Source organism: Homarus americanus, unplaced genomic scaffold (genome assembly GCF_018991925.1).
Source record: "Homarus americanus isolate GMGI-L3 unplaced genomic scaffold, GMGI_Hamer_2.0 scaffold4060, whole genome shotgun sequence".
NCBI classification, from domain to species: Eukaryota; Metazoa; Arthropoda; class Malacostraca; order Decapoda; family Nephropidae; genus Homarus; species Homarus americanus.
Genome location: NW_024746161.1, coordinates 6109051 through 6169998, shown reverse-complemented (window position 1 = coordinate 6169998; position 60948 = coordinate 6109051). Strand labels below are relative to the sequence as shown.

General features: G+C 41.7%; 3 protein-coding genes and 2 long non-coding RNA genes across 5 annotated transcripts; 3 read left to right on the top strand and 2 right to left on the bottom strand.

Moving 5' to 3' along the window:
- The first annotated feature begins 269 nt into the window (after positions 1-269).
- LOC121879081 lies at positions 270-20947 on the top strand. Its single transcript, XR_006091273.1, has 3 exons — positions 270-481; positions 6316-6404; positions 18179-20947. It is a non-coding gene; the product is annotated as an uncharacterized LOC121879081 (long non-coding RNA).
- A 118-nt stretch (positions 20948-21065) lies between these two features.
- On the bottom strand, positions 21066-30108 carry LOC121879080. The gene is made up of 6 exons (XR_006091272.1): positions 27931-30108; positions 27444-27593; positions 24794-24965; positions 24205-24570; positions 23972-24073; positions 21066-21942 (listed from the first exon to the last, which is right to left on the bottom strand). It is a non-coding gene; the product is annotated as an uncharacterized LOC121879080 (long non-coding RNA).
- Positions 30109-30814: 706 nt separating this feature from the next.
- On the bottom strand, positions 30815-39220 carry LOC121879098 (alpha-(1,3)-fucosyltransferase C-like). The gene is made up of 6 exons (XM_042385601.1): positions 38878-39220; positions 35718-36845; positions 35164-35343; positions 34004-34185; positions 33306-33439; positions 30815-31272 (listed from the first exon to the last, which is right to left on the bottom strand). Exons 2-6 carry the CDS (start codon positions 36775-36777, stop codon positions 30975-30977), a joined length of 1854 nt encoding a protein of 617 aa, XP_042241535.1. The 5' UTR covers positions 36778-36845; positions 38878-39220; the 3' UTR covers positions 30815-30974.
- Positions 39221-45358: 6138 nt separating this feature from the next.
- On the top strand, positions 45359-49794 carry LOC121878969 (basic salivary proline-rich protein 1-like). Its single transcript, XM_042385420.1, has 4 exons — positions 45359-45386; positions 45740-45989; positions 49120-49195; positions 49303-49794. Exons 1-4 carry the CDS (start codon positions 45359-45361, stop codon positions 49792-49794), a joined length of 846 nt encoding a protein of 281 aa, XP_042241354.1.
- A 543-nt stretch (positions 49795-50337) lies between these two features.
- Positions 50338-51000, top strand: LOC121878968 (bile salt-activated lipase-like). Its single transcript, XM_042385419.1, has one exon. It carries the CDS (start codon positions 50338-50340, stop codon positions 50998-51000), a length of 663 nt encoding a protein of 220 aa, XP_042241353.1.
- Positions 51001-60948: the final 9948 nt, after the last annotated feature.

The window sequence follows — 60948 nt, the reverse complement described above, 5'->3', positions numbered from 1 at the left end:
CTGTGACTTGTTAGGTAAACATTACGCACGCGCCCTCCAATACTCATGAATGAAGGAGCTTTCTCATCCCTCATTTACTTAGTTTTTAGCGCAATTAAGACTTACTGGAAAAATGGATTACTAAAATTACTCTATTTCTGATAAAATGAAATAGAATTTATATCTAATCATCTGTCGCATAAAATGACTCAATCAGCTCAGGAAATGTTCATACGTCTGGCCGCGAAGGCACAAAGCTGCTCTGTGATGTCATACGGCAGACGCCAACATGTGTAGGGGATTCCGCTCCCCTCCAAGTAAACAAACCGAACTTAGACGTGAAGGTGAACTTGACCATCCTAGCTCACTCCGGGCTTTGCTTACTACCATGGTACTTGTGAAACTCTTAGATCATGAATTCGTGGTCATGGAAAGACACCAAGTTGAGTCGTAATGTGTGTTAAGAAATTGTTTTTTGTACTGCATTGGAGCGACATTAGTTGTAAGTATACAGATGGCCATTAGGTGTATTTTTAATGTAAACAGGAAATGTGTGTGTGCGTGTGTGTGTGTGTGTCGAGGGGGTGGTAATGAAACAACAAAAGTTTTCAGCAAACGTACTATATATTGTATAATCATTTAGGTCCTCGACATATTAATGAATAATCCCACTCACATTCTGTCTTGGGATTTCTTGTAAACAACAGTACGTAACAATACGATGTGTGTTCATATTCTTGTGATGTTCAATACTTTTAGGCACACCAGACACTGTCTAAACAAGAGCGTAGTATATGAACACGTCTTATATTGTATCTATTTGCCATTGTATTTATTTCTGTTTTTTAATATTTGTTCTCTGTGTGTACTGACGCAGGAATCTCGCTACCTTATCACTGGTATATGTGGGTATTAGTGTATATGTGTATGATTTAGTGTATTTGAGTGTATATTTAGTTTTTAATGTGTGCATTGTATAGTTTGTGTGTTTTCATTAAAGTTTTTTTTTAATTTACACTAGATTGAGATAAGTATTTAAAAGCAATAACTTCTCTGTATTTATTTTTAAACTTCTGATTGACCATAGATGATAAGTTAAGTCATCATAATACATATAAATGAATCGTTTCATCTAAAACCTAACTTTACCAAAGCTTACCTAACCTATATTTGGTATTTAGCTCTGTTATGATGGTAAATTACTTTTTAAATGAAAAAAAATCCTTAATTGGCTAACACGTCAATTGGTTTTTAAAGAATAAATCGGCGATTATCCTTATTTAGTATAACACACACACACACACACACACAGCTCTACTAGTGGCAGTATTATTCTCCGTCAGTCAGTGGTGGACAGACATAAACGGTAAACCTGCCAACACGACAAGTTTAATTTTCTTTAGTTGAATTTGGTTGATCACTCAGGCTCCGTCAACGGTTAATAGGTGGGTGAATGAGACAGGATGAAATCATATCAACAGCTGATGGCTCACTTATCTTTTAAAGCCACGATAATACCGATAATGGTATTTAACTTAGAGTATAAAACTATAATGTGTCGTGAGTGAGGTTCATCTACTGATGCATTTGTTTTGATATGTAGTGACGCCTTACATGAAGAATCCCCCTCCCCCACACCTGATACCACTTGATCATTAAACACCCTAACGCTACCTTGGGGTTTGGTTAGTCTGAGTTAGGTAAGATTACAGTGGCATTATTGTTCGTCTTACGGTGTAACAAACTGGGAGGGTAATCTTCAGGTGATGAGTAGTTTCTTCTGGGAGGTAACAAGGTGTCCTATAAGTTAATAGTTAATAAGGACACAGTGTTCTAGTCTTGACGAAGGTGTTCCTACTGAAGATGCCCATACCCACCAACACTGATGATACTGTATTATGTTACTTAAAGAGACCGTAGGTACATAAGTTGACTATTTGATAATGACGATAACAGTGACGGCGACAATGATGATGGCAACGACAACTACGACTCCTCCCTTCCCCGGCGAACCGAAGACAGCGCTTTGACTTATTTACAATAGAAACACAACTATAACGTAATAACCCAAGTCAGACACAAACTTATAGAATCATCCTAATATATAATCACCTCTGTATCAGACCATTGTCCTATGTCGATACTTTCATCAGATCAAATTTCCAAACCAAAGGATCATTAATCCTCTAGAAACTATTGTCTTTAGAGCTCGAATTGATCACAAACAATAAACCTGTCACACTATATTCATAATTCTTGTAATAATTAACCACTACAAGACAGTATTTGAGAATTTGTTTTTACTCACAAATAACCATCGGAGGGAGATTAGCTACAGCCAGCCATCCCAAACATTGAAGGTGTGAACATTGTGTCAGGCAGTGGATCATTACGAGGAATATTCCAAAAGAACACCCATAAGCTGTTGCGTCACCAGGGATGTAATTACCACAAACAATTCCTGGAGCAATTCCTTCACGTAGGACTTAGCTGTCAATTAGCTCGGAGGTCTCACAGTTCACGACCATACATCCCCAGGTACTGTCTCTTATGTCATTTCGATCTTGACAATACATGACCAAATTCACACCCAAAACATTTAAACCAATATCCAAGTTAAGAGGTTTTTTTCTTGTCTACCTGTTATCATTACCTTTCTTCCATGTGTGTAGGGAGGATGAAGAGAAACAACACAATCTAGAAAATGAGGAAGTAAAAAGGTACTGATGAGAGGAAGGTGTAGAGAGCGACAGGTAAAGGCTGAATTAATAAGTAGGAACATCCCCCCCCCCCTTACCTGTACACGTTCTTCCTTACAGCCTCAGGTTACGTCTTTGATCTCTATATTAATCAAAGCACTTCTTGTCAAATGACTCTACTTACTAAGTTGAAAATGTCTCGATATTAGTTGAAATTATGACCATATGGTTTATGGAATAAATTACAAGGCAGAAATGAAAAAAAAAATAGTGGGGCACGTGTAGGGAAAGTTGGTTTTGTAGGCCTTACAGAGCTCGTTAGGAACAGTGCAGACACAACACACTCTAGAGACTAGACTCAACCTTCTTTTCGGGCTGCACTGCACTCGACCGCCTTCACTTCCACGACTGTACAGTTAAGTATCCAATTATAGCTGGGTGTACCGAGGGATCCTCGGGCTCGAAGCAGCGACCCTTAGGACAAGAGGAGAATGCTGTGTCCACTCGGCCACCACACCCCATATAATACAGTATAATACCTCTAAAGGAAGAGATGAGGAGGCCGTGTGGATAAAGGACTCGCCTCCTGTCCTAAGGGTCGCTGGTCCACGCCACACTGCCTCTGTACACAAGGATTATTCAGTAGGTAGTGTTCAGTGTGCTGTATCTACAGTGTCCAAAGCGAGTCATCAGATTTATTGGTGAATACACCTTTAAAAGATGTGATGTGATGAGCCTTATCGTTCTTACAACCTTTCTTGTTGATCACAGTCCTTCTGGTAAGCGCTCACATTATCACATCATCAACAACAACAAAATATACTTGTGTTACAGATCATCTTTTATACTCACTAACTTATCCAACTGCTTAACTTTACAGCTTCAAAAAATTTCAGGGTTTAAAAAATTTGAAGTCGTTCAAGGAAGAACATGAAGTGCGCAGTGAGTTAGCAAAGTCGATTGCCGATGGAGAAAAGTCTTTTAGACTTGCCGTTCAGCTTATGGCGCCGTGAACCGTGAACGGGTAGTCCCCATTAGAGGTTCACGGCGCCATAAGTTCGTTGAACAGGCTTTGTGTGAAATATAACAGTCTAGGACTGCTTTTAGTATCCTGGTGGTCTAGAGGTAGCGTTCCCCGGTCACAGTCGTGGGCCGTGGGTTCGAATCCTGGCGGGGTGAGGTGTTGATTATATGTAGAAGACCGTGTGCTTTATTGGGCTAATGAAATATATATGGATCCTCGTGTTTCGAAGCCGGACTTGGTAAAACGTTACTCTGACCACCCTCCTCCCCACCGGAATATCAACAAGTTCTCGCCAGAAGTTACAATTTCATTTAGGAAAGGAAAGGAACCAGTGTTAAACAGAGGTGAACAGTGGTGTACAGTGCTTAAGTCAGTGAGAACAACTCAACAGTAACAGTCGTACCCATGTTAACCTTCACACAGTGAGGTCCCAGGTACCCAGTGATAACGGCCCGTGAGACCCAACAACAACAAGAGATGTGTTAATCCGTCTAAGATAGGAAGGCCTAAGACCACACCTCACTCATATAACAACATCTGTGAGGGAATTACTACACCACGTCAAGTCCCTCATCACACCATCTGTGAGGGAATTACTACACCACGTCAAGTCCCTCATCACACCATCTGTGAGGAAATTACTACACCACTTCAAGTCCCTCATCACACCGTCTGTGAGGGAATTACTACACCACGTCAAGTTCCTCATCACACCATCTGTGAGGGAATTACTACACCACGTGAGGTCCCTCATAACACCATCTGTGAGGGAATTACTACACCACGTCAGGCCCCCCATAACACCATCTATGAGGGAATTACTACACCACGTGAGGCCCCTCATAACACCATCTGTGAGGGAGTTACTACACCACGTGAGGCCCCTCATAACACCATCTGTGAGGTAATTACTACACCTCGTGAGGTCCCTCACAACACCATCTGTGAGGGAATTACTACACCACGTGAGGCCCCTCATAACACCATCTGAGGGAACTACTACACCACGTGAGTTCCTCCTTACACCATCTGGGAGGGAGTTACTACACTACGAGTTTGCTGTTCAACACCTACATTAATCTGTATGTTCACTGTATGTTCCTTTACCTTTCTCTAATGAAGGCTTTTGTTAAACCACCAATGTATGTAATAAGTCATTTATGTCCAATGTATATTTTCAGCCTTCGGGCTGCAGAACTTTTCAATAAACCGTTAATTATTATTATTATTATTATTATTATTATTATTATTATTATTATTATTATTATTATTATTACAGGAGTGATTAACCCCCTCTTTCCTATACCGTGTGGACATAGCGAGAAGGAAGCCAAGTAGACTGTCCGTCTTCCGTGCAGTGTCTATGCCCGTCACACCTCTCACATTGTCATGAACAGGGTGGAAACTGGCAGTTAGCAGTTACACATGACGTAACAGGGAACCCTCGTGATTGGCTTAGGTCTCTTGTGCTAGTCAAGGCTGTGGCTTCCGACAGGCTGGTCGGCAGAGAGTGACAGGAGGTCGAGGTGTGAACTTCATTGGAGGCGAGATTATACCCTCCCCGGCAGAGTGTGTGTTAGAGCGTGGATTATACCAGACCAAGAAGCTTGTTGGAGGAAGTCTCGTGTGGGGGACTGGCAAGGAATAAAGGTATAGTGCACTTGTAGGTCGCTAGTTGTTTGTGTGGCTGGTTAAGGAGGGGGCGGAGTACTCACACCCTTCAGTGAAGAGCTACCGTCGGCAATGGCTGAATTGTTTACCCAGTTAGATATTTATAAGTCATTGTACTTCGGTATTGTCTTTGGTTGCATCATGTTATCTGGCTAGGGCAGATTACGTTATGAGTTATCTTTGTATGAATGTTGTCAGTATAGTATGTCATGTTATGCGGTGTAACGAGTTCTCTTTATTTTGTGAGCATAGTAAGTTAGGTTAGGTTGTATTGTCTGAATATATTATGTTTGTCATGCCAGGTGGCGAGTTATGTTTTTTTGTGTTTTCTAGTTATGCCATGTTAGTTGGTTGCTCTGTTTTGTTATGTAAGATGGCATAATCTATACAACTTGGGTGATATTACATACTTATAGCGTTGTGAATTGGAATTCTTCGTTATTATTTTGATATATTTACACATTGCTTATTGTGATCCTGAAATTATATAGATATTTAAAGTTGAATTTGGAAGAACCCGGGACCTATGACTGTGACTCCCAAGCCTTTTCCATTTTTATCACCAAGACGTTCCCTCGGGTAGTACCTTGCCAGTGATATTTGAAAGAAAAGTACAAGTGTGTCCCATGTGCCTCCGTAGTTTACTGATACAGCACACAGGAGGCAGCATGAGGGCTCCCAGGTAGCTGATTTCTGTTTATATCAACTGGGAATTTATACGAAAACTACATACATACATACATACATACATACATAAATACCTATACACTCATACAAATTATTGGTGAGGAATGCCACTTAACGCAGCGGGTCACACACTACAGCGTCCCATTAATCAAATCTAAAGGTGATGTAGTACGTAAGTGAACGTGGTACTCTAGCACACAACTCAGAAAGAGAGGGGGTGGATTGTTTATTTACTCTTTATCTCCTCTCTCCCAGGTAGCCAAGGCGACGGAGTGACCACAGTGAGGACAACAGGCTAGCATGGCGGGTCATGACACACCTAGTCCCACACACCACTCATAAAGGTACCCTAATGATGTAATGTTGTGGTGGTAGTGGAGCTCTGGTAGTATGAAGGTGGAAGAAGGTAATCGTTGGTTTGTTGCTGTCGTGGTTCGTGGTAGTTACTGAGGTAGTTAATAGTACTGGTTATGGTAGGCATCGTAGAAGTAATTTGAGAGAATGATAATTATATGAGTAGCCAGAGCAATTGGAGGAGTAGTAGTAGTAGTAACGGTAGTAGTAACAGAAGTAGTAGTAGTAGTAGTAGTTGTGATACTCCAAGACTTTTACTTCCTAGAACACTGATACCTGTACTCCTGGACGATGGCCACTACATGTAACAAAGCTAACAAGGTCTTAAGAGTCGTTAGTGCCAAGTTATATTATGAAAGAGTATCCAACCCAACATGAACGGAACGACTGTGTGTGTGTGTGTGTGTGTGTGTGTGTGTCCTTCTTCCACACATCACAAAACGCTAGGAGGATGAGGAGGAGGATGAGGATGTGGAGGAAGGAAGAAGAAATAGACGCACTAGACCAGGGGTTCTCAACCAGGGGGGAATTCAGGTTTTCAGGGGGGGGGGGGGAACTGATTCGGGAGCAAGAGATATGTTCGATGAGAAATCAATCACAGAATTTTGGCCCTTGATGTGCGATTCCTACCCAAAAGTGGCAGAAAGAGCTATCCGTGCATTGCTTCCGTTTGTGTCGACATATCTTTGTGAGTCAGGCTTTTCAACTCTGTTGCAAATTAAAACGAAGCAACGTAGTAGATTAGAGGTAGAAAATGACCTGCGTTGTGCCCTTTCAATCACTCCTCCGCGTATCCCAGAATTGGCGAAGAAAAAACAATCACAGGTTTCTCATTGACTGTAATCTTCATCTGAATAAAATTAATTACAAATTTACAATATCCTGGTATTCTATTGAACTTTTTGTTTATTGCATTATGCTTCAGTTTGGTCTGTTAAGTAATTCATTATAAATAAATAAAAAATATTTTACTTTTATTCAAGTTTTATAAATCCATCAACATTTTCAATTGGCATTTAATTTGTAAAACTCCACTATAAAAATAATCCATGTAAAATTGTAAATGTAGCCTACATGTACTAATATGGAAAAAATAAAGGATTTTCAGTATTATATTCATATTATTTGGAATGCACTTTTTGAGGCAGACAATCTTGGAAAGGACGGGGGAATGACATTCTGACATGTGGTGAAAGGGGTGCATGGGGCAAACAAGGTTGAGAACCACTGCACTAGAAGGTGAGGATATTTGTCCTCGTCACTCTCGTTTTTTGTCTTGAGATCTAAAGGTCTTCTCTTCTACCTGTACACTCTGTCATGTTCTCTTTGTGTCTTTATCTCTCTTATCTTTTTTTCTTAAGTCTGTATCCATATATTAGGTCATCTTCTTACTCCTCTCTCTCTCTCTCTCTCTCTCTCTCTCCTCAGTAAATATTTATCGTTCATCTACACATTCTTTATCAATTCTTCTCACTCTCACTGATGGAGATTAAAATAAATAAATATATTGATCCTGGCGCCGCGGTGTGTGTCTCGTAATTTTTTGGTGTTCTGGCATATTACATTTTCTCTACTTTTCATTTTATTGGTAATCATTTTCTACAATATTCCAGTAATGTGTTATAAGTTTCCCCATGGTGCGTCTGTTTCGAAACTTCCTAACCTAAATATCCCTCCACCAATACCTCCACCACACATCCTTACATACAGTACACACAGTGGCTGCCTGAACCACACCATCTCTTCCTCAATACTTTACTTCATACTAAAGAGACAGGTAGAGATCATCCACCATCTCATAAAATCTTAAGTTTCTCATTAACTTTTCACTCTCATTCCAGGGAGACTTTATTATATTTGCTTCTTTATGTTTTTCCCTTTTCCCTCTCTCTCCTGCACACTCCTCCTCCCATACCACTGAGATAACGACCATAGGACAGGTGTTTATTGTTACCTTGGCCCTTAAAGTGAAGGCACAGTGATGATATTTCTATTAAACCTGACACACAAGCTGCTCCTTGCTACACCACACGCCCTGAATATTTACCAGACAAACACATACGTTACACTTGTTGCATTTGTTTTGTTCCCCAATTAATGATGAGAGTATAACATAGTATAAAAGTGTTTATATATTACACCTGACTGCTCCTTCACACACACAGTGGAGGTTGAGAAGTGGGGTGGTGAGGAGTGAGGGATGCCGGGTGGTGAGGAGGAGTGAGGGATGCCGGGTGGTGAGGAGGAGTGAGGGATGCCGGGTGGTGAGGAGGAGTGAGGGATGCCGGGTGGTGAGGAGGAGTGAGGGATGCCGGGTGGTGAGGAGGAGTGAAGGGTGGAGTGGGGAGTAGGGGTGGAGTGAGGTAGGATGGAGAGGGAGGGTATACACTTATAACGGGACTTATTTTCATGGTTTAAATAATTCACTTTTACTTTCATTTCACTTTTAATTACGATGAATAAATTCAGGTCGTCTTTTTATCCTTATATTTAAAAAAAAATATGAATTATATTATGGGTGATTAATTAATTATATCCCAAAAAAGAAATCCTAGAGCACCTGAAAATTAGTGACCCCAGCATATTTCACCTGAATATTAACCACCCTAACGCTACATGGGGGTTAGGTTAGGTTAGGTTGCGTTAGATGAGGTTAGTTTTAGTTAGCATTAGGGTGTGAAACTTCATGGTGTAATAAGCTTGGGTGTCGAAGCTTCAAATGACTCGAAATCCTTTGTGCCACTGAGTTCTTGCCAAAGCACACCTGTGACTGTGTAGACGTACTGTATATTATTGAACCTTTGTCAAGAAAATGGTCCACAAAACGTAAGACAAGTTTGGTAATAGACACTATCGGATAATTCTGCCAACACTTCTGGACGTAGTGCGTAGATATGCCATCTTTCTACCACCCTAATGCCGCTGTTCCTCCCACAAATCAATAATAGGTGAGGGGCTGGTGGAGGCGAGGGGCTGGTGGTGCCGCCCCTTCAGCGCTCCATTACCTCGTCCTAGCCCAGGTTAGGCGTAAGACCTACCCCTACCCCCTCTCCCCCACCAACCCATAAGAGACACGTCTTTATACTTCTCTGGAATCATTGTTCAAGGGTGAGGTCTATACTATATATACTGACACCCTGACACCTTCCTTGCCCGTCGAGATAAGGAACCATCTTAGCCCTACATATGCTGGTCAGTAAAATGTATAAATAATACCAACCCGTCTATACACCTCACACACGGAGTAAATATATACCTGACGGACAAAACGAGAAACCTAAACAACACAGAGAGACTTTAGACAAATAGTGAAACAATATATCTGGCTGAAGCTACGATACACAGCCTCGTATAGTAAGAAAAAGATAGACATTCACGTATGTTATGGAACAAGAAAAGTTGTTTGTAAGATATGTTTAGCACTGTCGACTTAATGAAGATGAGAGTATGACAGTAACTGATAATGAATATGAGACTTGGGAGATAAGGACCAGGAAACATGACAACAAGTACACCCAGTAACACGACACAAAGGAACAAAGACATCAGGTGGGAAGAATAATGCCGAGCTCAGAGTTTTATCCAGGGTATGGTTGGTGGTGCACTGGGGGAGGGGAGGATGGTGCACAAAGGGAAAGGTTGGTGCACTGCGGGAGGTTGGTGGTACATGAAGGGAAGGCATCGTAGCTTACCTACAGTACAGTATGTATCTTAGAAGGCAGGAAGATATTTGACGAGGTTAATCATTGGATATTATTTGCCATACTGTTAGACACAATGTTGCCAACTTACCTTGGTGGAATCTTGAAGGATTTAATATTATCTACTGGGTAACACTATTGTGGTAACAACACTGTATTGGGGTAACACTATTGTGGTAACAACACTGTATTGGGGTAACACTGTATTGTGGTAACACTGTATTGGGGTAACACTGTATTGTGGTAACAGTGTATTGGGGTAACACTGTTTTGTAGAAATATTATAGTGAGGTAAAACTGATCAAGACAGAATCCTCTCACCTTACCTTACCTATACCATGTTAATAGTGATGAGTTAAGCTCGACCATAAGTAGGGACAGGTGTCACTGTTAGTGCAATACATGTTTGTCAACTTAAGCTGCGGTGGTAAGTGCTTTCTCGTCTCGTGTCTTGCAGCATCTGAATAACAATAACAACTCACGACAGACTAACAGCAGGAAGATGAGAGTAATATGAAGAAGCAAGTTAGGAAACTCTGGGACGCTGACATATCTTAATATATTTTTTTTTTACTGCTTTAGCGTAAATGGACAGCTGATACGCAGGCGTCAAAGATGTCAATCATTTTCACTCTATGATTGACGCCCCGCCACTATATTTTCATCATAATTTTCAACCGCAAGAATCACTGAAAGATGTACTCAAAAATATACTCACCCTGTCATACTGTTCGTGAGTCAAGTTTAGGAATAGAATTGTGATGTTGGTGATATGACGTCATGTTTTGGTAAGGTAACACTCGCTGAACATGACAGGTAAACATAATAATTTGTTTTTCACAATAAGCATACTTACGACGAGTAACTTTTGTCGAGAGCGTTGGGAAGCCCGTCAGATGTGTGTGTCTGTCTCTCTCTGTCTGTCTGTGTCTGTCTGTCTGTCCGTCCACAACATATATGTAACGTGAAAAACTCTACCTTAGAATACAAAAAGGCTAGAGTTGTTAAGAACATTACATACATACATACATACATACATACAGTACATACCCTCTCCGCGCCTCGCCATCACGCAGACTACCCGTATCTATTACCTCTTTATTTACGTTACAAAAACACGATAAACTTTCCCAACCCAACGTGATGTTCAGGAACTGTTTCGTTGCGTGGTCTGATATTCAACTCGTAAGAGCTATACACCTTTCTGCTCCGGTGAATTCCATTTCCGGGAGTAATAACATTCGTGTGTGTGTGTGTGTGTGTGTGTGTGTGTAGTAATAATAAATAATAATAATTAACGGTTTATTAAAAAAGTTCTGCAGCCCGAAGGCTGAAAATATACATTGGACATAAATGACTTATTACATACATTGGTGTAACAAAAGCCTTCATTAGAGAAAGGTAGAGGAACATACGGTGAGCATACAGATTAATGTAGGTGTTGAACAGCAAACATGTAGTGTAGTAACTCCCTCCCCGATGGTGTTAGGAGGGACCTCACGTGGTGTAGTAGTTCCCTCACAGATGGTGTTATGAAGGACCTGATGTGGTGTAGTGTGTGTGTGTGTGTGTGTGTGTGTGTTACTGTAAATTCGGGCTAGGAAGTAGGGGTAGAGTAAGGTTTCAAGGAAGAACAGGACCTGGGAGAACAAAGCAGGGTTCTAAGGGAGGGGCAGGGATGAATAACGCCAGAGTGCAGGAGAAAGGGGAGGGGAGTGAAGCCGGGGTACAGGAGAAAGGGGTGGGGGGTGACGCCGGGTTGCAGGAGAAGGGGGAGCAGAAAGGCAGGGCTCAGGAGGTAAAGGGAGACGGATGAGGCCGGGTTATGGGGGTGAGGCAAGATTTAATGGTGTAACGCTCTACAAGTCTCAAAGGATCACAAGGTTAGACTTATGCTTTTAAGTCAAGGCTTGAGAACACATCAAAATTGACTTCTTTTTTTTTTTTGCTACACCACAACAACAAAATTGGTGGTCAAAATAATTTCAAAGTTGCACTGAAATTCTATACAGTAACTTAGGGATTATTCTCTCTTTATCCTGATGTGTGTGTGTGTGTCCTTATATAGAATGTGAACCTTTGTTTGTTTTCGGCCGCGAATGCTTGTATTTCCAACTCGCAAACATTATCGTCTTTTTTAGTTATTTTTTATCTGAGCTCCCAGACGATAATTCCCTGCCTAAGATAATTGAACCTCATATACCAAAAGTTTATATCTGTTAAAATGTTCATTATATTTAAATAAACAAATAGAGAAAGAGGGAAAGAGAGCGTGAGAGTAGGGGAGACAGTGAGACAGAAGGGGGAGAGAGAGAGAGAGAGAGAGAGAGAGAGAGAGAGAGAGAGAGAGAGAGAGAGAGAGACTGTAATAACAAGCTATTTACAAGTGATATTTTCTTTTCAGATTTTAATATACGACTGTAAAGGGGTGAATTGTTATCTTTTCTCTCTCTCTCTCTCTCTGAAAAAAGTATCCCTCTCCAACCTCTCTGTATATTAGACCTTATTGAAGAAATATATATATTTTTTTAATAATTACAAATATTTTCTCTTAGAATATAAAGCATTTTTTGTTCCTTGGGGAGGGAAGGAGTACAGTAATTATAATCTGTGGGATACGCCTTTCATCCCAGCTCGTAATTAATCTCAATGTTGTGGATAAAACTCTTTTGTATTTACCACCTGATTGGTTCTCTGTGTAATTAGAAATACTTAATGATTAACAGAACATAACACGGACATAATAATTCTTCCTTATGCTCCTGATAATCAAAATTACTTATAATATTACGACATAAGTCTTCATATACCTAGAAACATCTAAATAAAGTTAAGTAAGGATTTTTTTTTCTAATTAACCATCCACCGTGTTCAAAGTTCCGGCAATTAAAGTGAAAATTCTTCTACTGTCTCGGGAAATTAGTTTAACAGCTCCGAGAAGGTGAGAGGATGGGGCAGTAATGTAATTTAATTAATGTTCGTGATGATTAAACAAGCATGTTGACGATCCACCTTATGTTTTCCAAGTTGCCGTTAGTATATTATTAATTTTTTTTACTTGTATTAGTAGTAGCAGCAACAGCAGTAGTAGTAGTGACGCTGAGGTTCCTACAGGAGGCAGACACACCATGGCTTCCGTCACGGTGTCTACTGTCTAGCACGTGTCCTCCCTCCTCCCACTGTACATAACACACTTCTTGCCAGACTGACAACTTATCAACCTCTTAAAACCCAAACTCTGATTACTGTTAAGTTATTTCTATTTTTCCCCAGCTTTTCATTATTTATTTTAAGGATATGAACATCCTATTGTAGCCTTAAGTGTTTGGAATTGCTATGGTATAATAATTTGGTGGTGACGTCGGCATTCTTTCGAGTAACGGGTTGCTGTCTCTGCAGGTGGGTGGAGTGAGGCGACGTGTGTGTCCCGTGCTGTTCCTTCCTCCTAAAGACGCTTCCTCTTCCCTCCAGTATGACTTCATCTACGTCCACGTAAACTATTGCTCACGGTTTGTTATTGATTTTCTTAATAATAATAATAATAATAATAATAATGGAAACGTCACCATTACATTCAAATTTTTTTTAACTCTTTTCAATAACAACAAACCATGGAAACACAGGCAGGTCTTAACAGGTAAATGAATTTAAGGCAAAACAAATATTTTGATGAACTAGGAAATACACAGAGATGGTAGGGGGGTGTGAGTGTGTGAGGGCGTGTGTTTGTAAGGTGGTGTGTGTGTAGGTGGGGGGGGGGGGCACGTTTGTGAGAGGTAGTGAGTGTGCTACAGAAGTGCGTGCGTGTGTGTGTGTGTGTGTGTGTGTTATATAAACACTTTTATACACATTCACTCGACTATATCAATATACATCATTCAGAAATGCATTTATATACACCCAAACGTTTACTGACATGAAAATATGCCAAAAAAATCGTAGACAAACAATCGCTGCCAGCCACAGACATACAGACAGATCACATGGGGAGATAGGCCTACCAAAGAATAGTTCCTTTTACCTCTCCACCACTTTTTGTCCAGAGGAGCATCGTTGCCATCCAGGCCGCTGCTGGTGGTGGTGACGTTGATGTTGTATTTGGTTTCGTCGTTGTTAATATTGTTACTTGTGTTATTGTTATTGGTTTTGATGTCGTTGTCTTTGTTGCTAATGTTGTTGCTTCTTATTGTAATGTTGTTGGTTCCAGTGGTGTTGTGGTTTTGATCGTTGTTCAGGATGGTGTTGATGTTGCTGTCAAGACTTATCAGCCTCCGAACCGTAACACAAGTAACCATGCACCGATAAAGTCAATAAAGCCATAAAAAAGTCTTGTTACACACTTAGGACACCACCTTACTGGAACGAGACTCTGAACTGCTGGAATGTGACTCTGAACTGCTGGAACGAGACTGAACTGCTGGAATGTAACTGAACTGCTGGAACGAGACTCTGAACTGTTGGATCGAGACTGGGCTGCTGGAACGTGACTCTGAACTGCTGGAACGAGACTCTGAACTGCTGGAACGAGACTCTGAATTGTTGGAACATGACTCTGAACTGTTCGATCGGGACTGTATACTATTGGACCTAAATTTAACTGCTGGAATGAGTTTATGGACTGTTGAGGCGAGACAAAACTGCTGGAACGAAACAACTGCTGAAACGAGATTTTAAACTGCTGACGCGAGACTATACTCTGCTATATCGAGATTCCAATCTGTTGGAACAAGACTAAACTGCTGTAATTAGACACAAAACTACTGGAACGAGAGATTCCGGACTTTTATATCCTGCTTCCTATCTGCCTCCGGATGGTTGTATTGTAGCCTAGTTGTTTGGGGTCCATTACACCTTTGATCAGTTGTGTAATGAGATTTTCTTTCCCAGTGAATACCTCGCCCCAAGGGACAGGAAGTTCCTTAATGATTGAGGAACGTTGCGAATTTTTTAATACCTTCAAGTCTTTCTTTGTCCTGAGCGTTTGAGTGGATAGTTATGTACAGTATGTGTACCTGTATCTCGCTTCACTTCATAGAGCAGTAAGTCAATGGGTAAATAAGCATATAATAAACCAAAGAATAACAAAATATACAGTCATTCATACGTAAAACCTGACTCTGGTTGTTGTTCTCTTGTTTGCTGTGTTGAGGAGGAAGACCAAACAAGGTGAGGTGAAGGAGATATTAGATCAATACCGATGGAGATTAATTATTTTTGTTGACTTATATACCTGAAATACAGCGGTCTTGTTGGCTCCTGGGACTGTTTTCCTACACCTGACTCTAGTGGGTTACACTACACCTGACTCTAGTGGGTTACACTACACCTGACTCTAGCGGGTTACACTACACCTGCTCTTCAAACTTTCTCTACGGAGGATCAAAAGAAGGCCGCCCGAATTAGAATCTCACTCACTGCTGATGGTTGTATATATTGACATGACCCAGATTTTTACCCAGATAGAGAGAGAGAGAGAGACGCAGTTAAATAGATCTCTCTTGTTATCTTGTTTTCATTTGTTTCCTCACATCTCATCTTAACTGTAAGGGTCGGTGTGTGAAGGATTAATCATTCAGACTCGTAGTGTTTTAGAGAGACTGTGTGCGGGTAAAACGCTCCCCTACCGCCGTGAAAATATCAAAGCTTACCCATGGATCACATGAAAATTACCGCCAGGTTATGTCAACCTCTATATTAACCAACCTAACGCTAACCTTAAATAACATAACCTAACCTAATATAGCATTACCTAAGCTAACCTAACCTAACGCTAACACTAATCTAACATAACCTAACATAGCATTACCTAAACTAATGGAATCTAACCTGACCTAACCCAGCCTAACCCAGCCTGACCTAACCCAGCCTAACCTAACCCAGCCTAACCTAACCCGGCCTAACCTTACCTAACCTGACCTTACCTAACCTTACCTAACCTAGCCTAACTCCACCAGGGAGCATTTGGGTGTTTAATCAGCAGGTGCACACAGTGTCAGGTAGTGTCAATAGCCCCCTTTAACTAATGTGTTCATGCAAGACTTTATCAAACGAAGGAGAGGTTATCAATATAAACATAGTTATATTTGGTGTAGCCAATTGATCACTTTATCACATAATAGTTCACAATATATCTTCGTTATGCTGACCATCTGCTATCAGAATTATCAAAGAGTAAATTAATATCATAGTTCACTCTGACTTATTGAAATGTTATCGTTTGAAAATGATGTCTTAATCTTCCCGTTTCAAGATGATATTGAAACAGTTTATTTAGCCAGGTGAATATAGATACAAAGTGAGCAACGACAGTATTAACAGAGCTTAGCCTTACGAATACTGGAGTTCTCTCTGAAGCATCTCATTAATACTGTATTGTACATTTATATTAGGAAAATTATTAAATAGCATAGAGTGTTGTCATCTGGATCACAACTTAGTACCTGGTGCTAGTGAATACATAATAAACTGTTGTCACATTTTCACTTTTTTATAGATCTTATTTTTGTAAGATGGTTTAACCCTTTTAGAATAATGATTACTTAAGGATGATGATTTTATCCTCTGAGAATGATGAATTAATTCTTTGAGGACAATAGTTTATACCAGTGTCCTCATAGGGTTACACTCGCTATAGATCTCTACCACCATCATCATCATCATCGATTCTTTCGTCAGTGGGTAATATTTGAGTGGCTCTTGAAAATGATCAGATCCCTTTTAAGTATCCGTTAATAGAAAGGTCAAGTAGTCTCAATATTCCTCGCTCTGAGTTTGTGTTAGGGTAATCTAGGTTTTCCCAACTCATTAATCTTTGAGTCTGTGATTTGAGTGTTGCAGCGTTTCATTTTATTAACTTGTAAAACTTGATTGACTTATGGAGACACATTCATAAGGAACAGCGTCTCGTTACCAGCCCTGTTGACTCTCTTGCCCTGCTGAATGTCACACTGGTTTGTTTATACGTCATCATAGTTGGTTATGTTGGTGCTACAATTTCACTACCATTTTTTTATTATCTTGTTTTTGTTTTAACATTTTTATAATCAATGTAAAAATTAACGTTTGAGTTTTGATCTTTCCTTATTACTTCTTAACTAACCTAACCTAACCTCGACATCCCTCACACATAGCAAACGGTTGGGGATCAGAAGCTAAGCTGTATTAACATGACAGAATTTCTTCCCCTGATGCCTGGCGGGCGCTCCCACCTTCTACCAGTCCTAAGACGAACATTGATCGTGCGTCTCACGGTGCTTCTACACTGTCCCTACTCCTTGCCTCTACATCCTGCCTTTATACCTGTCTCTACATCCTGCCTCTACTCCCTGCCCCTGTACCCCGCTTTCACACCCTGTCCCTACTACACCTGCCTCTACACTCTGTCTCTACGTCCTCCCCCTGCACCCTTCCTCTACACCCTGTCCCAACACCCTGCCCCTACATCCTACTTCTACACCCTGTCTTGTACACCCTGCCCCTACACCCTGCTTCTACACCCTGTCTTGTACACCCTGCCCCTACACCCTGCTTCTACACCCTGTCTTTACACCCTGCCTCTATATCCCGCCTCTACACCCTGCCCCTACACCCTGCCCCTACACCCTGCCTCCACACACTGTCCCATTAAGTCTCACAGTTGTCTTAAATAAAGATGTGAGAATAAAACAAACTCAGTTGGATTGCCTTGATCGCTCCGTGGGGATACGGTAACTCCAGTGTAAACATTGTACAGCACAAACCCTCACTGTTGGTTCAGATACGCAAAACCTCCTAACATTACTCCTAAACCAAGACAACTTCACAACAATATGGTTCTTCCATATTTTCATTCTGGAGTAAAAGTGCTTGTCATCAACCTAAACGTGAATTTTTCTGGCTTACGGGCAGGTTTGGAGGTAAATAAGCTAAATCTCAGTTTTATCATCTTATGAATACCTATAACCTTAATATTTGAAACCTTTAACAGATTGTAACATCTAATTACCGCATTGTTTCCGATATTGTTAATGATCAGAAGACATAAGTCATCACCTCCTTGAAACTAATCTATTATGTATTTTCAGATGTGAGAAACAAACTTACTTAGTGAGGCCCAACTCAGTGAGGTGGTGCTCAGTGGGTCTTTGGCCTCGGAAGCCTTAATCAACGAAGAAGTATTCAAGGCTACCCTAATCAACGAGGTCATACACCAAGGCTCTCTTCATCGACTAACTTCTCAACAGTCTTTTTCTACTCGTTCAGGAGTAACTTAGCAATGCTCTATTCAGCTCGTCCTGCTAGTATCAATCAAGTTTAATTGTGGTTAAGCCTCATTGAGAGAGGTGTTGCCTCAAAACTTATGTACTCTGCCATTCATTGAGTATTAATACGCTATTTTCTCGTTAGCTCCGGTGACGAGACTTTCATGCAGAACCTTGTGACTCCCGCCTGGCTTCTCAGTAAGATAGTCATGGCTGGCGGGTACACCGTAGGGGAGTTTTTCTCAGTGACAGTGCAGCCAGGTACCAGTGACGCTCCCAATGGTTCGTGGTTAAAGAAAAATGTGACTGGAAAGTCCTGGAACAACGAGGCAGCCGGTGGGTCACGTCTGAGCGAGTATCAGTACGTCATTGGTCTAACTTTACTTCTGATGATGATCCTCCTGGGTGTGGTGGTGTCGGTGCTCATGTGCCTCACCATTCGCCGGAACCCTATGCTGTGGTCTGGCGTGTTCGGGGGACTTATGCTCAAGACCAACATCAACGGTAATAACGGAGCCAAGTTCCCCAGGAGGGTGCGGTTTAACGTCCCTGACAACCATGACGTGGAATCCACTGGTTCTGCCATGACGGTCATGATTTCTGTTGCCGGAGAAAGTGAGGATGCCATTGACCAGACCACTTAAGCTTACTAGTGTTACCTCTGACTGCTACAACAACGTTATCCTGTGTTAGGTTGACTAAGAACACCGCGAGTGTTTAACTGAAGCATCGACTGGTGTAGACAAGACAGTGATATAAGAGGAATGTGAAACATAATTTTATCTCATCAATAATGTAATTCAGGAGCGCATTGTAACAAAAACTTTTATCATTAATACGTAAAATAAATGATGATAACAGTACAAATAATTACCTCAGGATAGTCGGAAGTCTTTATAGGGATATAATCCTGTGACCGTACACAGTTACCGGTAGTACATGTAAGATTAAAGTAATGAAACGTCCGACGAGTTACAGAATGACATGACAAGTAAACTGTTCCGTTGTGTGTCCGTGAAGGTGTTGAGCTGATCAACTCCAGGGTACAGATTCTGTAAGAAAATACGTCGGTCGTAATATTTTTTCTATGCTTAAATGAAGAGAAAGAGCACACTTAGTAACAATTCTATCTTAGTCAATGTTTCCTCGACATTGCTCTGGCCACCATATTGTGTAGCAGCCCAGCTGAGCAGATTAGAGGTGTTCATAAATCCTTCATTACGGGAAAAATTAATTGAAAGTTTTGTAAATCAGAGTGTGTGGTACTGTCTCTCAGCAACCTGAACCAAGTCAAATAGTGGGTAAAATATATATTTCTGTCTATAAAAGAAAAGTAAACTATTAATTTGTGTAGAGTTGCCTCAAAGAATTCCTTTACCCCTGTGGTGCCGTTTGCGTACATGTGACACCGTCGCAATACTGGAGTAAACGAGGATTTCTCGAAGTTAAAGGAGGAATGGAAAGTCTAAAATAAAAATGGAAAATGAGATGCAAAAACAACGCATGAATCAACCTCCACAGTTTATGATTACAAAAGGTTACAATACTTTGAACCATTGTGTGATTTATACTAAGGGCATGTGTAGCGCCACCAGTGTCCATGTGTGAAGAAGCGTCCTGGTGTATGATAATTATCATTAATAACACAAATTTCCTCATGTAGCTTTTATTTGTAAATCTTTATCACTTATACTGGTACTCTTCCTTGTAAGAAACATCTATGTGTATATTATTATATCGAGTTTATATTGCATTTATATATCTATTTATTATTATTGCCAAGCGAAATTACGTCAAGGTATCTTTTCCACCATTCATTTCCATTGTTAGAAGGCGACGACTACGGATTATCTCATACGTTCACTCTACAGTAGTATTGCGATGGTGCCACATTTACGAAAACGTCACCACAAGGGGTAAAGGAACTCTTTGAGGCAACTGTACATACATTCAATATATAACATTACATTATGTGCAAATAGTGGTGCTTTATATCCTCTTGTACAGTGGTGCTTTACATCCACCTCTTCTATCACGTGTTCAAAGTCTTTAGGAGAAAAGTATTGACTAACTCCGAGTATTAGTTTGGGATTACTAGGAGATAATCATTAGACAATAAGAAATTTGGCATTCAGCTTCAGGTATGTGTGTGTGTACGGGTGGTGGTGAGGGAGGTACTGTCCCCAGACGCGTATTTAACACTGCTAGGTGTAATTTTCTTAAGGGTCCCCTCTGTACAGTAGGCTAGTTGATGCTCTAATTCTGTGCATAATTAATAAATGTTTCAGTCTGTATACAACAGCTTCAGTTTTCCTTGTACTAAACATAAGGTAAAAGTACAACACAGATCCTCACATCTCAGGATTTTTTGCACTACTCTGAGGCCCACAATTGTACCTACCTTAAACTCGCTTCTGGTTCTATGTGTTCTTCATACTGAAACATTTGATGTTTTAGCAGTTTCTGTTTTACTTATTTTTACCTACTTACCTTTTTAAATTAATTAGTAGGAAGTTTCATTATGTTATGGTAATAAACATTTTAAATGAAACAGGAATTTCTTGTAACATATTTGAGCTAATTTCTATTATAACTCCTACAGTACGCAAAAAGCACTGCACGTTTTAAAAGATAAACTCTATATTTAAAAGTTTGTTGTTCTTACATGAGGAGATGTTAGTAGCCTTAAGAATTAATCCTGTCTGGAAAGACTAAATACTTCTTCATTATAAATTAAAATAGTGATTTATATAATATACTTCATAGCTACATAGTGGTTAATAATGGTAAAAATCAGTATAGCATCAATAAATGTTCTCTTGCTGAGCATCATCAATACTACCCAGGGCCAATCACAGTAAGGTTGTAGTGTTCAAAATGCCTTATAAAGTAGACAACTTAGTTTATTATCTCTATATCATTGGGAGAACATATTAACCTAGTAGCCCACATGACTGACTAAGACAAAGTCAAGTAGAATTATGAGAACCAAAGGAATGACATGACTTATCATGAACATTATTTACATTCTAAATGATGTTGATACGAATAAGTGTTTATCACTGTATGTAGAGTTTTACTGTGGTCGGTACCGTCGTTTAGTCTCGCTATTGTCCTCATTCTGTTGGTAGTGTAAGTGCCTGTGTGAGAACAGATGGTCCTCTGCTAGTTAGAGATCACGATGCAGCAGGAGTGTTGATGGCCGGGTGAGGTATGGGGCTGACCTGCCTATATGCTGGTAGATCATCTGTATCAAGAAGCATGAGGCTCCCCACACAGCCACCAACTGCTCGTAATTGATATACTCTATGGCGTGCTGTTGTCTAGTTGTCTTGACACAGGAGGCATAGAGACGGTTCTCAGTGTGATAACTAGACCCTCGCTGCTCACGTGTGGCCCTCCTGTTGACCTCCGTCTGCCTCCTGACACACTCTTCTTCTACATTATATCATCGTAAATAGGATCTTCGAAGTCGTACCCCTGAAGGTGAGTTTTTCGGGGGCCTCGTTTCCATGCAAATATGTAGAAGAGGAGAGAGACACCCACGCTGATCAACACCATCACTAGACCAATCCACCAATAATTTTCTGATAAAAAGTTTAATGGAAGTCAAAATTTCAGCATAACTGTTATACTTCCGTCAGCTAACATAAATATGTACTTTTCCAAAATAGCAAAAAAGAGGTTCATATATCCAGAGCGATAAAATATTTAGTTTTTAAAAAAACATTACCCACTTTTCATTACATATAAACGATCACTGTTTCATATTATCTGGAAATGTTTAGCTTCCAAAAATATATCCAGTAAATGAAAAAAGTATATATCAGACATTTAGTAATTCTTGAATGCAATAAAAACGTGTTATCTGCAGAAATTATTCTGATTCATTACAACTAGTTTAACGTTATTAATAGACACATCAATGTTTGTTTACATAATTTGTGTCATGTCAACCACAAGTGTTTGCAAGTTATATGAAAGAGGAATCTAGAATAAAGGAAAACGGAAAATTACTCGGTTAAAGTTCTCCAGTTACATGTGTATATTCATAAGCATGAAACAAATAATTGAATATCGTTTAAAAACAAAGAATATATCAATAAATACGAAGTCTGATAAAAAACAAAGGAGAACTTGATCTTCAAAGAGAACAGGCAGATAATATTAACAGCACAAAAGTGAATAAGTGCTACAACAAACACACAACCGTACAAATGAAGAATAAAGACTGGTGCACAAACCTTAATGCGTAAAGCCCCGCCCACACGTCGAGCAGTGCCCGGCGGGCAAAGCCTGTGTGTTGTTGTACACACGGGGGTGGTTGGCGGCAGTCATAGTCGGGCGCCTGTAGCTAGTAGGTGGTCGGCAATGGCGGGTGCGGTACGATCACCATGGTGTGTCGCAGGAATAATCGCCGGACAGTTAAAGCGAAGAGCATAGCGTTGTGTACTGTAATAATTGCTTCTATGTGCAAAAAGAATAACCAAATGCAGAAAAGGGAATGGTGCAAAGAGTGGTTAGGTCGAAGAAAAGTATTGGGAAGTCATGCCACGATTTTGCGTGAACTGCAAGATGGACATGAGCAGGACTTCACCAATTACATGACAATGGACCCCAACACATTTTACAAACTTCTAGCGAAAGTGGGACCATATATAAAAAAACCGGATACCTACTGTACATGAGGGAGAGTATATCTGCAGAGGCTCGTCTAGAGGCAACGCTCATATATCTTTCAACTGGGTGCACCTACACGTCACTTCAGTATAGAACGAGGGTATTAAAACAAAGTTTGTCTCGCATAATATCTGCAACTTGTCAAGCCATGTATGAAATACTCAAGGAAGATTACTTGCAGGTGAGATTTGTAATACATAGAAATTCATTGAATAATGTTAGAATTATGATATGCATAGACAGGAAGCTATGGGACTAGAGTGAGGAGAGCGGCAGGAACGAAGAACACACACGAATGTCCTCATTACATAATACATAAACAGTCTCCCGTTTATTGTCACGCCAATAATGTACATTGCATAAGCTTATTTGGTTATACACTGGACATCTGGACCGAGCGGGGAACATATACGTATCACATTTGCAGTACTTAACTCAGGTTTTACAAAGTGCTAGCATACGTTCTGTCAGTATCTCTGTTCATACCTCACCGACTTAGGACCCCGACCCCCGAGGTCAGCGGTGGCGTAGTGATCAGCTGTTTTTGACAGTCACTTGAGGTTCCAATAATAACACTTGTCTTGTATTGCAGGCTTGTGTAATATTGAATGTTAAGACAATATTATAGGAATGTCGGTTTTCCGGTTTTATCGATTATTAATAATGAAAATGATATTAAAACATATTAATATTTGTGAAGGGGTCCCAGGGTCAACTCGTTTGTCTGGCAGAGTCGTCTCTCCATATCCGGCAGCAAACCACCAGACAGGCTGACCATGATTTCACTCAACGACGGGCACGGGCACTACGCTGGTTTGCCCGCCAATTTTGCCCGATAACCGGCATTTAGCGCGTGCCCGCCGGGCACTGCTCGGTCGTGTGGACTGGCCTTAGTAAGCAGAAATATAAAGGTAGACAGATTCACGCATATATTACCTCCAACAGTTGTGATGGTGGTTGTTGTGATGGTGGTTGATGTGTTGGTGGTTGTCTCTCTGCTCACCTCTGGGGGAGCAACTAAAGAATATTGAAGACAACCTGAAAGTGAAGAATAGAACAAGAATATTTTACAATTTATTTATCCCTTTAACATATAACTGATGATGGAGGGTAACAAGTGACACGTTTGCGTACTCATCATGACACACGAGGTGGAGTGAATAACTTACCACAAGACATGTCGCCACTGTTTCCAATAAGATCACTGATTTTTTTACTTGAAATTTGTATATACACAATCCTTTTTTGTTGTGGATAAGAAAAATCTGTTAATAAGTTGAGTGTCGGTATTGTTATAAAGCCCTTGAGATAATCAGTGTTTGAGTTCTTCATTTCCTCAGTAGGGTTTCCTTTGATGATGATTTCCTGGCATTGTATAGTTTCAGCTTCAGTCATGTTTACCGCTATCTTTATGTTCTTTTTTCCTGGCAGCCTCACTTGGATATTATTAATGGTCCAGAGGGAATACCAGCAATATGCTGCGTCCTTCCCACAGAAAGGAATGGAAATATAATTTCCCCTTGCCGTATGACATTCTGTAAAAAGGAAATAATATTACTTCATGATAGTAATATCCAGTAGGTGAGCACATAAAGGTACGACAATCTACATGTGGTCAAAAAATGTTATGTACACATCAGTGTTGTGAATCTCCCACCCAACTTTTTCTATTGTTTATTTATGTGAAGTAAACATTTATCAGAAAATTTTGACTATTAATTCTTCAAAAAGTTCCCTGTTCACCACACCATAACTAACCATGTGAAGGGCAGGGTGTTGTCACAGAAAGGATGATCATCACCACCACCAACCACCAGCAGGGTTGTAGCATTTCAATGGTCACCATCCTCCCTGGGTCAACCATCACAGAGCACCACTCCGTCGATTCGCTTTGTGTTCAGGCAAAATGGTTAAGAGGCGTCACATCTACCTGCACAAACAACAGATAACTTACTTCAGTAATGATGTTGTAGTACTGTGCCACTCTTACCTTTATGTCCTTATAAGATAGTTTATACATAGTTTTAATTTGCATGTTGATCTGATTTCATCCCGGTAGGTACACGAGGGATTTAACATTGTTTGGTATGTCGCAAAAAGTAACGCGGTGATGTAAAAAGAATTAAGTTAAATAAGCCAAGAGATCTCTTCAAAACACGGAAAGAGCTTGACCGCACCAAAACTTAGTAGACGTACTGACTACTTCCATACTACAGTATTGAGATGGTACAAACTTTCAAACAACCAGTTCTACGTCTCCAGTAGTTTATGTATTCTGTTCATAAGCCATACTAGAAGAACGACCAGGAATCCGAAATTATGATGGTGTGGTAATTATTTGGATCTCGATTGTTGCTAGTTTGGTGGACAATTTTGGTCTCAATATTTGATGCTTAATGCAATGGACATAGTCTTTGTTTGGTGGAAACGGTGAAAAGGGGTGTTATTTTCACTTCGAGTTGAGAATAACAAAGTTAAAAAGAATCGTGTTTTTGTTTTCGTTACTACGACCGTTTACCATTTAAAAGCAGCAAATCATGACCTTACCAACCCTAACCTAACCTAACCTTAGTCACATGTCACGCAGTGAAGTCACAGAGTGGCTGGTGCGGAGCATGATCAAAAGTTCAGAGAGGCTGGGACGATACTATCTTCAGTTGATAACTTTCCCCGCTGACAGAAACTTCTCAACTCGATACTTGAAAAAATAATATTTTTCGTGTTTCCACAAAAAAGGAATATTTCCATTGATTAAGCTTCAAATATTGAGCAAAATGAGACCAAAATTGTCCGCCAAATTAGCAACAATTAAGATTCAAATATTAGCCGATGGTATAAACATCATCGGCTCAGCGGTTCAGGATGCACTCTCATCTCACTTAAGATAACGTATCCTTGTTATATTGTCTGGATAGATTTCAGACTATCTAACCCTGACTGAATGTTGTCACCAGTGGTTGGTTGGTTGGATGGTTGTCCTGACGATATCTCAGGCACTTTTTGAGCTAGGAAGCTGAAATTTGGACAGTGTAATGATCAAATGCTTAGCAAAATCATTCAGATAAGTTTTTAACTAATTTTACTCGTAGCATGGCTATCACCACCATGACTAACATTATCACTATCAACCTCCTACCACCACTACCACCACCACCTTTACCACCACTACCACTATCACCAAGCATCCAGCATTACAAACCTGTACTAGCTAAGGTACGTGTGTGTATGGTGTTGTTTTAGGGGCTCAATAGTGACAGGAAGCTATTTTACATATTGTGTGTTTCATGTCAGTGTCACTAAAATCGGATGATGTGCCAGAATCCTAGAGGACAGCGAATGTAATACCGATTTTCAAAAAGAGATATACATCACTGTCCTCAAACTATCGCCCAGTTGGTTTAACATTAATTGTGGGAAAATTATTGGAAGCAATGGTTACTAATTCGACATGAAAACACCTTAAAAAAAATACAAGTTAATTAATGGCTCTTAACATGGTTTTGTCAGAGGGCGTTCGTGTCTGACAAGTCTATTATTATCATCCTTTTCAAGCGTTTTCGAATCTATGGACGATGGGCACGACTAAGATGTGATATACCTCGAATTCACTAGATCCTTTGATAGGGTCCCTCATGAAAGACTAATAAGAAAACTAGAGACACATGTTATTGGAGAGCAAATTCTAGATTGAATTAGGTCATAGTTAATGGACAGAAATAGCAGCAAATGGTATAAAATCGCGTTCCCCAAGGCTCAGTACTCGGGCTGCTTCTATTTATATTAGAAACATAGATATGGGCGTTCACACAAATATAAATGGATGATGGAGTTAAATAAAAGTAATGAAGTTTAGGTACTTAAACTATCATATTAGGAGTGAATACAGCAATGCTTTTAAATTAGAGAATTTTATATTTAGAGAGGAATTAGCTAAACATTGGTTCACTACCATAGAGCTGTGGATGAGTGGAACAAGTTACTAAACACCATCATTAACTCGTACGCGGTGGGAAGTTTCAAATATATTGTTATATTGTAGGTTGGACAGATATAAGTGATAAGGGCTGCCTAGTGTGAACCAATAGTCATACTGCAGTTACCGTTATTCTTATATTCTTATTCTTAGCCAACTAATGAGTCTTAGAAATTTTGATGTTAAAATTGACTGGTAATTCAACAGTAAATGATATTGTAAAAATCCACCAGTCACAATCTCATCTACGTGTTGTTACTATCAGCTCGTATTTTCACCAGAAGTCAGACGGGAGTTCTATAATGACACCCAGGATGAAACATGCAGTATTATCAGTTTTTCAGCCATTCAGTATATCATTCAGCCAGTCAATTAACCAAAGCCACTTAAATACTCCAAAAACTGTTTTATGGTTATTTAAGAATGGAACTTTACCTTTTGAGAGATACTGAGAGGAAACTAGCCGTGCGTCCGCTGTCGACGACTTCCACAGCAATAGTAAGAGAACAAAGGATGCTCCACTCATTTCACTCCTTTAGAGGACTGCAGGTATTATCTTGCAGAATCTTTAGTGAGTTACAGATTCTAAAAAAAAAAAAAAAAACACGCTATCGTCACTCGCCCCTTTACTACGGGTACGCCACAGATATATAGATAGATATTTATTCAGTAAAATCACCAAACAAATTTACATTGATTTAGCATGTATTGTATATTCACAGTGAAGATACGCAATGTACAAAAACAGTGCATATACATATAATGTACTATATATAGACAGTTCAAGTCAGGGCACCATTTAGGGTTAAAGAAAGGTCAGGGAAACATTCCCAAAGCCTGCACGTTACTGAAATATGGACTTTCAAACTTTCCGTATCATGTGACTCGAGAGAAATTAAATATCTTGAGTGAGTGGACTTACAGCAATCCTTTTTTTCTGTTATAACGTCTTCTGTCTCCAATGATTCCTCCAGTGCTCTTTGAAGTTCGGTTAATGGCTCGTGCTAAAATCACCTTTTCCGAGAGATACTCCTTATCAGTACGCACTTAGCTAGTCTGTGTTCGTCTTGATACCCACAAAATGTTCTATACTACTGAGGGTATACACAAACACTTGTTCTCTTAAAAGTAGGTTCTATTCTCGTACGGGAGATATATATACAAAGGGACCAAGAAGCTCACTTCCGCACCACAAGGACTGGCAGTCTTCACTCTATGTATTACTGCGCGCTGGGATGTACAGATGCCAGCATTCACAAGCTAAATACATACAATGTAAATAAGATAGTTTATATACTTAACATGTTGCACAATAAATGGGAATATTACATAGAATTAATACTTGTTCTGTAATACTTTACTATACATAATTAATGGAGTAATATAAGGGTACACAGCTTAAGGTACTACTTTGTGTCCATATCATACAGATAGTGTTCTACTTTGTTTAAAATTCTTCTAATACAAACTCACATCCACCTACTGCCTCATCTATGAATACATGCCAGAATGGTGATGACGCCATGGACAGGAAAACGCTGAAAACGCCGTGGGTAACGACATCCGTTGATATCTCCTTCTTTATCACGTCATTCCCTTCCTTTCTGAATAATGTTTTCATCTCTTAACTTCACTTTTAAGACCCTCCATAAAATTTGATCTTAGAGGATTATGATACGTGTGTCCATGGTCACTTCTTCTGTCCTTCCGGCAAGCAGATCACACCACGGTGTCTCTGAATTAGATAAACACAAATGGAAATACGCAATAACCATCCTTATCTCACGCCCTAGTCAATTTTCAACCATTTACCTTTATTTTAACCCAATCTTACCATTATTCTATCTCTTTACGATAGCTGGTGCCAATACACTCTGAGGTGAATTCAAAACTGTCTTTTTTCATTATAATTTGTTTGTTGTAAATATTTGTTGTTTTGTGTAGATCTATTGTATTTGTGTGTTCGGTGGTGAGCGTTTGGTTATTTGTGGAACCATCGAATGTTTTGCTGAAGAAGTTCCTTGGGGTCCATGATCAAGAACACTGCCATATAGCGTGTTCCATTAATCTAAGGCAGTACCGAGACACAATATTACTTAACATATTTACGTAACTTAACACTGGTGTCACCGTCGTTATATGTGATGGAACTACAGTACATTTCACCTTCGAGTAAATTATGTGTTTGTTTTCCAGTTGCGATACAAAACCATACTCTTACACTTACGATAGAGGCTTAAATAGCTTTAAAAAACAGAATATTTTCCGTGCTACTATAGCATGCGGTCTACAAGATATTTAGGTTAAGTTTAGCTTAGGTTAGGTTAGGTCAGGTTTGGTTAGATAAGGTTAGGTTAGGTTAGGTCAGGTTTGGTTAGATAAGGTTAGGTTAGGTTAGACTAATATCTTTGTAAACCGCACACTATAGTAGCACGGAAAATTTTTGATACTGATTTCCTAGTGCTCCCTGCACAATGAGTTTCAAAGACACACATGAGCCAGCTCAAGGTTGAAGAATATCACAAGTTGCTCGCTATCATGTTTTTCTAGTGAGTATTATCACAGCAAAAATCAAGTCCATAGCCATAATGTCTTTCCCAATATCTGTCCTCATCTAAGTCTATGTCGGTGTTCAAGTTTTCTCACATATTCCCTGCGTATGATAGTAAGGGGAATACTCCATAGTTTCTTTAGTGTATTTTATTACCTTTTTTATATATGTATTGGGTGTGGCATGGCTCTATCTCGCTCTCTGGATTTAGGTTTCTGTTTTACCTCGCGTCAGTTATATCCCAGAGCACCAAGATCCTGTTCACTCCTCTTGGTAACTACAGATCTATGTCAAGTTAGGGGGAATACTGATTTGTAATATTCAAAAGGTCAATTGTTGTTTAATTGTAAAGGAGAAGATACCCAGAATGAAAAATACATATTAAAACAAACTAATATATTTACAAGAAAAATTAACATATCATTACAAGGCAAAACAGAATGGTAGCGCAATTTTAAATCAGATGAACAACGATGCCATTGTGGAATCCGACTGCGAGAGATTTAGGAGTAATGATAAGTAGGAATCTTAAGCCAAGTAAACAATGTGTTTTTGCTCGTAACAAGGCTAATAAAGTACTTGGGTTCATTCAAAGGAGTGTTAGTTACAAGGCTAGCGAGGTCATCTTAAAATTATATCTCGCGCTTGTGAGACCTCACCTGGATTACGCAGTTCAGTTCTGGTCACCGTATTGCAGAATGGATATAGAATCCTTGGAAAGCATCCAGAGGAGAATGACAAGACTAATCCCTGGCATTAGGAACCTTGAGTACAGAGACAGGTTAAAGCATCTTAATTTGCACTCCCTCGAGAGCCGTAGAGTGAGGGGCGACATGATAGAGGTGTATAAATGGAAGTCAGAGTTAAACAAAGGGGACATTACAAAGGTACTCAAACCATCCAACCAGGAGCGAACTCGTAACAATGGTTTTAAATTAGACAAATTTAGATTTCGGCGTGAAATAGGTAAACATTGGTTTGGAAACAGAGGAGTGGATGAATGGAACAAGTTACCAAATATCATCATTAACTCGAATACGCTGGATAGCTTCAAACACAGGTTGGATGCTTATATGAGCAATAGGGGTTGGGTATAAACGGGACTGCGCAGTATGGGTCAATAGGCCCGCTGCGGTTTCCTCCATTCTTATGTTCTTATGTTCTGGAGTGTGGACGATCATGCCGGTCTCGTATCGGCCTCTTTAGTCACCTCAGAACTCATCAAAGAAAGGTGACATCCTTAATAGCTCATATCATTGTATCGTAGCTGGATGATCGCCATACTCGATTAGTAGTAGTAGTAGTAGTGTGTGTGTGTGTGGATATTAATAAAAATGCATACTCGTATGTGGTCTAATACGGTTATGTGTATAATTGTGCAAGTGGCCGTCAGCCTGTAGAGGTGTACGCAGGCATTACTGTAGGCTGTTCATCGCTCCACTAAAGAGGCTGCCTATCAGATGAACGGATTCGGTAAGCTTCTGGGTGAAAGTCCTGGTGTCGGGCTCTGGGCGGCGCGGGTAACTGTGCTCAGGGTACTGGGTCCAGCACTTGTTGACCGTTCTCCACCAGGGGCCTAAGTGCTGTATAGCTGTGCTCGTCTTGTCTTCGTGTAGCTTCTGACACAGCTCACACATGGGCAGATGTTGTAACACTTGCCAATAACGTCTCCACAGATGGTAGCGACCGTACTCTTGAGAGGAGCTGTTTATCCTGAATAGAGGATACGTACATGAGAAATAATATCACTGATGGTTTTTTTTGTCTTTATTTCTTAAGAGTTTGAGAGACAGTAGTAATGTTATATACAGTAATGTAATTAGTCTGATAAATCTTTGTATCTCTTAGAACTTAATATTTTAGTTCATATGTGAGAACATTTATATCCATGATCAAACACAGATGTTGATTTTTTTAATTCTTAATTTTTCTCTTTATTTTATGAGAGGAAATGAGTCATAAAATTAGAACGGAAAATTACGTACATTCCATCAAGTAAGATTTTTTTTGTGTGTATGGATGAAATAAAATGATAAATGGTAAAGAAAAATAACTCCTCTATTTTATGCATAAAAGAAAGCTATAGACGGTCCCTTGGTGCCTAACCTGACCTAATTTGACAACATCAGTTATTCTTGGTTGTGAGTTACCTTATATAACCATAAGTAACCGACGCTAGTAAACTGATCTAACAGCTTTAATCTGATGTGAGTAACATCAAACGTTATCTAACCTGATGAAATATACCTGAACCATATACAGGTACACATAACATTATAACACAAGAGATCCACAATGAGTTAACCTAATTTACAACTTTGGATAAACTAACCTCACCAAACCTACAGAATATTCTATCTCACTTCATTCATATACGAATACATTCATCATAATCAACTTCTCAACGACAATAATTGGTGTTGGATATGATAATGTTGCGTTTGAATCTCGAGGATAAACACGTTTCTCTATCGGGAGGAATCTTGCCTCATCCGCGCCACTAGACCCTGGGTGGGCTGAGTGGGTAACGGTTCCAGCGTAAGGATGAGTAAACACAAGATCTGAAGACAAAAGTTCACTGGGCAATAACTTACCGAACCTAATCTAACCTAACTTTAGCTAATCTAATATAACTTAACCTAATATAATTTAACCTAGCCTACCTTAACTAACTTATCCTAGACGAGCACTAACCTAACCTAACCAAACCTATTGCTACCCAAACCAGTGAGTGAGAGATTTGTCCAGTGAATATTTGTTCATGCACCGACCTGAATACGTGTCAAAGACCCCGCAAGTTACCACCATTCGTATAATGTGCTCAAGTTATCAAGCTTAAGAGCACCAAAATTCTTCATCATCATCATTATCTTGGCGAGTTGATGTTTCCAGCGGAAGTATATACCAAGAGTAGAAGTACGTACAGTGTTATTAATCACTAGGATATGTTTCATGGCCCCATCTTGAACTAGCGATGCAATTTACTCCTCACATTCACGTCTCCTTACTGTCATGTCTTCTTGTTTACACTTTCCGTGAAGAGTTCTGCTAATTTCAGTTGTTTTCATCACAAGTTCAATGTTACATGATACACCCCCCCCCCCCTACCCTCCTCTGTACTGTACGTCTCTCGTGTCCATAATTTTTTTTGGGAATCTTCAGTGCATCGGTCAAACACTAACACTTGAATTACAAAATATACGGTCAGCACCTCTATTGCTGCAACCTAACCTAACCTAACCTTAAACCTTAACTTCCTATATAAAAAAAGCTAACTGGGGTAGGCTAACGTTTTTGTTCAGTAATTAAATTTAGCGAGTGTTAAGAGTATCTGGCGTCCACTTGACTTTTCATCCAACACCCCAAGACAAACGAGCAATGGATGGACCAAGGCTGATCATCTGTAGAGTGACACACACACACACACACACACACACACACACACACACACACACACACACACACACACACACACCTTTTAATGGATCGGTCATTACGTACGTTCTCTAAATGGAATTCGGACAACAAACATTGTTATAACAATCTCATTATAATTCAGTCACCATATTGGATACCATCTTAGAAACTTAATAAGAACCAGTTACTTGTTTTTTTTTTGTTTTTTTTATTTGACTTAAAAAGAAAAAAAACCGATTATCGTAAGACTCTTTTAAGACTTTAGCCCAAGAGAGACGATAACCTTTCAAGATGACATTTCTGGTGAGGGTGTGAGTGACAAGAGTTACCTGATAAGGGAGGTAGCCAACTGAGCGGGGGTCATTTGAGTGGCATCCAGGTAAGAGTGTGGTGGCAGGAAACGGGAGTAGTTGGCACCCCCAAACACCACTGGCACAAGCCCGTAGTTCATCGGCAGCCACACCTGTAAGGACCCAACGCTTGTCAATACCTGTAATTATCCCACACCAGTAAACACCGATAATGATCTTACACTTGTAATGACCCAACACCTGCTCGAAGTACAGATGAACAAAATACGTGTTTGTCTGTAAAAGAAATAATTTTGTGAAGGTATGTATGTATGTACGTACGTGTGCATTGGAGGAATGTCTTCACAGGGTATAAATTGGTTTACGTATAAAGATGTGTATGTACTCCAAGATATTATGGAAATAGGCACAGACCTTGCCATTACATTCCTAAACCCCCTAACGCGATGCACAACAGTGTCTTGTCAAATGTGCTCACGGTCTAAGTATGAAAGGACTTTTATAACGTTATTCTCGCTGTTTCCTGCTAGACATAAAGAATCTCATTTTCCCAGATCTTCTATGAGTATGATGATCACAAATAAGATGAAGAAATACATTGTTAGATTCTGTTTATAGTATGACCACAATAATGTATGCGATCCTCACTTTTTGTTTTTTTCGTATCCCCACCTTTAGTCCCACACATTAAGTAATTCCTCTTCCTCGTGACTTACCTTCTCTGTGATATAATCATCGCACATGTTGTTCTCGAAGGAGAGGTAGAACTTGTACTTGGGTCTGAGAACGTCAGCATAGCAAAGGTCCTTGTTGTTCTTGTCGCAGCGGAGGTCACCACACAGGCCGTACACGTCCACGGGCAGGTATTCTTGAAGTTTCTTCACGTAGAACTCTCGACCTAAAAATCACCGTCTTGTCATCCATGTACGTTTCGGCCACAGATGTTTTAACAAAGTAAATGTTTCAGCTTGGACATTCTCGAGCCTCGCCACGCTACAACATCTGGGGTTGAAATATCTGCAGCCGAAAACGTCGATGAGGTCAGAGCAGCGTGTTACGATGATGGTACAGTATTTTGAAAACGGGGTGTCAAAAAATGCAACTGGTTCACAGACATAAAGAAATAAAGTAGATGTACCTCGTCTATCTCAACCTGTTAGTGATTTGTGACAGTACCGTAGGTTGTAAAGAATTTAAATAACCAGATGCATCCTGACAGGTGAGAGTGACAGATATCCCATGAGAACACACACACACATACACACACACTCTTCAACATTTTATCACACGTGCGTCTCTCACCACCCTACCTACTAGACCTGCTGACTGCTATACACTACTACTACGATGAACGCTCGACTTGACCTAGACAGGATACTACAGTGAGACATTAAACATACCAGAGTGGGTACTACAGTGAGACATTAAACCTACCAGAGTGGGTACTACAGTGAAACATTAAACATACCAGAGTGGGTACTACAGTGAGACATTAAACCTACCAGAGTGGGTACTACAGTGAAACATTAAACCTACCAGAGTGGGTACTACAGTGAAACATTAAACCTACCAGAGTGAGTACTACAGTGAAACATTAAACCTACCAGAGTGGGTACTACAGTGAAACATTAAACCTACCAGAGTGGGTACTACAGTGAAACATTAAACCTACCAGAGTGGGTACTACAGTGAAACATTAAACCTACCAGAGTGGGTACTACAGTGAAACATTAAACATACCAGAGTGAGTACTACAGTGAGACATTAAACCTCCCAGAGTGGGTACTACAGTGAGACATTAAACATAACAGAGTGGGTACTACAGTGAGACATTAAACCTACCAGAGTGGGAACTACAGTGAGACATTAAACCTACCAGAGTGGGTACTACAGTGAGATACCATCCAGATTAACATCTTGGGCCTGGTGAAGAAGGAGGGCCAGTCATGGTTGGGATCATCCATCAGCTGGTCTCCGCCGTCAAGAGCCGTTATATAATCCTTGTACGTGGGTCCAGAAATGTCTATGAGACCGGGCCGGGTAGGGTCTCTCTCGCCTACGGTCAAGAGAGAACAAGTGTAATCAATTAAATTTTTGAAAGGTCCAAAAAGTGGCACAATTTTTACATTATTACTGTTCTAATATTCTGAGAAACCTTGCACGTTAAATTGTCTAACATGTTCCATGCAAACATATCCCACACTGACTGTTCAGACATTACCAGAGTTCCCTGCACGCCTCTTATCTTGTTTAGAGACTTTATTATCTTTTTACTTTAGTTTTAAACTTCAAATTTATTTTAGGCATTAGATGATTATTAACACGGATGAATAGAAGATGTTGCCAGGATATAAATACTAGAGAACAATATCCTAAAAAAATTATGGCACATACTATAAGTGCATTAGATAAAAATTCTTAGTGACCAACCTCTCAAGGATTCCAGACCGCCATAAAGTAAGAGAAGGTCTGAGTCTCTGTGGTAAGTATAAGACCAGTTGAAGAAGCCTTCTTTACTGAACCATCTCTCGTCGATTAAATTCTGCATTGACTGAGAGTTGGTCAAGTTTTTCCCTGAGGGAGATTCTAGGTTCAGCCAGATGTATCTCTGTTGCGGCTTCCGGATTTTTGGAACATTTTTGGGGTTAAAGTCAGCGGCGTGGAAGATGACGGCGTCGGCGTCTTCTGGGTGTGAGCTGTTGTAGATGAAGACGCAGTTGGTTACAGGGCAGTTCTTTCCTTTAAGTTTTGTCATTTTTTCTACGAAAGGTTGCCAGGGATTATAGAAAAAGCGATCATAAAATAGGACAGTTTTCTGTGGCGAAGATCCTTGAGCTCTGTCAAAAGAAAGTGATTTGTTGATGGTCTTTTTGTGCGGCACAATGGTTGCGGTGGGCACAGCGGACAAAGGTTCCATTACCTGATACACCTCACCCTCTTTCTCTTCTATATGTGTTTCTTCATGGTCTAAATTTTCTATTTCATTAATCCGTGACAAGTTTTTCAGCCTCTCCGTGTTATTGCCCATATGAATGTCATTCGATTCGTTCTCACTCCCTTTTAGCTGTTTGTTCTTTGACAAGATATTGATGGCAAAATTTGATTCTCTGTTCTCATTTGTTTCTTTTACACTTGGACCATCACCCAATTTATTACCAATATACTGCTTTTTTATGTTTCTAGGCCCTGAGAGCACTTCAGAATATGAGGGGTGACTGCTTGGCTCTTGTCTCCCGTACGCTCCAGCAACATCCCTAAGAGGCCCAGGCATATCGTCTGTCTGGATCCCCCTCGCCTCACCATTGTCCCCTCGGGAAAAAACCACTTCCTTGTACTTCACAGTGGTATTGTCTGTATATATTAGTAAGATTATCGTGAGAAGCAATAAAACGGCGACATATCTCTTTTTCTGAAATATTTTAAGTGAGCGATTCATACGTGGGAGAGAGGAGGCTCCTTGACTCAACATTCTTAGCAGCTCCTGTGCCATGGAAGACCGTCAGTTCAACTATTAGCTAGCTGGCGCACCTTCCTTCATCTGCACCAAGCCAACACCTTCTGGAGTCAGAAAATAGCACAAGGTCACTTTTATTGTGTTTATTGAGAGATCACACATGGTCATCGTTTTTAATGACATTGGGTAAAGTTTACCTGATTATATTGTATCATGTAACATTCTTAATTTTCACATGACGTCACATACTCCCATAATGCAACATGTCTATACATACAAGATGGTGAACCGCGCAAAGGATTGTGGGAGTTGTGACATCAATGCAAACTAAGAATATTTGTATTTTATTTTGCGACATCTTTATATTTTTGCTTTCACTGTAACATTGAAAATCATTATATTATTTATTGTCTCGATGATTGAAATTACCATTACAATAATTATATATTGTGCTGTCTACACACACACACACACACACACACACTTGACTCCTCATAATTATATATCATTATAAAAGACATCCCTCATGCACTTCCCCCTCTCCCAATGATGTTTTTCCTCCCCTTACCACTCGACGACCTCTCTTTCTCGTCCAAGTACAACCTGGACTAAAGTTCCTTAGAGTTTGCAATACAAGCAATCATAAGTCATCTTAAGTATGTGCAGATGAACTTAATCTATAACACAAATAATTACGATCAAGTGACAACAAAAGGTAGACACAGCTCCTCTATGTCACATCATGATCAACCGTGGTGAGCGTGGCGACACCAGCTGAAGTTTGTCATCGGATGTACCGTTCTGGAGTCAGCCCATCTTCCCGCCCTACCTCCGTTAGCTACGACACTTCCCCCAATACCTACATGAGCAAGAACAGCAACAGAAGTTATTTAGAAGGAATCACAGAAGCGTCAAAATTAAGCTTTTTTATTTAGATCACATTAAGTTATAAAGCCGAGTTTCTAATATTAATTATATTGTACATAATATGTTTCCGTGCCTTAACATCCGCATGATTTACAGGCAGCCGACAGCCATACTCTTCCTTTCCTGAACATATGAAGAGACTGAGTAGGGAGTTTTACGTAAAAATTTGATCAAAACATTAATAATACATGAAACTACATATAAGAATGTGCGGAAATAAGCCAGCGGTCAATAATTTTCTTAATAAGTACATTGTCTTATTACATCATTAATAGTTTTACATATGCTATTTACAGTTATCATTGATTATGCTCTTTTTTGTGTTTGCCAAGTCACTAATAACGATGGGCTACTGATGAAGTATAAATTAGTGTATAAAAGTAACATCTCCCAAAAGTTACTCAATTATAAACTAAGTTTTGTCTCCCCTGCACACTACAACCAACTCACCCCCCCCCCCTCGGCCCCGGCCTGTAACATCAACAGCAAAAGACAGCAAGAAACTTACACCGCTACAGTATATTCCCTGGGCAAGGCTTCAAAATAATCTTAATGGCGAAATCCAAGAGAAGCAGCCTTTGACCCTTTGCTTCCCCAAGTAAGAAGGAATTTCCTATAATCACTTATGGTAAAGAAGATGTTTATGACCACAATGGGCTTGAGGGTTCGCCATTCAAACCCTTCTGTTACCCTGTGAAGCCCCTCCCTCCTACGTTTCCCAGTAAAGTACAGTAACGGTAAATACAACTTTACGGGACATACAAAGTTAGTCAAAGTAGGTTAATGCTACTATACATACAACGCCTGTCGAAGTATAGCAACAATACATACACTGTTTATTGAGTGCAAGTAGCGGTAAACGCAACAATACATGCGTAAAAACTCGTCCTGTAAAACGCGTCACACGCATCATGTCACTCACCTCTCATGAACTAACGGGTAACATATTCATCATCTACACTACATGACGCCGATTTCAAGTTCCTTCCATCCGTTAGATAATTTTGCAATTCATATCACAATTACACGAATATTTCAGTGAGAGTAAGAGATGGTATACTGATAAACACTGAAGATAAATTATAAGACTGAGGCCAAAATTATTACAGTACGGAAACAACGGGTGAGGTGCTCCCCCCAGGCAGCCTTGTGTAGCAAATATTTTCCCTTATCTTAAAGAACATTTGCTTGTTTCAATGTCCAACTTACCTTAAACATTTGCGTGTTTTCAACTAATACATAATTCGTTCCGACAGTTCATTCACGTATCGTTTATAAAATAGTTTGTTTCCGTTACTCTCTGTGCAGACGAGTTGGTAACGAAAACAAGATGAGGAGTGACTGGGGGCCTCCTGGAGTACACAGAGAATGAGTCGTGTGGCCTCCGCTGCTGTCTAACACTGACTGGGGACTGTCCGGACTGGGGAACTTCATAGACTCAGCTATCAGCCAAGTCATCCTCCATGGTTCTTTTCACACCGGATACGCGTAGGCAGATGAGGAGGAGAGGGAGGAGCCTGAGCAAGGAGGAAGCTTTGAGGAAGAAGAAGGAGGAGCCTGGGGAAGGAGAAGAAAAAGAACAAGAAGGAGCCAGAAGGAAAAGTAAGGAGATAATTGGGTATTCCTTGAGAAGAATGGAGGAGCAGGAAGAAGGAAGAAAAGTGGTGAACAGTGCTTAAGTCAGTCAGAACAACTCAACAGTAACAGACGAGTCGTACCCAAAGTAACCTTCACACAGTGAGGTCCCAGGTACCCAGTGATAACGGCCCGTGAGACCCCAACAACAACCAGGGATGTGTTAATCCGTCTACGATAGGAAGGACTGGGGACCACACCTCACTCATATAACACCATCTGTGAGGGAATTACTACACCACGTGAGGTCCCTCATAACACCATCTGTGAGGGAATTACTACACCACGTGAGGTCCCTCATAACACCATCTGTGAGGGAATTCGTACACCACGCGATGCCCCTCAAAGCACATCTGTGAGGGAGTTACTACACCACGTGAGGCCCCTCATAACACCATCTGTGAAGGAATAACTACACCACGTGAGGCCCCTCATAACACCATCTGTGAAGGAATAACTACACGTGAGGTCCCTCAAAACACCATCTGTGAGGGAATTACTACAGCACGTCAGGTCCCTCATAACACCATCTGTGAGGGAACCACTACACCACGTGAGGTCCCTCCTAACACCATGTGGGAGGGAGTTACTACATCACGTGAGGTCCCTCATAACACCATCTGTGAGGGAATTACTACACCACGTGAGGTCCCTCATAACACCATCTGTGAGGGAACCACTACACCACGTGAGGTCCCTCCTAACACCACCTGGGAGGAAGTTACTACATCTACATTAATCTGTATGTTCACTATATGTTCCTTTACCTTTCTCTAATGAAGACTTTTGTTAAACCACCAATGTATGTAATAAGTCATTTATGACCAATGTATATTTTCAGCCTTCGGGCTGCAGAACTTTTTCAATAAACCGTTAATTATTATTATTATTATTATTATTATTATTATTAAAAGTAAGGAGGGTGAGCAGGAATAGGGAAATATTAAAAAAAGGAAGATGGAGAGAAAGAAGGAAGAACAGAAAATGAAGGAAAGAGGAGGAATGTGGGTGGAAGGAGAATTAAGCCAAGGATGGAGGGGGAATAACAGGGAGAGGTGGAGTGGGAGTTAAAACCATGGAAAGTATATAGGAGGACGCGCGCCTTAAAGCTACTTAATGTAGATCCCCATAGTCGCACTATTTAAATAACGGGAAAAGTTGCGTCGGCTGTTTGTTATGACTCCTGGCCACTGGGCTGCGTAACAGAGACGTGACCGATCGCCCAAACGGCTAACGAGCCAATGAGTGGTGAAGAGGATAAAACTAAAGTAAAAGAGATGAAAGTGACACAAACAAGGCGAGACGGAACGGGCCTCACCAGTGCGGCACAAATAAAATCAACAATAAAGACCTGAGGTTTCATTACTTCCCAAACGACAAGAGGTAAGTACCCTGTAGATATATTTTGTAAGCGTGACACAAGTATAAACCATACTGTATTTTGAAAAGCAAGCAGAGATTTGAGTCTCATGAACCAGGGTTCATTTTCAAAGTACACAATATGGTAATGTTGTGGGAGACCGTACCAGAAGGATTTCATGGAAATGCACCAAATTTTTATTTGTTTGGATGATATTAAATAAGAAAATGCTATGGCAATGCACAGAACCTCATCTAATTTACCTAACCTTACCTAACATGGTAAATTTGTAGTCTCGGACACCACAAGTTCTCGAAGTTGAAATTATATTTTTTCCAATATTTTTTAGGAGGTAAAACTGCGTTTGTAATGGGAACGTCATAGAAGAAAAGTGTCCTAGAATTGTTGAAAACAATTAAATATAAGATGAAAGTCTCAATATTCGAGTGATGTACAAAACTATAATACTGCCAAAATAAATATAGTTCCATGGTGGTACTCTACCAAATTTTAACCGCATCTTTTACTTCATTCAATTAAGTAGTTCGTCATTTGTCATGTCATGGGCACAGTTGTACTGATAATATTTTCACACTCATACTTATTCATATTATGCTCCGTCGTCTATAGCCCAAGCGGCTAACGAGCAGATCAGTGGTGAATGGAAAGTGGCTTATATGAATCCTATCTTCAAGAAGGGCGATCGTCACTCCACGAACTACTATAGACCGGTGAGCCTGACCATCGTAATATGTTAAGTACTTGAGAGTATTATCAGAGATGCCGCAATGGAACATCTAATACGAAACAACATGGTTTTATGCCGGGGCGCTCCTGTTTAACACAATTGCTCAAGGTATTAGATATTTGGACCCATATTCAGGAACGGGGTGGTAATATCGACATTATTTACCTAGATTTTGCCAAGGCTTTCGACAGTGTACCCCATGAAAGGCTGAAAATCAAACTGGAAGGGTACGGAATTCGGGGAAATGTCCTAGCGTGGATAGAAGACTTTCTACATGACCGCAAGCAGTGTGTGGTGATTAATAGCACGAAATCGTCATCTGTACCTGTCACAAGTGGGGTACCACAAGGCAGTGTGTTGGGCCCGCTGTTGTTTGTTTGTTTCATAAATGACATGCCTGACGTTGTATACTCCTCCATACAAATGTTTGCCAATGTCGCCAAGTTATTTCGGGAAATTAAGACCCAAGCGGACTGTGAAGAGCTGCAGAAAGACCACTGTGGGCTCCAGGAATGGTCGAAGAAATGGCTGCTGAGATTCAATGTCACGAAGTGTAAGAGGATGCGCCTGGGGAGTACCAACGGTAAGGAGGCGTATCATATGTCCCAACGGGATGAAGAAACTGCACTAGTTGAGACTGAATGTGATAAGGACCTAGGTGTGTATGTTGACAATGAGCTGAAGTTCTCGGGCCATTGCGAGAAGAAGGTAAACCAAGCAAATAAATTATTGGGTCGTTCAGATATCTAGACGGTCCGGCCCTCGTAACGATCTTCAAGAGTGAAGTGCTTCCCCATCTGGAGTACTGTCACCCCGTCTGGTCCCCGAGATATGCTAGGGACTGTCAGTTGGTTGAAAATGTTCAAAGGAGGGCTAACAGACTGGTGCCTGCACTTCGGCACCTCAGCTACCCTGAGAGATTGGAGCGCCTGAACTTACCTAGCTTATAATACAGACGGGCAAGGGGTGACCTAGTTGAGGTGTATAAGCATCTCAGGGGGCACTACTCAGTCGAGTGTCCTTACTTGGAGCTGGCGGACGCTCGCCCCACAAGGGGTCACAACTCAAGATTGAAGAAGCCGCAAGTCCAGAAAACTGTGAGGGCAAACTTTTTCGGAGTGAGGATTGTAAACTCTTGGAACAATCTACCAGAAAGTGTCGTGACGGCACCGAGTGTGAGCTCTTTCAAGACCAGACTTGACCAACACTGGAGCGGGTTCAGGTACACTCAGGAGCCGGTGCATGCCCAGTACTTGCCAACAGTGCGTGACAGAGACGTGACCGATCGCCCGGGCGGCTCGCGAGCCGATCTTTTGGTGAAGAGGATAAATGAAAATGAAAAGTAATCAGAGACGAGACCGATCACCAAAGCGGCTAACGAGCCGATTAGTGGTGAAGAGGATAAATGTAAAAGTAAAACATGTATGAAACGAGCGAGTTACCCCTAGAAAAAGAATTGTATTCTGTATTGCCCCTGTATCGTAATTTTTTAATTATGATGTTGTTATATATGTGTATGTTTATATGCTGCCTTTATTGATTATATATACATTATATATTATGTTACTTCTTACCAAAGTCAGAAAGTGTTTAGGCTTGTGTAAATACGAAATGTGTTAGGCACGTTGTACGACGAACAACAGAGAATAAACGCTCTTGGTAGACTGAGCATGTGGCTTGTCATTCTCCCATTAAATAATGTAAGATACTACAGATGTAACATGTATGAGTAGCATCAAATGATGTATACATACCAGTAGGTGAAGCATTCAATATTCAGTATGTATATGTTGAAAGCTTCAACTTTATTTAAATGCAGTTAAAATTGTACCCAGATGATGTATATGAATTCCCAGCCAAATCTGTGAGAACTGTTTTTGCCTCTTGTCAAGTTACGAGTTATCCATTCAAAACTGAAGTTATATGTCTATGATTCGCAGCCACCAGAGAACCTGATGACTGTATTGAAGTAATTGTTATTTTAGTATTATAGAAAATCTTAAAACATTTATCAGAAAATGTCAAAGCCTCCAGTCCGGTTGTCTAAACGTTTACTTCACAAGAAATGAGTATGCTAATATGAGTATTTGTAACCAATTTAATTGATACATTACAAGTTTTAAAACTGATTAGATTATAAAGATTGGCATTGAAAATTAATGTAGACCCATATTACTAATTTTCATAGGCCAATGTGTACCGTAGCTGATACGGTACCGATAAATAGGTCTGTAAAAATGTATAACTCTACAGACCTCAGTCCTCACTTTGAACACCTTATTCACTACATAACAGGCACTGTACTGTATGTGTTGCTGGGACTGCTAAGAGTCGGTGGCCAGTGCAGACAGGATGTATTAAGTAAACCATGATTGAGCCTGAGGTGTTAATGTGTTATTCTGTAATTAATTAATTAGTTAAACCCCTTAAATTTCAATTCTGAGAAAAAAGTATATATTGATCGTAAAATTACAAAGGGGTAAGGCTTACCTTTTCGACAGTTTTTGCCAAAAAAATTGATTTTGTTGAAAATCACATTATACTGTAGGTACTCCAGAGTATGCTGAATCCGAATATATGGCCCACGATTCGATTGCGGGTTAATTAGTGGTTGTAATGACGCTTGGAATATTTAATTATATTTTTCAATGCTAATTACTCGCCAACTATGGCTTTCCAAAGTGCGAGTTTGGTGTTAATGTGTTATTATGTAATTACTTAATTAGTTAAAACCTTTAAATTTCAATTCTGAGAAAAAAAGTATATGTAAAAACCACCTTACCTCTCACAAAGTTGGTTAGGTAAATCTAGATTAGGTTTCATTAGGTAAGGTTTGAATAAGTTATTGGCATGTATTTCTCTTATCACATTCATTATTATTCAATATTATCTTGAAAACAATTTCACAAAAATTAACACAATCAGTGTGGTCCTTCAGGTGTTAGCTCTATACTCCACCTTTACCCATACTTTCATCTGGAACTTAGATTAAAGGCAAACCAATAATGTTATAACCATCTTTAATATATCTTTAGAATATCCTAGCACAACTTATTGACCTTCAACTTTCAAGGGTATAGGTGATGCATTTCAATGTGGGAACTACTGTACAGGGGCCTGAAGCTGGTAATCAAGTTTGGAAGTTGTGGAAAAGTGATCAAGAAATTGATAAGGAAGAGTGAACATCTAAATGCAATTGAGTTTTTGCCACATAGGAGGACTACAGAGGTAGTCTTTAAGGCAGGCTGTGCAAATTATGTGGAACATTTGCATGTCCAGGGAAAGTAACTTAAAATTCACACTAGGTTTTGCTGAAAATCGCAGTATACGTATTCCTGAGCATGATGATCTATGCTCCACGATTCGATTGCAGGGTTGTAATGATGCTTGTAGTTCCTCCAGGGGCCTTCCCAAGGGCGGTTGGGCCCCTAGGGGCAGCAGCGCCCCCAGGGGACCTTCCAGGGCGGTAGTGCACCCAGGGGTGGGCTTGCCCCCAGGGGACCTCCTTAGGGGTGGCAGCGGCATCAAAGACCCTCCAAGGGGCGGCAGCACCCCCAGGGGTCTTACCAGGGGCGGAAGTGCACACTGGAGCCCTGCCACGAAAAGTGGTGCCCTAACCTCCCCAGGGCGGTAGCGCCCCCAGGGGCCCTTCCAGGAGTGGTGGAGCCCACAGGGGACTTCCCAAGGGCAGTGGAGCCCCCAGGGGACCTCCCAAAGGTGGCGGTACCCCCAGGGGACCTCCCAAAGGTGGCGGTACCCCCAGGGCCCTTCCAGGGGCCCTGCCAGGGGCGGTGGCGCCCTCAGAGGCTCTCTCAAGAGCAGCAGCGCCTTCAGGGACCTTGGAAGGGGTGGCTGCACCCCCACGAGCGGCGGGGGCTTTCCCAGGGGTCTCCTCAGTGGTTGAGGCAACCCCAGGGGCAGCGGCACCCCCAAAGGCCCTCCCAGAGATGGCGGCGCTGTCAAGGGGTCTCCAAGGTGCGTCGGTGCTCTTAGGGGCCCTTCCAGTGGCGGTGTAGTCCCCAGGGCTTTCCTAGAGGAAGCTGCATCCCCAGGGGCGAAGGAGCCCCCAAGGGCCCTGCCTAAGGCTGTGGTGCCCCCAGTGGCGGTGGCGCCCCCAGTGGCGGTGGCGCCCCAGGGACCCTCCCAAAGGCAGCAGCGCCGCCAGGGGTTCTCTCAGGGGCGTCGATGCTCCTAGTTGCATTCCCAGAGCCGTCGGTTCTCCTAGGGGCCCTCCCAGGGGCGACGGCGATCCCAGGAGCCCTCCTAAGGACGGTAGCGCACCCAGGAGCCCTCACAGATACTGGAAGCGCCCCCAGGGGACATCACAGGGGCAGCCGCACCCCAGGCGCTCTCCCTGGAGCGGCGGAGCCCTCAGGGGCCCTGCCAAGGGCTGTGGCGCCCTCGGGGCTCTTCCAGTGGCGGTGGCGACCCCATGGGCCCTCCCAAAAGCGGCGGCGCTACCAGGGGTTCTCCCGGGGGCGTTGGTGCTTCTAGGGGCCTTCCCAGTGGCTCTCCCAAGGGCGGTGATGTCCCCAGGACCCTCTCAGATGCTGAGACTTCCCCAGGGGACCTCACAGGGTGGGGCCGCCCTCAGGGGCTTGATCGCAGTGTCGTACATATTGAATACGTCCATCAATCCCTTACTTAACTGTGATTGGTGTAAATTCACCAATTTACAGCCAATAGGAGAACAGAGCAATCAGTCAGCACAACACCCCAACTTATGTTTTCCTGTTGTATATGTCTTCTCCTTTTTCCTTTTTCATTGTTCAGGATATGATAATACTCTGGAAATGCAATTGCGGTATATTTATTTAACGTCATATCTTCCAGAGTTCTAGATAATGCAAAAACAATTGCCCCCAGGGGCCCTCCCAAAGGAGGTGGCGCACCCAGGAACCCTTGTTTGGGGTAACGGCGGACCCAGGGACCCTGCCAGTGGTGGTGGTGCCCTCAGGGGTATCTGTGACCCCTGGGGGCCTTCCCAGGGGTGGTGGCATTCCCAGGTGCAGCAGCGCACCCAGGAAACCTCCCAGGGACGTTGACGCCCTCAGGGGCACCGGCGCCTCCACGAAACCTCCCAGGAGCCGCGGCGTCCCCAGGGGCAACGGAGGCCCTCCCACAGGGGCCCCCCAAGGGATGGTGGCACCCCCAGGGACTCTTCCAAGGGCAATGGTGCCCCAAGGGCCCTTCCAGGGGTAGTGGCATCCACAGGGGACGTCCCAGGGGCAGTGTTGCCCCCAGGGGCCCTCCCAAGGGCTGAGGTACCCCTAGGGGCCCTCTCAGACAGCGGGCCCCCCAGGGGACCTTGCAAGGGCAGAAGCGTCTCCAGGGGACCTCCCAGAGGCCACCCCAGGGGCAATGGAGGCACTCCCAGGGGGCCTCCTTGTTGGTTGCGGTTACCCCAGGTTCCCAACAAGGGGCTGTGGCGCCCTAAAGGGACTTCCCGGGGCGTTGGAACCCTCAGGGGCCCACTAAAGGACGGTGGCGCCCCCAGGGGCCATCCCAGCAGTGGCGGGGGCGTTCCCAAGGTTCTCCTTAGGGGGATGAGGTGACCTCAGGATCCCTCCAGGGGCGGCGGCGCACCCAAAGGCCCACCCACGGGTGGTAGCGCTGCAGGGGCGACGGATGCCTTCCAAGGGCGCTCCCAGAGGCAGCTGCATCCCCATGGACAGCCGCACCCCTAAGGGCGGTTGTCGCCACCAGGCGCCCTCCCAGGGGCAGCCGCAGCCACAGGGGCCCTCCCAGGGGCACCCGCACCTCAGGGGCCCTCCCAGGGGCACCCGCACCTCAGGGGCCCTCCCAGGTGTGGGGGCGTCCCCAGGGGCTTGATCGCGGTGTCGTACATATTGCATACGTCCAGCTATCCCTTACTTAACTGTGATTGGTGGACTAAAATGTAAATCCACCAAATTACAGCCAATAGGAGAACAGAGCAATCAGTCAGCACAACACCCCAACTTATGTTTTCCTGTTGGATATGCCTTCTCCTTTTTCATTGTTCAGGGTGTGATGATACTGGGAATGCGATGGACGGTATATTTATTTAACGTCATATCTTCCAAAGTTCTAAATAGTACAAAAACAACTACCCCCAGAGGACCTCCCGAAGGCGGTGGTGCACCCAGGCGCTCTCCTTTGGGGTAATTTGCAAAACGGGTCCCTGCCAGTGACTGTGGCGCCCCCAAGGGCTTCTGTGACCCCAGGGGCCTTCCCAGGGGCGGTGCCGTCCCTAGGTGCAGTAGCACACCCAGAGGACCTCCCAAGGGCACCGGCGCCAACAGGGGCAACGGAGGCCTCCCATGAGGCCTACTTAGCGGTGGCGGCGACCCCAGGTTCCCTCCAAAGGGGTGGTGGCACCCCTAGGGGCCATTCCAGGTGCGGTGCCGCCCCAAAGGGCCCTCCCAGGGGTGGAGGCATCCAGAAGGGACGTTCCAGGGTCGGTGTCGCCCATAAGGGCCCTTCCAAGGGCGGAGGTGCCCCTAGGGTCCCTCCCTGATAACGGCGCCCCCAGGGGACCTCCCAGGGGCGGCACCGCCCCCAGAGGCCACCTCAGGGGCAATGGAGGCACTCCCAGGGGGACCTCCTTAGAGGTGGCGGCTACCCCCAGGTTCCCAAAAAGGTGCTGTGGCGCCCCGAGAGAACTTCCCGGGGCGGTGGCACGCTTAGGGGCCCTCTAAGGGGCGGAGGCGTCCCCAGGAGACATCACCGGGGCGTCGCCGCCCCCAGGGGCTTGATCGCAGTGTCGTGCATATTGCATACGTCCAGCTATCCCTTACTTAACTGTGATTGGTGGACTAAAATGGAAATCCACCAAAATAAACCAATAGAACAGGGGTTCTCAACCAGGGGGGAATTCCCCCCAGGGGGGGAATTCAGGTTTTCAGGGGGGGAAACTGATTCGGGAGCAAGAGATATGTTCGATGAGAAATCAATCACAGAATTTTGGCCCTTGATGCGCGATTCCTACCCAAAAGTGGCAGAAAGAGCTATCTGTGCTTTGCTTCCGTTTGTGTCGACATATCTTTGTGAGTCAGGCTTTTCAACTCTGTTGCAAATTAAAACGAAGCAACGTAGTAGATTAGAGGTAGAAAATGACCTGCGTTGTGCCCTTTCAAGCACTCCTCCGTGTATCCCAGAATTGGCGAAGAAAAAACAATCACAGGTTTCTCATTGACTGTAATCTTCATCTGAATAAAATTAATTACAAATTTACAATATCCTGGTATTCTATTGAACTTTTTGTTTATTGCATTATGCTTCAGTTTGGTCTGTTAAGTAATTCATTATAAATATATAAAAAATATTTTACTTTTATTCAAGTTTTATAAATCCATCAACATTTTCAATTGGCATTTAATTTGTAAAACTCCACTATAAAAATAATCCATGTAAAATTGTAAATGTATATGTACTAATATGGAAAAAATAAAGGATTTTCAGTATTATATACATATTATTTGGAATGCACTTTTTGAGGCAGACAATCTTGGAAAGGAGGGGGGATTGACATTCTGACATGGTGAAAGGGGTGCATGGGGCAAACAAGGTTGAGAACCACTGCAATAGAAGAACAGAGCAATCAGTCAGCACAACACCCCAACTTATGTTTTCCTGTTGGATATGTCTTCTCCTTTTTCATTGTTCAGGATGTGATGATACTGGGAATGCAATAGACGGTATATTTATTTAACGTCATATCTTTCAGAGTTCTAAATAGTGCAAGAACAACTGCCCCCAAGGGACCTCCAAGGGGCAATGGCGCCACCAAGGCACCTTCCAGGGTCGGTGGCGCCTCCAGAGGCCATCCCACGAAAGGTGGCGCACACAGGGGATTTCCCAGGGGCAGTGGTGCTCCCAGGGGCCCTCTCAAAGGCGGCATTGCTCCTAGGGGTCCTCCCAGGGGCATCTGCAACCCCAGGAGCCCTACAAGGAGCATGTAGCGCCCCCAGGGGCCCTCCCAGTGGCAGCGGTGCCCCCAGGGTACCTCCCATGGGCAGTTGCGCCACAAGGTTCCCTCCAAGGGGCTGTGGCGCCCCTAGGGGCCCTGCCAGGTGCCTTGGAGCCCACAAGGAACCTTCCAGGGGCGGTGGAACTCCCAGGGGCCCTCTCAAGGTCGGTGGCGCCCACAGAGGATTTCCTAGGGGACCTCCCAATTGCGGCGGTGCTCCCAGGGGACCTCCCAGGGGCAGTGGCACCCCCAAGGGATCTCACAGGATGCCATCCCCCGGGCATCGATATCACCAGGGGCCCTCCCAGGAAAGGTGGTGACCCCAGGATCTTTCCAAGGGGTGGTATTGCCCCCAGGGGACTTTCCAGGGGCGGTGGCAGCCCCAGGGGCCCTCCCAGGAACGGCAGGGGACTTCCTAGGGGGCCTCCTTAGGGGTGGAGGCGCCCCCAAAAGCCCACTCACAGACAAAGGCGCCCCAGGAGCCCTCCCAATGGCAGTGTGTGGCCTCCAAGGGGTGGTGGCGGCTCCAGGAGCCTTCCCATGGGCAGTGACGCCCCACAAGGGCCTTCCCAGAGGTGGAGGCGCCACCAGGGGCTTTCCAAGGGACGTCGGTGCTCTTATGGGCCCTCCCAAGGGCAGTGTCGCCCCCGGGGCCCTCCCAGGGGCAGCTGCACCCTCAGGGGTCCTCCCATTGGCAGCTGCACCCTCAGGGGCCCTCCCAGGTGCAGAGGCATCCCCAGGAACCTCACAGGGGCGTCGCCGCCCCCAGGGGCTTGATTGCAGTCATACATATTGCATACGTCCTACTATCCCTTACTTAACTGTGATTGGTGGACTAAAATGTAAATACACCGAAATAAACCAACAGAAGAACAGAGCAATCAGTCAGCACAACACCCCAACTTATGTTTTCCTGTCGGATATGTCTTCCCCTTTTTCATTGTTCAGGATGTGATGATACTGGGAATGCGATAGATGGTATATTTATTTAACGTCACATCTTCCAGAGTTCTAAACAGTGCAAGAACAACTGCCCCCAAGGGACCTCCAAGGGGCATTGGCGCCAACAAGGCCCCTTCCAGGAGCGGTGGCGCCCTCATGGGTCCTCCTTTAGGGGTGGAAGCACCCCCAGGGGCCCTCCCGGAGATGGCGACCCTAGGGGCCATCCCAGGGGAGCTGGCGCCCACAGGGGACTTCCAAGGGCCGGTGGCGCCCCCAGGGGCCCTTTCATGGGTGGCGGTGCCCCTAGCGACCCTCCCAGGGGCATCTGCAACCCCAGGGGCCCTATCAGGGACAAATAGCGCCCCCAGAGGCCCTCCCACTGGCAGCGGTGCCCCCAGGGTACCTCCCATAGACAGCTGCGCCCCAAAGTTCTCTCCAAGGGGCTGTGGCCCCCCCCCAGGGGCCCTGCCAGGTGAGTTGGCGCCCACAAGCGACCTTCCAAGGGCGGTGACGCCCTCAAGGGCTCTTCCAGGAGTTGTGACACCCCCAGTGGCCCTCCCAGGGGCGGTGGCGCCCACAGGGGATTTCCTAGAGGCCCTCCCTTTGGCGACAGTGCTCCCAGGGGACCTCCCAGGGGCAGTGGCACCCCCAGGGGATCTTCCAGGGGCCATCCCCCGTGATGCCGCATCCCCATAGGCCCTCCCAGGGTCGGTAGCACCTCCAAGGACCCTCACAGGGGATATGGCGCACACAGGGAACTTTTCAGGGGCGGTGGCGCCCCCAGGTGCCCTCTCAAGGGCGGCGGTGCCCATAGGGGCCCTTCCATGGGCATCTGTAACACCAGGGGCCATTCCAGGGGCGGTAGCACTCCCAGGAGCCCTCCCAGTGGCAGCGCCACCCACAGGGTACCTCCCAGAGGCAGCTGGGCCCCCAGGTTCCCTCCAAGGTTCTGTGCCACCCCCAGGGGACCTTCCTGGTGCGTTGGCGCCCACGAGAGACCTTCCAGCGGCGGTGGTGCCCCCAGGGGCCCTTCCAGGAGCGTTGGCAGCCCCAGGGGCCCTTCCAGGGGAGGTAGCAACCCCAATAGCCCTCCCAGTGGCCCTCTCAAGGGCGGCAGCACACCCAGGGGCTCTCCTTATGGGTAACGGTGAACCCAGGGCCTTGCTAGGGATGGTAGCGCCCCTAGGGGCCTTCCAAGGGGCAGCAGCGCCCCAAGAGAACCTTATAGGGGCAGTGGTGCCCCCAGAGGCCCACCCAGGGGCAACGGCGCCCCTAAGGGACTTCCCAGGGGCCCTCCCAAGGCCATCTGCAACTCCAGGGGCCCTGCCAGGGCAGTGGCACACCCAGGGGCAATCCCAAGGGGGCACCCATAGGGGACCTCATTAGGGGCAGCGGCGCCCCCAGAGGCCCTCCCAGGAATCAAAACTGGGCAGTGTTGAGGGAACAGGTGGTGATTGTTGTATTCAGTTTTGTTATTATTAAAATGTGTGCCTTTATGACCCTTATTATTTCAACTATTAACTAACACAATTCTCTATCACAGAACTGATGACATATGAGGTGTGATCCAAAAGTTGCCAGACTGGCTTCATTAAATCTTCATTTTTCCAAGATATAAGTGTAACTTTTGTCATCCTTAAAATATTCTGCAGAAGCCTCAATGCAGCCCTAAATCAACTCCTCCCACTTCTGGAAGCAGATCTGAAAATCCTTGTTGGTGAGGCTGGAGAGCACCTTCTACGATGTGTCCTGGATCTCCATTCTGTCCATGAACTTCTACCCATTAACCCTTTCGTGCACTTGCGATTTTGCTCTGGCTACAGACAGACAATTTTATTCAGCTTCAGGTACCCTCCCGCAGCCAGAGAGTTAAGGTTCAACTTGAACCTCGGAAACGGCCAAAAGTCACAGGAGACCCGATCTGGAGAGTACAGAGGGTGGGGGACCACTGGGATGCTGTGCTTTGTCAGAAAATTGTTCAATGAGGGGCACAAGTATGTTGTTCAGGTGAAGTATACTGTGATTTTGAACAAAATATGATTTTTCAGACTTGAAATTTGGTGGGATTAATTTCAGTACTATACATCCAGAAAAACATAACAACACCACCCAATCACCTGGAAAGAAACCATTAGTTTGCGAGTACTGAAATAAAGTATTGAGAAAAATTTCTCATTAAAATATTCCAAGCATCAATATGATCACTAATGTTCCGCAATCGAACTGATTATAGGACCGGAATCAGCATCAGGAGTACCTATAATTATGATTTTTGAACAAAATCGCATTTATCGCCAAGTTGTTCACCCTTGAAAACGCGCAGGGGATCTACGCTTTTCACCCAAATATGATTTTCTCAGACTTGAAATTTGGTGGATTAATTTCAGTACTGCGGCTATCCAGAAAACATAACAACACCACCCAATCACCCAGAAAGCAATAATAAGAGTACTGAACAAGTATTGGAGAAAATTTCATTAAAATATTCCAAGCATCATTCCGACCACTAATTGTTCGCTAATCGAACTTTCGATTATAGGACCCCAAATCAGCATCTTCAGGAGCAGCTCCATGGCTTTATGAGATTTTTGGAACAAAATCGCATTTATCGCGTTTTGTTCGGACTTGAAACGCGTAAGGGGACCTCACGCTTTTTTTTCACCCAAATATGATTTTCTCTCAGACTTGAAATTTCAGGATTAATTTTCAGTACTATACATCCAGAAAACATAACAACACCACCCAATCACCCGAGAAACCAAGTAGGTTTGCGAGTACTGAAATAAGTATTATAAAGTAATTTCGCTAAAGATCGAAGCATCAATACGGCCACTAATATTTCCGCAATAGAACTTTCTGATTAGGACCGAATCAGCATCTCAGGAGTACTACCAGATTTGAACAAAAATCGCATTTATCGCGTTTTACGACTCCTGAAAAACGCGTAGTGGGGGACCTCACGCTTTTTTTCACTCCAAATATGATTTTCAGACTTGAAATTTGGTGGATTAATTTCAGCAATATACATCCAGAAACATAACAACACCAATTCAATCACCTGAGAAACCAATAGTTTGCGAGTACTGAAATAAGTAATGAGAAAATTTCATTAAAATATTCCAAGCATCATTACGACCAATTAATTGTTCCGCACCTCAACTTTCAATATAGATCGAATCATACCAGGAGCACTTATACTGTGATTTTTAATCAAAATCGCATTTATCGCTGTTTTGACTTCGACCTTGAAAAATGCGTATAAAATTCCCTACGCGTTTTTTTCGTCTAAATATGATTATCTTCAGACTTGAAATTTGTGATTAATTTTTAGTAATTAAGTACATCCAGAAAAACATAATAACACCACCCAATCACCTGAGAAAACCAATAGTTTGCAAGTACTGAAATAAGTAATGAGAAAATTTCATTAAAATATTCCAAGCATCATTACGTTCACTAATTATCTCTAATCGAACTTTCGATTATAGGACCGAATCAGCATCTTCAGGAGTATCACCTATAATTATGATTTTGAAACAAAATCGCATTTATCGCATTTTGTTCGGACTTGAAAAACGCGCGGCGAATCTCTTTACGCTTTTTTTTCACCCAAATATGATTTTTCTCGACTTGAAATTTGTGATTAATTTCAGTACTCATACATCCAGGAAAAACATAACAACACCAATCTAATCACCTAAGAAACCAATAGTTTCATAGTACTGAAATAAGTATTGAGAAAATTTCATTAAAATATTCCAAGCATCATTACGACCACTAATTGTTCCGCAATCGAACTTTCGATTATAGGACCGGAATCAGCATCTTCAGGAGTACCTATATTATGATTTTAACAAATCGCATTTATATGTTTGTTTTCGAATTCTGAAAACGCTAAGGGGACCCCACGCTTTTTTTCACCCAAATATGATTTTCTCAAGACTCTGAAATTTGTGTGATTACCAGTAATTATATAACTGTAAAACCAATAGTTTAAGTAGCACGAAATAAGTATTGAGAAAAATTTCATTAAAATATTCCAAGCATCATTACGACCACTACTCCAAGAATCGAACTTTCGACTATAGGACCGAATCAGCATCTTCAGCAGTACTCTATACTAGGATTTGAACAAAATCGCATTTACGCGTTTTGTCTCGACTCCTGAAAAAACGCGTATAAAATCCTTACGCTTTTATTTCACCCAAATATGATTTTTCTCAGACTTGAAATTTGGTGATTAATTTCAGTGATTAAGTACATCCAGAAAACATAACAACACCACCCAATCACCTGGAGAAACCAATAGTTGCGAGTACTGAAATAAGTATTGAGAAAAATTTCATTAAAATATTCCAAGCATCATTACGTGCCACTAATATTTTCCAAGTCAATCGAACTTTCGATTATAGGACCGGAATCAGCATCTTCAGGAGTACCTATATTGTGATTTTGAACAAAATCGCATTTATCGCGCTTTTGACTCGACCCTGAAAATGCGTAAGGGGGACCCTTAGGCGTTTTTCACCCAAATATGATTTTCTCAGACTGAAATTTGTGATTAATTTCAGTAATTAAGTACATCCAGAAACATAACAACAATGATCACCCAATCACTAAGAAACCAATAGTTTAAGAAATTGAAATAAGTAATGAGGAAAAATTTCATTGCAAATATTCCAGCATCATTATGACTACCATTATTAATTATTCAAGAATCGAACTTTCGATTATAGGACCGAATCAGCATCTTCAGGAGTACCTATATTGTATTTTGAACAAAATCGCATTTATCGCGCTTTGTTCGGACTTGAAAAACGCGGCGGGGACCCTTACGCTTTTTTTCACCCAAATATGATTTTTCAGACTTGAAATTTGGTGGGATTAATTTCAGTGATTAAGCACATCCAGAAAACATAACAACACCACCCAATCACCTGAGAAACCAATAGTTTATGAGTACCGAAATAAGTAATGAGAAAATTTCATTAAAAATATTCCAGGCATCATTATTACCCGCCACTATTCCAATCGAACTTTGATTATAGATCGGAATCGCATCTTCAGGAGTACTCTATATCAGATTTTGAACAAAAATCGCATTTATCGCGTTTGATTCTAATTCTGAAAAAATGCGTAAGGGGGACCTTAGGCGTTTTTTTCAATTAAATATGATTTTCTCAGACTTGAAATTTGGTGATTTACTTCAGTACTAAGCATCAGAAAACATAACAGCACCACCCAATCACCTGAGAAACCAATAGTTTATAGTAATGAAATAAGTATTGAGAAAAATTTCATTAAAATATTCCAAGCATCACATGCACTAATTAATTGTCTTTAATCGAACTTTCGGATTATAGGACCGAATCAGCATCTTCAGGGAGTACCTATATTATGATTTTGAAACAAATCGCATTTATCGCGTTTTGTTCACCCTGAAAAATGCGTATAAACCCTTAGCGTTTTTTCACCAAATATGATTTTCTCAGACTTGAAATTTGTGATTAATTTCAGTAATTAAGTACATCCAGAAAAAACATAACAACACCACCCAATCACCTGAGAGAAACCAATAGTTTATGAAGAAATAAAATATGGCTGAGAAAAAAATTTCAATAAAATCAAGCATCATTATGACCACTAATTGTTCCGCAATCAAATCCTTCGATTATAGACCGGAATCAGCATCTTCAGGAGTACCTATACTATGATTTTGAACAAAAAATCGCATTTAACGCTGCTTTTGTTCGACTGAAAAACGCGAAGGGGGACCCTACGCTTTTTTTCACCCAAATATGATTTTCTCAGACTGAAATTTGGTGATTAATTTCAGTAATTATACATCCAGAAAACATAACAACACCAATTCAATCACCTGAGAAACCAATAGTTTAAGTAGTACTGAAATAAGTATGGAGAAAATTTCATTAAAATATTCCAAGCATCATTACGACCACTAATTATTCCGCAATCAACTTTCGATTATAGGACCGAATCAGCATTTCCGGAGTATTTATATTGTGATTTTTGAACGAAATCGCATTTATCGCGTTTGTTCTGACTGAAAAACGCTAAGGGGGGACCCCACGCTGTTTTTTTCACCCAAATATGATTTTCATTCAGACTTGAAATTTGGTGATTAATTTCAGTAATTAAGTATCCAGTATAACAATACCTCACCCAATCACCTGAGAAACCAATAGTTTGCGGAAGGAAATAAGTAATGAGAAAATTTCATTAAAATATTCCAAGCATCATTATTTAATTCACTAATTATTCCGCAATCGAACTTTTCGATTATAGGACCGAATCAGCATCTTCAGGAGTACCTATATTGTGATTTTGAACAAAATCGCATTTATCGCTTCTTGATTCGACCCTGAAAAATGCGCAAGGGGGACCCTTAGGCGTTTTTTCACCCAAATATGATTTTCTCAGACTTGAATGTTCCGTGATTAATTTCAGTAATTTAAGTACATCCAGAAAACATAACAGCACCACCCAATCACCTGAGTAAACCAATAGTTTAAGTAGTACTGAAATAAGTATTGAGAAAATTTCATTAAAATATTCCAAGATCACTTGTACTTGTTCCAATCGAACTTTCGATTATAGACCAATAAGCATCTTCAGGAGTACCTATATTTGATTTGAACAAAAATCGATTTATCGCGCTTTTGTTCTCGACCTTGAAAACGCGTAAGGGGGACCACGCTTTTTTCACCCAAATAGCGATTTTCTCAGACTTGAAATTTGTGATTAATTTCAGTAATTAAGGACATCCAGAAAACCAATAGTTTCATAGCATCAAAATAAGTATTGAGAAAATTTCATTAAAATATTCCAAGCATCATTATTTACCACTAATTATTCGCTAATCGAACTTTCACTGCAGAATTCGTGAATCAGCATCTTTCAGCAGTAATATCAGATTTTGAAACAAAATCGCATTTATCGCGTTTGTCTTCAATTTGAAAAAACGCGTATAGACCCCACGCTTTTTTCACCCAAATACATTTTCTCAGACTTGAAATGGTGATTAATTTCAGTGATTAAGCACATCCAGAAAACATAACAACACCACCTAATCACCTGAGAAACCAATAGTTTGAGTACTGAAATAAGTATTGAGAAAATTTCACAAATAATATTCCTGCCATCATTACGGCCACTATTATTTCCGCAATCGAACTGATTATAGGACCGAATCAGCATCTTCAGGAGTACCTATACTGTGATTTTGAACAAAATTCTATTATTTTGATTCCTAATTCTGGAAAAATGCTAAGGGGGACCCAGGCGTTTTTTCAATTAAATATGGATTTTTCTTTCTAGACTCTGAAATTTGTGATTAATTTGTAATTAAGTACATCCAGAAAAACATAAATACCAATTCACCCAATCACCTGAGAAAACCAATAGTTTACAGTACTGAATAAGTATTGAGAAAAAAATTTAATTAAAAATATTCAAATAACATGTACACTAATTAATTGTTCCGCACCGAACTTTCGATTATGGAAAATCGGAATAGTTCAGAGTACCATATTTCATATGATTTGGAACAAAATCGCATTTATCGCGTTTTTGTTCGACCTTGAAAAACGCTGTATAGACCCTATTTTTTCACCTTAAATATGATTTTCTTCAGACTTGAATGGTGATTAATTTCTAGTGATTAAGGTTCCAGAAAACATAAATAAACATCACCCAATCACCTTGAGAAACCTAATAGTTTAAGTAGTACTGAAATAAGTATTGAGAAAATTTTCATTAAAATATTCCAAGCATCATTAATGGACTACTAATTGCTCCTAACAATCTGGATTATGACCGAATCAGCATCTTCAGGAGTACCTATATATATTTGGAACAAAATCGCATTTATCGCGTTTGTTTTGACTCCTGAAAAACGCGGCGGGGACCTCATGCTTTTTTTCACCCAAATATGATTTTCAGACTTGAAATAGGATTAATTTGCACTATGACATCCAGAAAAACATAACAACACCAATCTAATCACCTTGAGAGTCCAATAGTTTGCGGAAAGTACTGAAATAAGTAATGAGAAAAATTTCATTAAAATATTCCAAGCATCATTATTGACCACTAATATTCAAAATCGAATCTTTCGATTATAGACCGAATCAGCATCTTCAGGAGTACCTATACTGTGATTTTTGAAATAAAAATCGTATTTATCGTGATTAATTTCGACCTGAAAAAACGCGCATAGACCCCACGCTTTTTTCAATTCAAATATGATTTTCAGACTTGAAATTTGGTGATTAATTTCAGTAATTAAGTACATCCAGAGCCATGCACAACACCACCCAATCACCTGAGAAACCAATTATTGTGAGGTACGCTAAAGGCGATGAGGCAGTACTACTAAAAGGAGTCTCCAAGCATCATTACGACCACTAATTATTCTTGCAATCAATCTTTGATGACCGAATCAGCATCTTCCGAGTATCTATACTGTGATTTTTTGAACGAAATCGATGGTCGCTTTGTTCGGACTTTGAAAACGCGCAAGGTATCCACGTGTTTTTTTTTCACCCAAATATGATTTTTCAATTAGACTTGAAATTTGTGATTTACCAGTAATTAAGTACATCCAGAAAAACATAACAACACCACCCAATCACCTGGAGAAAAACCAATAGTTTATGAGTACTCGAAATAAGTATTGAGAAAAATTTCATTAAAAATATTCCAAGCATCATTACGACCACTAATTATTCCGCAATCGAACTTTCGACTATAGGACCGAATCAAAAGACCAGCAGTACCTATATTCAGATTTTGAACAAAATCGCATTTATCGCGTTTTGTTCGACCTGAAAAACGCGAAGGGGACCCACGCTTTTTTTCACCCAAATATGATTTTCCAGACTTGAAATTTGGTGATTAATTTCCAGTGATTAAGAAGACCAGAAAAACATAACAACACCACCCAATCACCTGAGATACTAATAGTTTATGAAAGTACTGAAATAAGATGAGAAAAATTTCATTAAAATATTCCAAGCATTACGCCACTAATATTTCCGCATCGAACTTTCGATTATAGACCGGAATCGAAGATCTTCAGGAGTAATTTATATTGTGATTTTGAAACAAAATCAGTACTTTTTATCGCGTTTTGTCTGACCCTGAAACGCGTAAGGGGGACCCTTTACTTTTTTCAATCTAAATATGATTTTTCTCTCAGATTCTGAAATTTGTGGATTAATTTCAGTAATTAAGTACATCCAGAAAAACATAACAACACCACTCCAATCACCTGGAGAAACCAAGAGTTTGGCGAGTACTGAAATAAGTAATGAGAAAAATTTCATTAAAATATTCCAAGCATCATTACGACCACTAATTATTCTAATCGAACTTTCGATTATAGGACCGAATCAAGACTTTCAGGAGTAATTTGCTCGTGATTTTGAACAAAATCACATTTATCGCTGCTTTGCTGACTCCTGGAAAACGCCAGAAGGGTCCCCCACGCTGTTTTTCACTCCAAATACATGATTTTCTCTCAGACTTGAAATTTGTGATTAATTTCAGTAATTAAGTACATCCAGAAAAACATGTAACAACACCAAATCAATCACCTGAGAAACCAATAATTTATGAAAGTACTGAAATATATTGAGAAAAATTTCATTAAAATATTCCAAGCATCATTATTTACCACTAATTATTCCATCGAACTTTGACATAGATCGGAATCAGCATCTTCAGAGTACCTATAATTGTGATTTGAACAAAATCGCATTTATCGCTGCTTTGATTCTCGACCCCTGGAAAATGCGAAGGGGGGGACCCTTATATGTTTTTTTCACCCAAATATGATTTTCTCTCAGACTTGAAATTTGTATTACCGCAATTAAGTACATCCAGAAAACATAACAATTCACCCAATCTACCTGAGAAACCAATAGTTTGGCGAAAGTACTGAAATAAGTATTGAGAAAAATTTCATTAAAATATTCCAAGCATCATTACGACCACTAATGTTCCGGCACTAACTTTCGATTATAGACCGAATCATATCTTCGGTGAGTACCTTATACGATGATTTTTGAAACAAAAATCGCATTTATCGTGTTTTTGTTCTCGGATCTTGGATAGGTTCCCCACGCTTTTTCACCCAAATATGATTTTCTCAGACTTGAAATTTGGTGATTAATTTGCAGTACTACACATCCAGCATAACAACACCACCCAATCACATGAGAAACCATTAGTTTGGCGGTACTGAAATGAGTAACAGGTACCGATGCTAAATATTCCAAGCATCATCATTTACCACTAATTATTCCAAGTAATCGAACTTTCGATTATAGACCGAATCAGCATCTTCAGGGAGTACTATATTCGCGGGATTTTGAACAAAATCGTATTACCATTTTGTCTTCGGGACCCTGGAAAAACGCGTATAAGACCCTTGGCTTTTTTTTTCACTCCAAATATATTTTCTCAGACTTGAAATTTGTGATTAATTTCAGTACTAAGTACATCCAGAAAACATAACAACACCAATTCAATCACCTGGAGAAACCAATAGTCAAGTAGTACTGAAATAAGTATTGAGAAAAATTTCATAAATATTCACATCATTACGACCACTAATTATTC

What these genes read in the sequence shown, in the direction of transcription:
- LOC121879098 (XM_042385601.1), bottom strand. Translation starts at nt 36,777, where the DNA reads ATGGCACAGGAGCTGCTAAGAATGTTGAGTCAAGGAGCCTCCTCTCTC. An exon ending in ATGATTATATCACAGAGAAG is followed by an intron (nt 33,440 to 34,003) that starts GTAAGTCACGAG and finishes GGGTCCTTACAG; the next exon opens with GTGTGGCTGCCGATGAACTA. An exon ending in TTGGCTACCTCCCTTATCAG is followed by an intron (nt 31,273 to 33,305) that starts GTAACTCTTGTC and finishes TCCTCTATTCAG; the next exon opens with GATAAACAGCTCCTCTCAAG.
- LOC121878969 (XM_042385420.1), top strand. Translation starts at nt 45,359, where the DNA reads ATGGCGGCGCTGTCAAGGGGTCTCCAAG. An exon ending in GCTGTCAAGGGGTCTCCAAG is followed by an intron (nt 45,387 to 45,739) that starts GTGCGTCGGTGC and finishes GGGACATCACAG; the next exon opens with GGGCAGCCGCACCCCAGGCG. An exon ending in CCACCAAGGCACCTTCCAGG is followed by an intron (nt 49,196 to 49,302) that starts GTCGGTGGCGCC and finishes CATTGCTCCTAG; the next exon opens with GGGTCCTCCCAGGGGCATCT.
- LOC121878968 (XM_042385419.1), top strand. Translation starts at nt 50,338, where the DNA reads ATGGTATATTTATTTAACGTCACATCTTCCAGAGTTCTAAACAGTGCA.